Source organism: Cucumis sativus, chromosome 2, assembly GCF_000004075.3.
Source record: "Cucumis sativus cultivar 9930 chromosome 2, Cucumber_9930_V3, whole genome shotgun sequence".
NCBI lineage: Eukaryota > Viridiplantae > Streptophyta > Magnoliopsida > Cucurbitales > Cucurbitaceae > Cucumis > Cucumis sativus.
This window is the reverse complement of record NC_026656.2, coordinates 13,789,419-13,858,609: the sequence shown is the minus strand read 5'-3', so window position 1 is coordinate 13,858,609 and position 69,191 is coordinate 13,789,419. Positions and strand designations below refer to the sequence as shown.

General features: G+C 33.6%; 10 protein-coding genes and 1 long non-coding RNA gene across 15 annotated transcripts; 6 read left to right on the top strand and 5 right to left on the bottom strand.

Moving 5' to 3' along the window:
• Positions 1–43: 43 nt before the first annotated feature.
• On the top strand, positions 44–1,555 carry LOC101213140. The gene has a single exon (XM_004149657.3). It carries the CDS (start codon positions 161–163, stop codon positions 1,340–1,342), a length of 1,182 nt encoding a protein of 393 aa, XP_004149705.1. The 5' UTR covers positions 44–160; the 3' UTR covers positions 1,343–1,555.
• A 1,054-nt stretch (positions 1,556–2,609) lies between these two features.
• Positions 2,610–7,454, bottom strand: ZEP (zeaxanthin epoxidase, chloroplastic). The gene is given in 16 exon segments (NM_001305784.1): positions 2,610–2,681; positions 2,783–2,870; positions 2,976–3,064; positions 3,153–3,207; positions 3,301–3,387; positions 3,494–3,558; positions 3,682–3,727; positions 3,931–4,034; positions 4,124–4,238; positions 4,454–4,545; positions 4,773–4,984; positions 5,360–5,475; positions 5,565–5,665; positions 5,768–5,842; positions 5,961–6,123; positions 6,937–7,454. Coding segments are annotated over 16 exon segments (1,998 nt in total).
• Positions 7,455–10,285: 2,831 nt separating this feature from the next.
• LOC101215235 (agamous-like MADS-box protein AGL62) lies at positions 10,286–11,070 on the top strand. The gene has a single exon (XM_004149665.3). The coding sequence runs from the start codon at positions 10,333–10,335 to the stop codon at positions 10,894–10,896; it is 564 nt and encodes a 187-aa protein (XP_004149713.1). The 5' UTR covers positions 10,286–10,332; the 3' UTR covers positions 10,897–11,070.
• Positions 11,071–11,272: 202 nt separating this feature from the next.
• Positions 11,273–17,683, top strand: LOC101212667 (aspartic proteinase CDR1). Its single transcript, XM_011651012.2, has 12 exons — positions 11,273–11,735; positions 11,817–11,937; positions 12,614–13,041; positions 13,149–13,305; positions 13,934–14,016; positions 14,092–14,188; positions 14,457–14,529; positions 14,628–14,831; positions 15,713–15,837; positions 16,391–16,492; positions 16,585–16,682; positions 17,249–17,683. Exons 1-12 carry the CDS (start codon positions 11,494–11,496, stop codon positions 17,418–17,420), a joined length of 1,902 nt encoding a protein of 633 aa, XP_011649314.1. The 5' UTR covers positions 11,273–11,493; the 3' UTR covers positions 17,421–17,683.
• Positions 17,684–18,911: 1,228 nt separating this feature from the next.
• Positions 18,912–26,789, top strand: LOC101212423 (U-box domain-containing protein 4). Of its 2 annotated transcripts, XM_004149654.3 has the most exons (6): positions 18,912–19,252; positions 20,097–20,183; positions 21,133–21,413; positions 23,105–23,221; positions 23,439–25,511; positions 26,376–26,789. In XM_004149654.3, exons 3-6 carry the CDS (start codon positions 21,138–21,140, stop codon positions 26,433–26,435), a joined length of 2,526 nt encoding a protein of 841 aa, XP_004149702.1. In that variant the 5' UTR covers positions 18,912–19,252; positions 20,097–20,183; positions 21,133–21,137; the 3' UTR covers positions 26,436–26,789. The 2 variants fall into 2 exon arrangements, with proteins under 2 accessions (XP_004149702.1, XP_031736746.1); XM_031880886.1 differs by lacking the exon at positions 20,097–20,183.
• A 2,226-nt stretch (positions 26,790–29,015) lies between these two features.
• LOC101218416 (FRIGIDA-like protein 5) lies at positions 29,016–35,646 on the top strand. 2 transcript variants are annotated; one of them, XM_004151142.3, is made up of 5 exons: positions 29,016–29,141; positions 29,280–31,360; positions 31,845–32,411; positions 34,456–34,643; positions 34,773–35,646. In XM_004151142.3, exons 1-5 carry the CDS (start codon positions 29,125–29,127, stop codon positions 35,355–35,357), a joined length of 3,438 nt encoding a protein of 1,145 aa, XP_004151190.1. In that variant the 5' UTR covers positions 29,016–29,124; the 3' UTR covers positions 35,358–35,646. The 2 variants fall into 2 exon arrangements, with proteins under 2 accessions (XP_004151190.1, XP_011649315.1); XM_011651013.2 differs by having other exon boundaries at positions 29,264–31,360.
• A 4,377-nt stretch (positions 35,647–40,023) lies between these two features.
• Positions 40,024–43,446, bottom strand: LOC116402020. Its single transcript, XR_004214376.1, has 3 exons — positions 42,625–43,446; positions 41,931–42,182; positions 40,024–40,677 (listed from the first exon to the last, which is right to left on the bottom strand). It is a non-coding gene; the product is annotated as an uncharacterized LOC116402020 (long non-coding RNA).
• A 1,785-nt stretch (positions 43,447–45,231) lies between these two features.
• Positions 45,232–47,048, top strand: LOC101212177 (glucan endo-1,3-beta-glucosidase 12). 2 transcript variants are annotated; one of them, XM_031881426.1, is made up of 3 exons: positions 45,232–45,569; positions 45,655–46,728; positions 46,822–47,048. In XM_031881426.1, the coding sequence occupies exons 1-3, from the start codon at positions 45,485–45,487 to the stop codon at positions 46,851–46,853; spliced, it is 1,191 nt and encodes a 396-aa protein (XP_031737286.1). In that variant the 5' UTR covers positions 45,232–45,484; the 3' UTR covers positions 46,854–47,048. The 2 variants fall into 2 exon arrangements, with proteins under 2 accessions (XP_031737286.1, XP_004149701.2); XM_004149653.3 differs by having other exon boundaries at positions 45,233–45,569; positions 45,649–46,728.
• A 920-nt stretch (positions 47,049–47,968) lies between these two features.
• On the bottom strand, positions 47,969–50,417 carry LOC101211935 (probable esterase KAI2). Its single transcript, XM_004149652.3, has 2 exons — positions 49,959–50,417; positions 47,969–48,594 (listed from the first exon to the last, which is right to left on the bottom strand). Exons 1-2 carry the CDS (start codon positions 50,324–50,326, stop codon positions 48,150–48,152), a joined length of 813 nt encoding a protein of 270 aa, XP_004149700.1. The 5' UTR covers positions 50,327–50,417; the 3' UTR covers positions 47,969–48,149.
• A 6,066-nt stretch (positions 50,418–56,483) lies between these two features.
• On the bottom strand, positions 56,484–58,613 carry LOC101214997 (homeobox protein 6). The gene is made up of 2 exons (XM_011651014.2): positions 58,003–58,613; positions 56,484–57,147 (listed from the first exon to the last, which is right to left on the bottom strand). The coding sequence occupies exons 1-2, from the start codon at positions 58,425–58,427 to the stop codon at positions 56,640–56,642; spliced, it is 933 nt and encodes a 310-aa protein (XP_011649316.1). The 5' UTR covers positions 58,428–58,613; the 3' UTR covers positions 56,484–56,639.
• Positions 58,614–61,132: 2,519 nt separating this feature from the next.
• On the bottom strand, positions 61,133–65,735 carry LOC101211698 (protein CONSERVED IN THE GREEN LINEAGE AND DIATOMS 27, chloroplastic). Of its 2 annotated transcripts, none has more exons than XM_011651015.2 (7): positions 65,211–65,735; positions 63,190–63,342; positions 63,019–63,096; positions 62,444–62,539; positions 61,981–62,016; positions 61,691–61,878; positions 61,133–61,605 (listed from the first exon to the last, which is right to left on the bottom strand). In XM_011651015.2, exons 1-7 carry the CDS (start codon positions 65,433–65,435, stop codon positions 61,581–61,583), a joined length of 801 nt encoding a protein of 266 aa, XP_011649317.1. In that variant the 5' UTR covers positions 65,436–65,735; the 3' UTR covers positions 61,133–61,580. The 2 variants fall into 2 exon arrangements, with proteins under 2 accessions (XP_011649317.1, XP_004149699.1); XM_004149651.3 differs by having other exon boundaries at positions 61,133–61,610; positions 65,211–65,729.
• Between the last annotated feature and the right edge of the window lie 3,456 nt (positions 65,736–69,191).

Below are 69,191 nucleotides of genomic sequence, written 5' to 3'. Positions count from 1 at the left end.
TAGTCGTAAAGCATGCTATATTAATAGGGAGAAGATCAATTTTTTCACATCAGATTTCTTTCATCTCTTCCACTTCCCAAAAAGCACTTCTCGTCTTCTTCCTCTTTCAAAAACACCATACCAATTAATACCATTCCCAATCCTTCTTCTTCTATCTATAATGGTCGACGTTGACCGGAGAATGTCCACCCTCAACCCTGCCCACATCGCTGGCCTCCGTCGTCTCTCCGCCCGCGCTGCCGCCACTTCCTCTGCCCCCCTCCGTAACAGCCTCCTCTCCTTCTCCTCCCTCGCCGATAAAGTCCTCACCCATCTTAGGAACTCCGGTGTCCAAGTCCAGCCCGGTCTCTCCGACGCTGAATTTGCCCGAGCTGAGGCCGAGTTCTGCTTCTCTTTTCCTCCTGATCTCCGGGCTGTCCTCTCCGCTGGCCTTCCTGTCGGTCCGGGCTTCCCGGACTGGCGTTCCGCCGGCGCTCGGCTCCATCTCCGATCATCCCTCGACCTTCCTATTGCTGCAATTTCCTTCCAAATCGCGAAAAATACACTATGGTCCTGCTCTTGGGGCCACAAACCGGCTGAACCAGAAAAGGCATTGAGGATTGCGAGAAATTTACTTAAACGAGCCCCTGTTTTGATCCCCATTTTCAACCATTGTTACATTCCTTGCAACCCACCTTTGGCCGGAAACCCCATTTTCTTTGTTGATGAGAATCGTGTTCTTTGCTGTGGGTTCGATTTGTCTGATTTCTTCGAACGGGAGTCTTTATTTCGGTGCTCTGTTTCGGATTCCGATTCTCTGTTCTCGAAACAAAGTTCTCTCGCACAGAAGTCCATTGTACCATCAGCGAATTTCTCACGGAGGAGCATGGATTCGGGGGTTGTGAGAACACCGAGGTGGGTTGAGTTTTGGAGCGATGCCGCCATAGATCGGCGGCGGAGGAACTCGTCATCCTCGTCAAATTCTTCACCAGATCGATTCTTCGAGATGCCGAGATCTGAAGTACCGAAGTGGGTTGGGAAGTATCTCGTCGAATTGGGATCGGTTTTGAGAACCGGTGGGTGGAGTGAATCAGAGGTGGCGGAAATGGTGGAGGTCTCGGCAGCAGGAATCTTCGACGGAGAGATGGTTATGTTGGACAATCAGGCGGTTTTGGATGCTCTTCTTTTGAAAGTGGACCGGTTTTCCGGTTCACTACGACGGTCCGGTTGGAGCTCCGAGGAGGTTTCGGAGGCGTTTGGTTTCGATTTTCGGCCGGAGAAGGGTAAGAAACTGGCAAAGAAGCTTTCGGCAGAACTGGTGGAGCGTATTGGGAAACTGGCTGAGTCGGTTTCCCGGTCATGATACCTGACTATTTTTTTTCTTTTCTTTTCTTATTTTACTATCGATATATTATCGAACTTTAAGGCATTGAATTTTCTTTCCTCGTTTTAGGTAAAAGAGAAAGAAAAGAGGAAAAAAAGAAAAGAAAAGAATTATATGGAAATACGAGTTTGTACTATTTGGACAAAGTTTATATAGAAGGATAATACAAATCACTTTTTGGTTTTTTACACACTATTAACTTATATCCCAACTATTTGTATATATATATATATATTACAATATAATAATAATAATCACAAATATAATACAAATTTATATCCCTATTCACTTAATTATTATTCTTGAAACCAAGTGTTTTACACTTCATGGAAATTGTGAAAACAATGGATGTAAAATATGGGTGTTTACATGACATAGTGTTGAATTGGCATCCATCCAATCTAGCAATCTCTTGTGTCCATTTTTTTACTTAATACGTACATTTTCTTGGAAAGACTTACCACGATAAACCATATCATTGCATGACGTTATAGATATTTTAGACAAACCAACAATGAAATCCATTGACACGTGCTCTCACTTCAATTATGGTAATCTCAATGGATGTAACTAACAACCATGTTGGTTTCTGTCTTAGGGCTTTTGCATGTTGACAAACTTAAGGTCACATCTCTCCTTCATGCTTTGCTAATATTAGTAATACCTCAAATCTTGGTACTTCTTGTAACGCTTTCATTATGTATCTTAGAATCGGGAATTGTGGACCTCTGCTAATAACTCAATCTTGAGGTTAACATCTTCCACACTGATAGGTTCATCATTGGATCGTTTCATTATGCATCTTAGATCCATGTTTGGCCAAGCCTAAGTCCTATAGGCCTCAAGTATTGATTGGATCGAACTTAAACTAGGCCCATAACTTAACCATACGCATTCCTTTTTGAAAGACCATATCATTAACTTTGTAGAATCATCCAACTTAAAATTTTTCCCATTTGAGACATATTTTCCCTTTTTGAAGTATAAGAACCAAAGGAATCAGATAACAATGGTACATCTATATTTTAATCGAGAACTTTTGGTGTATACTAAAACTTTGGTATTTTAAAAATCACTACAAGAGTGTGGTGTTCCATGCATCTTTACACTCAAAAACTGAGTGACAATACAAATCAATCTGTTGCATTCAAAATCAGAAGATTTAGAATTCTCCACTGCCTTCAATATTCTGTACATATCTCTAGAACTAAGAATAACTCAATATGGAAAGATCTTCTTTGTTGTTTCATGAGTTCATCTCCACTTTCTCTCTATCATTTTCAACTGAAGATCTTATCACCTTCACACGAAATCTTGCCTGCATATTTGCAAATAGATCAATCAGAACTTTAAATATTCATCAGAGTAGATTGGGGATGCTTAAACATAAAACACCCGAGTTTTTCTGTCCATAGTTACCTTCTTATCAGAACCAAACTCAATTAAGTCAGATTGATGGAAGCGCACAGGAAAATTCGGGGGTGCACGGTACCGCCGTCCTTCGTGACTACAATCATATTAGCAAAGATGTATTATGAGCTTTGTATGGCCTTAATGGTTGGTATTGGAGGACATACTAAGTAAAAAGAGCTGCCTCGTGAAATATACTTACTCAGATAGCCAAGTGCCATGTTCACTTCTCAGATCAGTCAAGAAGAAGGCCCCATCTTTGTAATAAATACGGGCATGCTTTTCTGAAACCTGCGATTTGGGTGGACAATAGAATCAAATCAGTCAGATTGTTTCAACTTTCGATTTCTTTTCAGGCATGTAAAGTGCAATTGTTCACCTGAGGCAACGGTATAGCGACCGATAACCCTGAATCTACTTCTTTCTCCACACTTCTGCAATCATATTTATTAAATGAACCAAAGCCCATTGCAAATGTAAAGCCGTTTTTTTGGTTCTACCAAAAAGAAACAAGGATGAAAGCATACCCAATTAAACAGGGTTGGTTCTCGTCTTTGCGTAGGCAAATAGGCTGTGAAACGCTAGCTTCGCCTCCTTGTGGTAATAAAAACCAACTAAAAAGCAAACAGGTTGGTAATGCAAAGATCAGATGCATAGTTGGGTAGAACTGGAGTACTCTAAAGAGTAAAGAGTAACAAACTATTGGGACTGGGAGCTTACTCTCCGTTAATAGCTCGCTCTAGGGCATCATCGTCCTCAAACCATTTTCGCAACTGATCATTTGCCTTCAAAGATAGTTGATGGAAACATTATGTCATGAAAATAAATCTTCGATGACAAATGAAAAATGGAAAAATCCACACTTGGTTTGAGCAGACTGAACATAAAATTTATTCTAGATAACGTACTTTGTCTGAGAGTCTACAAGCTGGTGGCCTCCCTTCTAATTTTGAACTGCAGAAAAAAAATGACTTATCTTAATTCTTCTCAGATTCAAACTAGTACAAGAAGTTTCCTCAATTCCATGTTCATAATTTTTTGTATGATAAATAAATTATTCAAGTGGCCAACATTTCATGATGGGAAGCAATATAACTTTTCACTGAATAGGCTATCCTTTAAAGAAGACAAATAGATAGAATTTTAAGAATTTTTACCTATTACCGCCAAGGACCCAATTGAGCATCAAGGGCATTGCCAGATCAATAAAAAACCTTCCACCAAACGTCCCTGGATGTGGTATTCTGAACTGTGTCAAAAACTAGAACAAATTGAAACTCATTAGATATAACATGTAACCTTTGCCACGTACAAAATTAATGTTAATATGTTTATACAATGGTTTCTTACTGAAAGAGGGCCAAGTCCAACTCCCAAATAAGCTTTATAAGTGGAAGCCATTAATGCAGCCATTCTTGCCATTCCATGAATTACAGCAACCCGTATTCTTCTACTACTCTCATAACTAGGATCATCATTTAGAAAACAGTTAAACCGAATTAAATTAAAAGAAAAATTATAGCATGGATTTCTGCAACAGATTTAGTCTTACAAAAACTGGGAAGAACTATATTTCCTATCTTTCCATCCAAAGGATTTCCATTTGCGTATATGTGCTACATTTGGATGGATTTTCAGTTTTATTATCTTTTATCACAGCAAATATGGAAAGCTTAGTACCTCTTCAACGACGAAACAATGTCAATAGGAGATCCTGAGGCTACACTTTCGTTCCATGCTTTATCCAGCTCAAGTGCAAGTTGATAACCATCCTGTTAGTCACCAGAGAGAAATGGTGAGCACAACTATACATTAACCCGGTTTTATCACATTTGGAGTTCATAATTCAACAGATGAGTGATAGAGCAAAAAAATTCGATGTGCAGTGTCCAAGAAATGGAGGACAAGCATCATTTACGATTACTAGAACTTATCAGTAACAGGCTTAGTATGGATCAAAAGATGTAAATCAAGAAAACTATGGATGAAAAATGAGTACCTCAATAGCCATGCATCCCCCTTGGCCCATATTTGGCTGCATGGCATGTACAGAATCCCCAAGCAAAGTTACACGACCCTTACCCCATGTGAAAATGGGTGTGCGATCATATATATCACGTCGAAGAACAGAATCTTCATCAGTGGCCTGAATCAAATCTGTCACATTGTCACACCAACCTTCAAAAATTTTGAACAGTCTCTCCTTTTTGCCTGCAAAGACACCAATCAAATGTTATTCGAGAAAGCACGAGCCTGGGAAACTCTTAGCATTCTACTACATGGAGGAAGAATTATCCTCATCCTCTTGTGTTGTTCCCATTATTAGATAGTTAGTAGAATGGATTGTTAGAAGGCAAAAAGAAGATGGGTGGAAGAGACTAAAAGTCATGTAATCCAATCAAGAATTAGACATCCTAAGTGAATTCTATGGATTGTAGCTTCCTGATTCATAAGTGTATGGCCTGAGTTGATATATTATTTTCATGGACGAATTTAAGGGAGAACTTCTGATTTATTTACTTTATTTGTTTCGCTAAGCTAAAAACATGAATCTAAGCAATTCTAAAAGGTTGGTCATAGATGTACCGTTAGGGGCATCAGCGCCACCAGGTGGTTCCTTATGGAATGCATACCACTGCATCTTTCCTGCACCGACGTCTGAGGAAACAAAGTATTGTTTGTGTCCCAAAAACACACGGTACCTTCAGAATATAAATCAAAAGACAGGTCTTAAATCGAATACCAAAATTTTTGTTTACATGTATTGCAACAGACAGCTTTATAATCTTACCCAACAGTTTCGATGTCAGCTGGAATGAAGTCTGCGATACCTGTATAGCAAGTGTAGCCAGAATATACTGCTTCTGAGTGTCCAAATAAGTTCTTCCTAACCTGACGTTATAAATCATGTAGTATCAATATTCGTTAATAAAAGAATTCAACAAGTACAACTTAAATTCAACCAGAAAATGAAAAAATAGTAACATATTGTACCTTTGACCATATACCGTCTGCTCCGACCAGGAGATCACCCTCATGTTGCTGCCCATTTTCAAGCGTCACCTTTACCTAAAGGCACATAATGCAGAAAGACAAGATTACTTCGTGAAAGTGACAATGGAATAGATGTCAGTTAACCATAACCTTATGAAGCTATAGGAAAAGAAACAGGTAATGACGGGATTACCTTCTCTCCACTATCCTCAAAGTCAACAACATTACTATCATTTATAATCACATCATCACCCACAGCACGAGCAAGAATTTGTTGCAATGACATTCGACTGATTACCCTAGTGACTGGAAGTCCACGTTCTGCTGCAGGAGTGAACGTGTCAAACTTGATGTACCTGGTAACGAGTTACATATCCTTCATGTAACAAACAAAACACAACAATAATCCCAGAAGACAGAGTAAAGAAAGCGAGATTGTCTGATAAATTCCATTTGTTTGAAGATTATCCTATTCAATCCCTATGCCTTTTTGGCTTATATTCCAAATTTATCAAAATGAACAGTACTATCTTGCTCTTACCTCTGTCTCAGATATTAATGTAACCTCATGGATAGTGGCACAGCTTAACAAAAATTAATAAGAGAGACCATCCTAGGGTCAGACTAAAGGTAATCCCTACCAAAAACATGGATTACAAAACCACTTTCCGATCAAGAAATATCAGAAAACGGTATTATTCAAAAAGCATAAAAAAAAATAGAAGAGGAGGCAGAAAATGTACAATATCACAAAAAGCTAATCTTAAGAACTTTCCTGATTCCTCTTTTGACTTCTTTCTATTTCTATTTTCTTGAGTTCAGGTGAAGATTTGAACCACTTTAACCTAGTTAACCTTTTTGTTGATTCTATTCCATAACCGACGATAGCCAGATTAGCTCCTTTCACTAGAAGTCAAAGATGCCATAAAACTTTAAAGACCCAAACAACTTTAGCCCTTCATTTCATCCACATACTCTAAGTATACACTAAGCAATAACTTCAAGCACACAAAAATTCTTACACAGTACAACATATCATTATCTTTCTCAGTTGTTGTTATGATCCAGCTTTTGAAAAGTAGGTCCAATTTGGGATAGTGAAAGGAATCAAAAGATTCAAGAACAATCAATCAAAAGAGACAGAAAATTTTCATAAAAAAGCAGCATACCAATTTCCAGAAACTCCATCAACAAGACCATTAATCCTATCACCAGTAATACAACCAACTCTCATAACTTCCTCAGCAACATCCAAATCAATGGCTTCCAAAGCCGCCAAAGCATTGCTCTGTATCTGAATAGGTCCCCTGTACTGCCCTTCTCCTCTAATCGCACTTATATCCTTCTCGAAAACCACCACATCAAAACCTTTCCTTTTCGCCGCCAAAGCAAAAACCAAACCCCCAATTCCACCACCAGCCACAAGTATCCGAACATTCTTCGTTGGTAAGCTCCTGCTGATTTCTCCAGCTGCCCCTTCCGCCGGCGGCGCTTCAGTAACAGCGGCTTTCACTTGGGTCAATTTCTTCCTCCGCCCACAAGCTGATTTCCCTCCAAAATTACAACCAATCCTTTGACAAGGCGAAATCTCAACTAGGTATTCCCGAAAAGCTGGAACTGGGAAACATGTTCTTGACAAACTAGATGAGGAAAGATTGAAAGGGTTGTGAAATCTGGTCAAAGCCATGATGGGTTTGTATCAAAAGTCACTTCTGTTGAAGACTCTGCAGAGAAAAAGGAAGAGGGTGATGAACAGTTAAGAAGAAATGGAGACGGTGGATGTCTGTGGGTGATGAAATGGGTCGATTTATGAAGCTTGTAGCACTGAAATTCTAGGGGAGTGGTGGAAAATTCATGGCCATGTGGCAAAACATGGACGATTTCAGTGAATTCTTGAAACCCCATTCTCCCTAAGTGAAAAAAGATCTTGGTTAGTGGTCCGAATTTAGTACACCACTGTTATCTTGATTTTGTTTGTGTCCCACCGAAAGTGATCGTTACCTTGCAACCCACAAGTTCACAAATCACTGCACACCACTAATAAATGTTAGAAAAGGAGTTTTGTTTCTATTGCGATTTTCAATTTTGGAAGAACAGCGTTGCTGTAAAATTGAGGAGGAAGGTATCGTTGCCACTTTCGAGTAAGGAGAACGTGGAAAGTCTTCATTCCATGTGTGTATGTGTAGATTCGAAAGTTCCTTAGTAATTTTTCATGTCCTTTTCAGGTAGTTTTGAAAATTCGTACTGCCCATGTAAATTTTGAAGAGGAAATCACATTCTCCTATATTTTTTCTTTATCATTTGCTGACTCACATTCCAGTAAAACAAATGGAATAAACTTATGCTAGATAAAAAGCTCATATCTCGTCCTCACTCACATATGACTCTCCACTCTTTCCTTACTCAATCACATATTATTCCCCTCTCTCACACCAGAAGATGGTGGGGTATTTTTGCCAAAGTTGATCATGCAGGAGAAAAAGATGACAAATCACGAAAGAAAAGAAAAAAGAAGAGTCTCATTATATGTGAAGTTGTGATCGAGTTGAAGAGGAGAAAAGAAAGGAAGAAATTAAGATCAAATTCATAACTTTACTCCTTCATGACATCAACTGAAGATCGATAAGATTATTTTAAGAAAACGAATGATTTTCCACTCTCGAAATCCACCTGTTGAATTATTGCCACAAATGCACAATCACAACACATCATAAAAAATAAATTTTGTTGCTATTTGCTTGAGGCAGTGGTAGATTTTGGAATGTGGAAGAGCACTGTTGTGAAATAGAAGGGAAAAGTAGGGTTGCCACTTTTGAGTAGGGGAAAATGGAATGTTTTCATTTCATGTCTTTGTTTATATGTAAGTTGGAAAGTTTGGTTGGTAATTTTCTATGTCTCTTTTTTGTAATCGATCCAAATTAATACGGTTTTTTACTATGTCGTCTTGACAAGATTGTCATAAATTTAATTTAAATGAATTGTTTTGAACTCTAAAATATTTGGAAAGTTTTAGTTTCGGGTGTATCTAAGCATGTTAGATAGAAAAGTTTGTTTGTAGCTTTTTTATATCTTTTGTATAATTGATCTAAATGATGTTGACGATGGACTTTCACTAAATATCTTCTCGACATAACATGATGTGATAGTATTCTAATTAAGGTAAGTGAGTTAAGTAGTTCAATAATTTATTGAGAGATGGTACACTGGTCCGTCTTTAAGTAAAAACAAGTGGAGTAGTCTACTATGCTTTGACCTTCCTTTATCAAATAAAAGCCGTTTAATGTAAAGTAAGAAAAGTTGTGAGTGTTTATATTTTGATAGATTTTTGTTCATGTAGTGCACAATTACACCCACAGTTGGAATACAAAATTTGTGAATGAAGTTTGTAGACAAAAAGAAAGTGCCCTTGTATCGGGGGTGTTTCATAGATTGGGTTGGTTTAGATTGTTTGGATCATAGGAGTTGCTGAGAGAACGACAATGCAATGAGTCATTCTAATCTAAAATGATTGAGCGTACGTTTTGGGCCCAATTTGTGATATAACACACATTTCATTCCTACAATTTTGAACTCAACTCTCTTTTCTACCGTTTTCACACTTCACAACTCCATTTTCGATTACTCACACATCTCAACTATTTGTGGATTTAGTGTAGATTAAGGGGAAGTTTGGGGAGGCTCAAACCTCCCTCGACTTTGTGCTTGTTTTATATATACACATATGTATTGATATTATTAGTTGGTCTAGTCGTAAAGTGATGTTCTAGCCAGCTCCTCCTTTAGACCTAGATTCAAGCCTTGACTTTTAAATTTGACCTATAAAACTTCCATCGACAAAGCTTATGCATCCACCACCAAAATTCTCAATTCATTTCCAGACATGCGATTTTAAAAAAGAAAAAAAAATGTTTTATATTCTTAAAATAAATCAAAGTTTATTGCATATTTTAATGGATATTTATCTAAGTTTTAATCAACCATAAGCATGTATGTCAAGTTGCTTAGTAACCTATAATTAGTTTCTATTATTATATGTTAAGCTAGATTCAAAGTGAGGATGAGGGTCAAAAAGGTAAGTTTATAAGTATTACGTTGATTGCATAATACTACTTAATTCCTCATACCTCAACTATGATCTAAAAACTATATACCATCTATGTCAGCAATATTTTCAGTAATACATTGGCATATATTTGTTTATCCACATATACAAATTTTCATTTTAAAATTTCTCATATACTAAAATTCCAACAACAAAAAAATATCTGAAATCAACACATTTTTTTCCATAAACAACTCAAATCAAATCCACTCTCATTATTTGCATATCAGATGACAGATCATAATTGAAGTATAACAAAATATATATATATATATATATGTATATATACAGTTGTCATTCTTACATACCATAATTATCACATTATTTACCATATATACAATTTCATTAACCTATATATAATCCATCCACTAAATTTACCGTAACAACAATATCGTCTTCTCTCTTACTAACCGTTTTACCTAACGGCTACTTTATTTTCTTCTTCTTCTTCTTCTTCTTCACAATGAAGAAATCATTGGGCCGTCAAAAGATCGAAATCAAGAAGCTAAATGTGAAGAGTAGACGGCAAGTAACCTTCTCCAAACGCCGTGCTGGGCTCTTCAACAAGGCTGCGGAGCTCTCCATTCTCTCCGGCGCTGAGATTGCTATTCTCGTCTTCTCTTCCACTGACAAAATCTATACATTTGGTCATCCTAATGTTGATTTCCTCATTGATCGTTTCCTGACGTCCAATTTTGTTCCGCCCAAGCCGGTGGAAGCGTACCTCCCTTTGGAGGAGTTGAATCGTGATTTGAAGGATGTGACTGCGGAGTTTGAAACAGAGAAGAGGCGCGCTGAGAGAATGAGGAAAACCGGGGGGTTTTGGTGGGATGAGGCGATGGAATGTATGGGAATCGAGGATTTGAAGCGATTCCGGTCGTCGTTGATGGAACTGAGAGGAAAAGTTGCGGAGAGAGTGGAGGAATTGGCGGCGGTGAGGAATCAAGGGTTTCTTACTACTTCGCCGTCGTTTCATCATCTTTCCGTCGCGACGGAGATTGACGATTTATTTTATTTTAGTATTTGAATAAGAAAATAGAAAGATTTCAGATTAAGAGTGATTGATTTTAGATCAATTACTTCATTCTAAATATGATTCTAAGAAATTTGTCATTCTTTGTAATTCAAATCGGAGATGATTCAGTTTTGTTAATCCAAAAGGTTCTCTTATTACATGTTTGTTTCATGAATTTTGTTGAAATTGTATGCATTGTTGATCTAAGAATATAATACTTTTCTTTTTATGATGTAGACTTGGTATGATATAAGCATATAGAATCTCTAATAGTTTATTGGTTCATTTATGGAAAAAAATCTAACGAAGTCTCACAAATTTATACATATGAACTAAATTATTATTATTACAAATGTTGATAATTGTTGATTCTTTTAAAAGAAAATGTAACGTAAGGCTGAAGTGTGTATATATAAATAATTCGATCGTTCTCAATGAAAGTTTGACTTTCCCTCTCAAAATGAATCACAATTCACCAAACTCCAACTGAAATTGTTTGATGTTAAATCCATCACAGCTCTCATCAATCCATTCTCCTTCCTCTTCCCTCTTTCGATCTTCTTCGTTTCGTTGACCTCCGCCATCTGCATTCCCTTTCAATTCTTCCCAATGGCAAAATCACCCTTCCTAGTCGCTGCTATTCTCCTCCATATCTTCCTCTCCGCCGATCCCATCTCCCCCAATCCTCTCCTTTCTCCTTCACATCGCGCCATGGTGTTGCCTCTTTACCTCTCTTCCCCTAATTCCTCCAAATTCATCTCCAACCCCCACCGCCGTCTCCGCCAATTCCCCACTTCGGATAATCTCTCCAACGCTCGTATGCGCCTCTATGACGACCTCCTTCTAAATGGGTATGTTCCATTTCCTTCAAATTTTGGATGGTTATGATTTTTTTTTTCTTTTTGATGCAATGTGGGTTTTTTTTTGTTAAGGTATTATACCACTCGGCTTTGGATCGGAACTCCACCGCAGCAATTCGCGCTTATTGTTGATACGGGGAGTACGGTTACTTATGTTCCTTGTTCAACTTGCGAACAGTGTGGGAGACATCAGGTTAAAATGTTTAGAGATTGACTTTTTTTTCAGATCATATATAAGATCTTCATATTCATATTCAATCCTCTGTTCTGTTTCCCTTAACTGGTTTTCATGAATATTGATTTGGAAATTGGTAAATGACCGATCTGTAAATGATTAAAGTTGTTAGATGATATAATAATAAATTTACTCTCACACGTCAGTTTAAGTTTTCAGGTTAATCGATGTTATAAGACATTAGTTCAAGAGGTTTTGTGTTCGAACCTGCACAGTTTATTTTTTCACCAATTAAATATTGATTTTCACTTGTTGGATCTTTTACATGTTACAAGCTCATTAGTGAGGTAGAGTGTAATCTGGATATAGACAATTCAAAAGAAAAGGAGTCTGGTTCGATGGGCAAATTGTTTCTCTAGGAACAAGTGATCCTGGAGAATGGTATCTGACCATGGTGACCAGAAAACCTGTTTCTCTCCTATTTAGGGAAATGAATAACTAAAAGGCATTGGCTATTTAATGAATGTGATAGTGGGTATTCTATATGGGACCTTGAAGTTTGTCCATATGTTAGTTTTATGGATAAAATTTCTCTAGTCATTTATTGCATTTTTATTAAAACATTACTAGTTTTTTTTTCCACTAGTACCTTGCAATGTGCTGTAGTTGCTACTTAAACTTCTATTTCTATCAGGACCCGAAGTTTGATCCAGAATCGTCAAGCACTTACAAACCTATTAAATGCAATATTGATTGCATTTGTGACAGTGATGGAGTGCAGTGCGTCTATGAGAGGCAATATGCTGAAATGAGTACTAGCAGTGGTGTCCTTGGTGAGGATGTTATATCCTTTGGCAATCAGAGTGAACTCATACCACAGCGTGCTGTGTTTGGTTGTGAGAATATGGAAACTGGTGATCTTTTTAGTCAACGTGCTGATGGAATTATGGGTTTGGGTACCGGTGATCTTAGTCTTGTCGACCAACTAGTTGAAAAAGGTGCGATCAATGATTCTTTCTCATTGTGCTATGGTGGTATGGATATTGGTGGAGGTGCTATGGTTCTTGGTGGAATCTCTCCTCCATCGGATATGATTTTTACCTACTCAGACCCTGTCAGAAGGTGTGCACTAAAGTCGTTTTAACCTTCAAAAATGTGCTCAATGCTCTTTCATAACAATTACAATTGATACATCTCACACATTTACTTTAGTTTCGGGATGGCAACAGTCCATACTACAATGTTGATTTGAAGGAGATACATGTTGCGGGTAAGAAGTTGCCTCTGAGCTCAGGCATCTTTGATGGAAGATATGGAGCTGTCTTGGATAGTGGTACGACTTATGCTTACCTACCAGCAGAAGCATTCAGCGCTTTCAAGGATGCTGTAAGCTTCTACGTCTCTGAACTTAACATTCTCAGTTGGAGTATCTTTGCTTATGTCTGAATTTGAAGATTGTTGCATATTTTCTCAAGTTCATAGTAAGATGGTCTAAGACTTACTTTTTCAGGTTTTTCTGTTGCAATATGGTAATTGTCTGTATTGTTTTTTTTTTCCTTAAACTTGTTCTAGTTTCTCTACATTTAAAGTTTTGATATGGCTCAATTTACATTGTTTCCTCCACAACCTGGATGATTGGGACCAATTGATATATTTAATTTGCGGATGATTTCAATTCATTGTGATACTGTGGAACGCCATGTTCTTGTGTGATCTGAAGAACTTTATCTATACAATGAAATGGAGAAAGGAACAGAATGAAATGAAGAGAGTTCCTGAAGTAGTTATATCCTGACCAGGCCTATAACCCCCGTCTTTTTTTTCTTGCTCCCTCTATTCCATTGCCTTGTATGTCTTCTTTGCCATATGGTGTCTCGAGATCAACTGTAATACATTTCTTCTTTTGCAAATGTGATCATTACTTGTTAACTATCTGGATCCTGTTTTTAACATTTTTGTTTTAGAATGGACAATCGATTAATTAATTATTATTTTCTTAAAAAAAATCCTTCAGATTATGGATGAGATTCATTCTTTGAAGAAGATTGATGGTCCTGACCCAAATTTTAAAGATATATGTTTCTCTGGTGCTGGAAGGTATGGTTAGCTAATACGTTGTCAATTCTAAAGTAATTTACAACAATGAGTAATTAATTCGTTACTTTATGTTAGTGATGCTGCTGAATTATCAAACAAATTTCCGACAGTTGACATGGTATTCGAAAATGGCCAAAAATTGTCTCTAACACCAGAAAATTACTTTTTCCGGGTAAGGATTTCTCTTGATTACTTTGTGAATCCGTGTCTGTTTACATGGGATTATATGTGGGGTAAGGGTAATAATAATATATGCCTCATTAACAAAAATGAGAATCTTGAGTTGATTTTTAGTTAGTTATCTATTTGTTTAATTTTAAGCCTCCTTTTGTTATTATTATTTTTTCACTAGATATAATGGTTGTAAAAGTTTGTGGAATTACTAAACTAGAAATTTAATGTCTTCTACTTGACTTGAATTTTCTGAATCATTAATTCAGCACTCGAAGGTGCACGGTGCATATTGTCTGGGAATTTTTGAGAATGGAAATGATCAAACCACTCTTCTAGGAGGTGCGTTTTTTCATAGTTCATATGATGTTCCCGCAAGCCTAATTTTTTTTTTATTTAGAAACATATCACATTTTAGCACGACTGTTTTTTTGATATAGGAATCGTTGTCCGCAACACTTTGGTGATGTATGACCGAGCAAATTCAAAAATTGGATTTTGGAAAACCAACTGTTCTGAGTTATGGGAAAGGCTTCGCATTTCGGATGATAATGCCGATGGTCCTTCAGTTTCAACTAAATCTCACGATTCAGATATTGCACCTGCATCAGCTCCAAGTGAGAGACCACATTATACGATCCCAGGTATAGTTAATTTCAAGGTTTGTGTTTGCTTTTATAGTTTTATGCGAGTACAGAAGCTTGACGGCATATCAGTTGGTTCTTTTATAATTTTCTTTTCATTATATGTCCATGTAATCGTTTGAACTTAATTTATTTGAAAAGTAGTTATGGCGTTATCTCATCCTTCATGTCATGATGACAATTGAGGATCTACGGGAATTTGTGGCACGAGTATTGGTTTTTTAACATTTTAGTCTACTTTAACACATAGGCTCATGTGTAAAAGAACTGCTGGGTGAAGAAAATTACATAACCAGCATTATGGAAATCATTTATCGGAATGACTATAAACAGTATAGATCATTTTGAAAGGAAAATTTCATAAGATGATTATTTCAAAAAAATTATTATCTGTGGCAGTCTCTACCTTAAAGATTTGTCTGTTTGTTTCTTTTTTGGATAAGAAACAATTTAATTGATGAATGAAATAGTCCAAAGGACTTACAAAATAGCCCAATCAAACGGCAAGGTAGCTGAGGTTATGGTTCTTAAGGGGCGATAAATGTTTACACAAAAAAAAACATTAAAAATAGATGAATCAAAGATGTCTTTACATGATCTCGAGCTGTTGAAGATCGGATAATTTCCTTCCTCCTAAATCTTTTGATAAAATTGGACATATGATGCTGGACCAAATCACTGCCTTGTCATCTTTGAAGGGATGATCCATAAGAATCAATCTAATCCAGGCCAAAGATGCAAAATGGGTAATGGAATTGCAATTGAAGACGCTGAAGATATCAGCTCAAATGGCCATTGCAAAAGAGCAATGGAAAAAAAATGTGATTCAAGGATTTATTAAAGGCCTCTTTGTTAAGTGTTTCCTTTTGTATTACGTGCAGGAGAGCTCCAGATTGGACGTATCACATTTGCGATCTTGTTGAACAAAAGCTACACAGATCTGGAGCCTCATATTACAGAACTTTCTGATCATATTGCTCAAGAGTTAAATGTTAGTCATTCGCAGGTTAGTCATACGACCTATCGGGGATATTGAAAATTCTTTTGCAGTATTTAATAATAACTATTGTAATAACAATTAACAAATAAGTTATATCATAAATTTAGTCCATTCTTGTGCCTATTTGTTCCCTAGCCTTTAAAAGTCGTTGAGCTTTGAATTATGGTTCTAACTAGTTTGTATAATCAGTTGACTCTTAACTAACTATTGACGTCATAACTATTGGATAAACAATGAAGGATTTAGACTACTATCATACCTTGTCATGCCAAATGAACCAACATTGGTTCAATTGATACATCACATCATAGTTTAGTTGAGTTTACAACATCAGTGGGAGGTGACTGTTGAAATTTGCCTTGTTGTATATTTATTGTCTCATTTCTTATCGATGTATATGTATATATATGTATGTAAGTGTATTAATGTTTAAGGAAGAATAAATAGATACACCAAGCAAAAGCCAGTCTAAATTTATGATTTACCCTGAGAGATATCTCTCTCATTCTTTTCTTAATCTTCGAGTTGTGCAGCATATCATTTCTAACCTTTGTTTCAGGTCATTATTTTGAATTTTACCATGAGAGGAAATGATTCACTTATTCAGTTGGCCATACTCCCTTATGGATCTTCAGAAATTTTCTCACATGCGACTGCCAATGTAAGTGAACATGCCTGCAACTGTAGACTACATAACAACCGTAAATTCACAAGCATGAAGCGTCCCTTTAAAATATTGTTTTCCTCTGGCAGACGATAATTTCCAAGATCGTTGAGCATCACATGCAGCTACCTCCTACATTTGGAAGTTACCAGGTCGTTCGATGGAATGTTGAACCTCCAATGGAAAGGTAAGTACTGTAATTATATATAGATGTTAAATTACCAATTTAGTTAATAAACCTTGGTGGTTATTAGTTGTCTATTTAGTTTTAAACTTCAAAAGTTTTCAATCACGTTCTTAAAATTTTGACTTTTTATTCTAAGAAGTTCCTGTCGTGGACATAAGCCAACTAGACAAAGTAATGATGAGTGGGCTAGATTTGCTCTGATTGTTTGGCTCTTGCCTTAGAGATTTTCTCAATTTAGCTTTCACTGTTTCGAAAACTCGTTGAGATTCTTGGAAATGAAATGTCATTAACCTTTCCATACAAAACTCAACCAAGCGAGCAAGCATAATAAAATCTAAACTGATTTTTCTTTTACACTTGGTTTTATTTTATCAACTGGTCCACTTGCATTTAAACAATGATATCAATGGTTTGGCCCTTCTTAACCTTAACCATAGGATTAAATAAACACAACCAAAGGGACTAAAATTGTAATGCAGCCATACATATGTTACTTTTCATACTACGTTCTTAGTTATTAATGTTGCATAGCCTTAATATAATCCAATCTCTTTTATATGGTTTAGATCAATGTGGAAACGACTCTATGTTCTGGTGGGTTTAGTTATTGTTGTCATCTTTATTCTTGGGCTGTCTGCATTGGGAGCATGGTTTGTTTTGAGAAGTAGACAACAAGCCATCAATTCATACAAGCCAGTCAATGCAGCAGTTCCAGAGCAAGAACTCCAGCCACTGTAAAACAGAAAAATCCTTACCAACGCATTTTTGCTATGTTCATTAGTCATTAATCATTGGGGGAGGAATTGGACGAATTATTGTTTTTCAGGTTTTGTTTTTCTTTTATGTTCAGATGTTCTAACCTTACACAAATTGTAAGTTCCCTTTTTTCACTTGGGTGAGTGGAATACTTTGATTCTGTGATTGTACTACTTTTAACGAGAGTATTCTCTGTTTTTTTCCCTTCATTCAACAAGGTATGGTATGACTTGTTCTTATTTTGATATCATAGCCATAAAAGTGGAAGAGGTCAACAACAGACCGAGTTGTTAATTGTGTAGAGTACTAAAATCTAGATTAAAACGCTGTTTTAATTTGATTCCTGTATTTTCTTTTAAAGTTTGTTTTATCGAAGGTGGTTAAATTATTGTAAAAAAATTTCACAATTTATTAAGAGAGACTAATAAGCAGTTTAATAGACTTCATTCAACATGTGTTTTTTTAAAAACAAATTAAATATCTATCTTTATTTTTAAAATAGTCAATAAGCAGTTTAATAGCATAGTTAAGGTTATAATTATTTTGTACTTACTGTTTTCGAGTGCTCGGAATTTTTAAAAAAATTAGATCACTCGTGGAAACATGTCATCATCCCTAAAAAGTATAGACATGAGACCATATGAGTATAGATAATTACTTTCTTTTTTAAAAGACTCATATGTCGTTGTTCTTTGATGATATATTGATTTTCAACTTCCTCCGTGGAAATGAATGATATATGATATTTGATGGTATGTGATTTCATTCTAAAACCAATTAACAATGAAAAAGATGAGTAACTCGTCTATTTAATATGAGTGAAAATTCTCGGTATCTCAACATGTCCCTTTAAGATAATGCCTTTTTCTTCATTTTGAACTGACAAACCCGTTTGAGCTTTATAAGCTATGATACTACATGTGACAATATGAGGTTTCATCTCAAAATAAATTGAGAATGATAGTATGAGATTCTCCGCATGTCAACTAAAATAAATATGTTTTACGACAAGTGGTGATAAAAAAACATTTGGAGCATTGAATATGGGAGGTGATGAGAAAGTTGTAAGAATATAGGAATAGTAAACTATATGGGAAACTATTACTAGTCCTCTCAGCAAAATCCTCCCAAAGTTAAACTCTGCCACTTAACTTGAAGCAACCTTGAGACATTCAAAACAGGGTTTAGGGTAGTAATGTTAACTTGAATCTATTGTGCATGTGGATTTTTAAAACATTTAAACAATACCAAATATGATTGTTTGGATTTAGTAAGTAAGTAAAGTGGACATTGAGAAATGGATGGGTTTAATTTAGATTGAGTTTAGGAAAGTATGAATTAAAAGAGAAATTGAAAAGAATTTGAATGTTGACTGGTCAAACTTAGGGTTTGACCAAAGAAAAAATGATAAAAAAAAAGTCAGCCTTTGTCTTTTGTTTTGTTTTGTTTATTTGATTTATTTTTAATTAAAATTTGAAAATTGCCGCAGCTTCTCATTCATCCTCTTCTTTCTCTCTCTACTCCACCTTCGTTTTTCGTTTTCTTCCTCCCACCAGACCGGCCACCCAAGACCCACCTCCGACTTCCACGCCACCGCCGACGCCGAAGCCACCGCTTACTTCCTTCTCTCTAACGCCGCCATCCTTAGCTTCTCCCAGATCGCCGCCGGTAGGAGAGTGTGGGAGTTTGGTTTCCTCTCTCTCTCTCTCTCTCTACCCGGATTTCTTTCTTGCTCTCTTTCGAGATCAGCGCCGCCGGTTTTGGTGACAGCCGCCATTGGGTGTTGCGGAGTTTTCGGGCAGCGTTCAATCAGAGTAAGTTTGTTGTGATCTATGGGTATTTTCGATCCGATCTTGATGTTTGGTAGTATGGTTTGACTTAAAAGAATTTGCCCATGGTGTTTCAAGGATAGATTCAGAGTTCAGTGTAGATTATAGCGGCTTTCTAGTGGATTTAATGATGTTTTGATGTCATTTCGGTGAGTGTTAAGGCCTTATAGTCATATGGCTTGCTATAACTTGGTTTATTGGGTCTTAATTTTTGCGTTTGCCTTAGGTTTGAACTTTATTTAGTTGGAAATTAGGTGTTTTGGATAATTTTTTTTTGGGCAAGTGTTTAAACATCTTAATCATGGTTTCTGGAAGCCAAAGAAAATTTACCACGATAGCTTCTGGTTTCAAATTGTGGTAAGTGTTTCTCTAATGATGAGATTTAGAGCCGTCGATAGCACTGTTTTCTGACTTAGTGTCGATATGTTAACTTATTGTGATACTGTTATGTATGTTTGATATTTTTTTGTAAGCGTGTCATGTACATTGACGATATGTTTGACGGGTTTGTGTAATGCAAATATGCATGACACGAGCTCTGTGTGGGTCATGAGTTACATACATCGTATCTGTGTGACGTATCTGAGTGACATAGGTGTTGTATCTCATAAAGCGTTATATGCTAAGAGTTATGTACATCGTATCTGCGTGACGTGGGTGTCATAACATATAGCTTATAAGCTTATAATCTGTTCCTTTTATGCTTCTCATTTGCAATCTATTGTGCATGACGTCTCTGTGTGATAGAAATGTGCATGGTGGACTTTGTCAGGGGCACTTAGTGAGTACTTTTGTGGTGGTCACCCTTTCCACTTTGTTTGTCTCCCAGGTAAGGTAAGGACGCTCGAGGCCGTTGACAGGAGATTGCCATACTGGCCATGGGGACAGATTAGTCATGAGCTTCCGCATCACTGAGGTGTTTTTGTTGTTCTCGTCGAACTATTTAAGAATGCAAGAGCTAGCCTTGAATAAAATCAAAACATTTAAAATTTTGTTTGGTTTAAATTATTGTGTCAAAGTGATCTCAAATAAGTTCTTTGTTTTTATGTTTGATAAAGCATTGGCGAACTTGTGGTTCTTTATAAACATTGTTAAAGTTTATGTTTTTCCAATCCTTGGATGTATAGTAACACCCAAGGTCTCTTCTAAGAAAGTCAGATCGTTACAAATTACAAGCTGACTATAGAAGACATGAGGAAAATAGACATATAATAGATTGGGAGATTGGTGACAATGAATTACAATACAAGGCGGGCTCCCCATAAGGGTGTGAACCCTTTCCATCTATTGATTTTCTTCTGGAATTTATCAATAATACGCTGCTAGAAGGAGGTTCTTTTAGGATAACCCCTAGAGGAAGCCTAAGGTAAAGAAAAGGCTAGACCTCCCTCTTAAAATCAAGTCTTGCAGAATATTGTAGAAGCGTAGGTTCATCCAATTGAGGCCAATTAATGCTAATTTTTCCCATTTTATTTTTTTCACCAAGCACCTCTGACAAAAATCATTGGTTTTTGAAAGAGTTTTAAACATTTGATCACCATACTTACAAAATAGCTGCCATATGTTTATTTACTAGAGAAGCTCTATACACGTAGGTTTGGTTCTTTGATTTGATCTGTTATAGTTTTTTTAAAGGAATCTCAACTCTTGAGAAGTTCTAAAATGAATTTTTCTCTTTGAAGCAGTCCATCTCTATTTATTTATTTGTTGTTGTTATTATTATTATTATTTTGTAGATTTACAATAGACTGCCTCGATTCTATTTGCTATTTTTGTGATTTGGCTATTATTTTCTGTCCTTTCCACCCTCCCTGTATACATGCATTCCTTCTCTTTCATCTTGATTGATTATGATATTGACGCAGGTGCAATGGGGGTATCATTACTTAAAGTGCTTCTTAGGCATATATCATCATTTCTTCAACTTTCATCTTCTGACTACATAAATTTACAACCAACTTTGAAGTACTACCATAAAATAGAAGGGGCCTTGAAACTATTAAGACCAATACTGGATGCGGTTGTTGATTCAGATATAGCTTCTGATGAAGAGCTTACTCAGGCATTTGAAGAACTTGATCATTCAGTGGATGAACTAAGGGTGCTCTTCGAAAATTGGCAACCGTTGTCAAGTAAAGTATACTTTGTAAGTTATACGTTATCCTTCTTTTTTTCTTTTGATGCATTTTTCTTCTCTAAAATGAGTACCTTACCTTTATTATTATTATTAGTAGTAGTAGTATTATTAATCTTAAAAAGTAAGTTTATCTCTCTCATCGACGGGCACCCTACTGACTTGAGCATTTGAAATGGAAACTCTCACGTGTAAGGTTTAGGGCCTAATAATTTTATTGAGTACCTAGTTTTGAAAGAACAATCTTGTTTACTAAAATGTATTTTTTGTCCTATAATTAATTTATTAAGTTTCATTATTTTTTTATTGTTTTAATTTTTTTATATACTAAGACACACTAAGATACTAGTAGTAACTATTGAAAAGTTTACTTGTTTTCTTACAACTTCTTTACCGTGGTTTTCATCTTTCCTAATGAAACATTTGAATTTGATCCAAGTTTAAAACACAGAAATAACTTTTCAAAACCTACTTTTTTTTTTCTTTCAAAACTTGGCTTGACTTTTAAGTAAAACACTCCTGAAGAGTACATAACAAAGTGGTTGGCTCCATCACAGCCCTCCAATCTAATAGGACGAAAAATACATAACAAAGTCAAGAAATCAATAGGTGAAAGTAGTGCTTATAAGTTTAATCTTGAAAACAAAAATACCAAATGGTTATAAAACGTGGTTTTAACAATTAGGTTTTATTGATGCCAAATATCATTGGATCCAGCAGTATGATGTTTTAAATGTGACTTTAACGACCTAAGCAAGAAGATATTGGTAAAGGAGAGAGAAAACAGTAGAGTTTTGATATCATCACAGTGTAGAAATGCATACATTAAATGGCTTGTGGGCTCTTAGTTTCAGAGATAAGAGTTTGGTTGCTGTGGAACTCTTTCTCACAAGTATCCTTAATTGAGTAGTATTTTGCAATTAACATAGGCAGAACTCTTGAAGAAGATTTTGAAATGGGCTGGAACTTGTGAGAAAGAGTTCCTCACTTGTAAGAGATTCATTGATGGATTCATTGTTTAACCCAGTAGATATGTGCTGTCAAGCTGGTGTATGCTGTCTCAATAATAAGAGTGAAGTGTGTTGTTGTATTCATTCATTTAAGAACAGTCAGCTTGGATATGATGGAGCAAAGATTACCTTGATAGGATTGGGTGAAAACTGGGGTTAAACCATCACTTGGATATCAAACACAGTTCTTTTGTGAGCTGTTATTTGGTCAACTAAACTGGTGAATGGGTGAGACGGCCCATACTTTTACCATAACATTTTTTTGTGGAAATTTGGTCAATATTAATATCCAAAGCTAAAAGACACACTAAGATACTAGTAGAAAATCACCTTTTTTTAATGTAGAAAATTGAAAGCAAAATGGCGTTGTCTAGTGCACTTAGCCACATTAATCTGAAATTTTTGTATTCTTGAAAATAACCTTTGAAGTATAACCATGACTTGTCAGTTTTGCACCTGGTTGGACTATTATATGGTTTGACATTATACTCACGAATAGTAACATGGGTTACGGCCTCCGAGCCCTTTTATATTTTTGGTAGTTTGGAACCTTTTTGTAGGCTTTATTTTTTATGCGTCTTTTTTTCTTTTAAATAGTAGTCTAGTTATTCTTCTTTAAAAATTATTTGTCGCCATCTTTTTACTAATTTGTCGGTGTCCCTCTCTCCTTCCCTTTTTGGTGTATGATCCAAGGTATTGCAAAGTGAAACATTGATATCAAAGATTGGGAAATTTAGCTTGGATATATTCCAGCTTCTTCAGTCTTCAAATGAAAATCTTCCGGAGGAGCTGAGTTCAAAATCTCTTGAGGTAATGATTGATTTAAGATTTATGGTTTCAACTTTTTGCCGTGATATTGATTGAGCTTATTCACCACTTCCCCTTGCTTTTTACAATGGAGTATAAATGCTTTCAAGGTGAAAATCAACGCATGGACAGCCTCTATTTTTCCCCTTTCTGTCCGATTAATGTTTTAGTTGTAAACTGAGTATCAATGACAAATTATTTGCTTAACTAATTATTACAGCACTGCGTACAAAAAATTAAGAATATTGGAAAGGAAGAAATATCTTCCGTTATCAAAGATGCCATAAGGAATCAAGTAGATGGCATTGCTCCCAGCTCAGATGTTTTGGTTAAACTTGCGGATTCCCTAAGCTTGAGATCAAATCAGGCGATCTTAATTGAGGCTGTGGCCCTTGAAAAATTGAAAGAGAGTGCAGAACAAGCTGAAAATACTGGAGAAGCAGAGGACATTGATCAAATGATTGGTCTTGTAACCCGTATGCATGAACGACTTATTATGATAAAGCAGTCCCAAAGTTCTAGTCCTGTATCAATACCTCCTGACTTCTGCTGTCCTCTTTCTCTAGAACTAATGACAGATCCAGTTATTGTAGCATCAGGGCAGACCTATGAGCGAGTGTTTATTAAAAATTGGATTGATCAGGGTCTCAACGTTTGCCCAAAAACTAGACAGACATTGGTTCACACAAATCTCATACCTAATTACACTGTTAAGGCTCTGATTGCAAACTGGTGTGACACAAACAATGTGAAATTGTCTGATCCCTCAAAGTCAGTGAACTTAAACCAGATTTCTCCTCTTCTAGTTGGGAGCTTTGAGCCTGATACCCATCGAGAACCCCTTTTTCCTCATTCCCCTGGCTACCAACCAATGTCTCCTCAGTCAACCAGGTCTGCAGGTTCAGGAAAGAATTCGAACTCACTTGGTGGAACCCATCGAGATGGAAGTTCTTCTTTGCTCCCCCACTCTCTGTCTGAGGATTCCTTGTCAAATGATGCTGGAGATGAAGGAGCGATTGAAGTTGATAGACTGTTGCTTTCAAGTTCAGAAGATCAAATGGCCAAACTGGAAGAAAATGGTTGTGATCCGGTTGCTAAACCATCTATGTCACCATCTAGAACCAATGTTCTAAATTCCTGTGGTGAGGATGAACCGTCTCATAGTCATAACAGGTCTTCCTCCACCTCTAGTGGAGTCTCAAATGCTAATCACTCTCGGGGAACTTCAGGAGAAGCCAATGAAGCAACTCACTTGTCAACAAATCTGACAGGTTATGGCAGTGATGCTGCTGGGGAGAGTAAATCAGAGCCCTTGGCTGCTGCTACCCCAACAACCAACCACAGAGAACCAGAGCGGGAGCATCCACCCAGACTAGCTGACCACCCAAGGCCTCGAGGTAATACAATGTGGCTCCGGCCGTCAGAGAGGTTTGCCTCTAGAATAATTACATCATCTGCTAATGAGACAAGGCCGGATCTTTCTGCTATTGAAGCACAAGTTCAGAAGGTGGTAGAGGAATTAAAAAGCAGTTCACTTGACACTTTAAGAGGTGCTACAGCTGAATTGCGGCTGCTGGCCAAGCATAATATGGACAACCGGATAGTAATTGCCCAATGTGGGGCCATTGATTATTTGGTTGGTTTGCTCCTCTCCGAAGACTCTAAGATCCAGGAGAATGCTGTGACAGCACTTCTAAACTTATCCATCAATGATAATAACAAAAGCGCAATTGCCCAGGCTAATGCCATTGAACCTTTGATTCATGTTCTTAAAACTGGGAGCCCAGAAGCAAAGGAGAACTCAGCAGCAACTCTTTTTAGCCTCTCAGTGATTGAAGAGAACAAGGTCAAAATTGGAAGGTCTGGGGCAATAGGACCTCTGGTTGAATTATTGGGCAATGGAACTCCAAGGGGAAAGAAGGATGCAGCAACAGCGCTGTTTAATTTGTCAATATTCCATGAGAACAAAGCTAGAATTGTACAAGCTGGAGCTGTGAGGCATCTTGTGGAGTTGATGGACCCAGCAGCAGGAATGGTTGACAAGGCTGTTGCTGTGTTGGCAAATCTTGCCACGATTCCTGAGGGTAGGTCTGCAATTGGCCAGGAAGGTGGAATTCCCGTTCTGGTTGAAGTCGTTGAGTTGGGTTCTGCAAGAGGAAAAGAAAATGCGGCAGCAGCACTATTGCAGCTTTGCACAACAAGCAATAGGCATTGCAGTATGGTGCTCCAAGAAGGAGCTGTTCCACCATTAGTGGCATTGTCTCAATCTGGCACTGCTAGAGCTAAAGAAAAGGTACATCAAATCTATCTGTATCGCTTAATCTTCTCTTTGATATCTTACGGTTAAATTATCGGTTAGTCTTGAACTTTTAAGGTTGTATAGATTTGAAACACAGTATTTTAAAAAGTTTCTAGTTGATTTCTAAATTTTAGAGTTTTTGTTTGTTTAGCTAATTTCTTACTTTTGATCTTTCATGAAACATTCATCAGGTCTTTAAACTTTTAATTTAAATCTCGTGCTTTGCCATTAATGTTAGGCCCCTTTTGATAACCATTTGGTTTCTAAAAATAAGTAACCATTTGGTTTTTTGTTTTTTGTTTTTGTTTTTGTTTTTGGAGATTAAGCTTACTCAAATCTTTTAATTTCTTGACTTGTTATCTACATCTTACCTATGTTTTCACAAACCAAGCCCGATTCTGAAACTAAAAGAATGCAGTTTTATTTTATTTTGTTATTTATTATTTATTTTCTTTTATGAAATTCAGCCAAGAATTCAATACTTCAAATCATTCTCTTTAATTTTAGAAAACCAGAAACAAGAAAGGAAAAGGGTACTAAATGAGGTCTTAATGTTTAGATGTAGAGGGTGGTTGTGGACATATTCAAGCATTAGTAGGACAAGCATTAAACTTGTTAACAGAGTAAATGACAGCACCTCCTCGAAACAGTAGTAAAGGCTTAGGGGCGTATTAGAATCTTCACAAGTGGGTAGGGTTACATAGAATATCACTAGTGAATTATTAGAATTTTTTACGAAAACTAGTAAAAGTTTGGCGAAGTATTAGAATCTCGTTAGAGTGTAAGGAATACATAGAAAAATAGTTTAAGTGAATTATTAGACATTGTAGCAAAAACTAACTATACGACTACTCGCAGGCCCAAGCACTTCTAAGCCATTTCAGAAGCCAGAGACATGGCAATTCAGGAAGAGGGTAAATTCTTTTATATGTCAAATCTTAAAATGCCATCTGAGATGTATGAGAATTCATGTACATCTAATGTAACAAATAATGCATGTGAAGCTGTTTCTTGTTCCTTGATTTTTTGCACTACATTTTCCTCAAAAGTTGGAAGGCAGAGTGAAACATTTGGAAAGGAAAAAAAAAAAAAAAATACTTAAGATTTGATTAGGTTCTGTAAAATATTCCAGTCTAGTTGTTGAATCAATTATCATTTGTATCTCTGATTTTGAACTTCTTTTCCTCAAAAAAAAAGTTAATATGATGTATATACTTGTATTTTGTCACTGTTCTCTTTTGGGTTCTTTCTTTTTCAAATGGAAAGATTTCATATCAATCTCCCCATAGCTTTTAGGCCATTGAGGGCTTCTTATGTGGGCTTGTTTTTTTTGTATTCCTTTGTATTATTTTGTAAGTACAATATGTTTAGAGTGTGATGTGGCATGCTGTGCATAGTTGTTCATTTATATGAATTTTCTCAGAGAAGTTTATTCATATGTTTATTGATGATTTACATTTTCAGGTTCTCAAATGAGACTTGAACCATAGCGTTTGTCGTTGCATTCTATTTCATGTTTCATGTTTTCATGTTTTCATGGTTTAGTTGATTCTTACCTTATGAATGGTTTGGTCTCTGAATAACTGAGTTTTGTTCCATTTTGATTTTTATACAGATCTTAAAATTAGTTTATGCTGTTGATTTTTTTTCTTGGAAGAATTGGTCCAAAGGAGGACCAAAATGGTTCTTCAATTTTTTTAGTGTCTATGTTTAGTGGTTTTAAAAGGTCAAATGTACCAAAAAGAGAAACTAATGATATGATGTACCAAAAGTATAGTTGAATTGAAATTTTGAATTAATATACTTGACTTTAATTTATGATGAGTATATGGTTTTCCTGTTGGTAGACAAATGTTGTACCATATGATATATTGTTTCAAATCTTCGTCTCCAAAGAAATATAGGAAAATTTGTATAGTTGTAAAAGTATTATATTCTCCAATTATAATATCGTTATAATTTATAAACATCTGACAATTCTTCACCCAATTTTTTAAAAACATAACAACATGACAAATAAATTAATATACAGATATGCATCTAAAATCGAAAAAGATTTGAGAATATTGTAGATAACTTGTTTTATAGGATGATAGAAAATATATCAATTATATTTAAAATAATTAAAGTATACACCAACATTTTCTAAAAAATTGGATAGATTTTGTTTCGGAATTTTTTAAATGTTGTTATATACTTGATTATTTTTATTTAGATTTAGTATGCATTCATACTTAATTTTGTATAGAAGTCATGTATTATTAAAAATATGTAGTTGTATATATTATAATAAACCACGTCACAAAAATATATTATATAGTTGTATATATTATAATAAACCACATCACAAAAATATATTATATAGTGGAATATAATAATATATATGGTTGACAACACATTCAAAAAAACAAAAATAAGAAAAGAAATAAATTTAATAAAACGAATATGCACTAACACTATTAATATAACATTATTAAAATTATCTACTCAATTACATAAGAGAATTAGATTATGCAAAGGTATATAATAGTATATGTTGTTTCCAAAATATTTATGAAATACTTTCAATAAGTGATATTTTAGTATATGTTGTTCCCAAAACATTTACGAAATAATTTTAATAAGTGATATTTTATAGGAACGTGAGGATCATATTTATTTCTTTTAAAAAAAGAAATAGTTTTAATAAGTGATATTTGAAAGTTTTATTTTCATATTTTGTAAATAAATTTAATTTAATTGATTAAATAATAATAATAATAACAACAACTTTGAAAAGTGTTATTAAAATAGCAAAATATTTGGGTTAATTTTTATAACAAAATTGCTTTGTCTTTCCTTTTTGTACACTTTCTTTTATAGATTGTGTATCAAATATAATCTTGAACAAAAATATTGAAATATTAATTTAGATTTGGTTAAGCTACCAAGCTAAACATACCAAATATAAATCTAAACGTTAATCTAACATAATTTTTTTTATTAGATATTGATACACGATTAAATTTGTATCCAAATATAAATCTCCAAATCTAAAAATATTTGATCAATTTTCATTATCTAAAAATATACTTTTAAAATTTTATTTTCTGGTTGAAAAAAATACTGACGGTCCGAAATTTATGTAATATATATATATAAATGAAGATAACAATTATATTTAAACTAATTCTAATGCTTAAGGAATTTAAATGGATAAATTTATATAAGTAAAAGTATAAATGGAATAAATGCAACCGTTAAAATTGATATAAATCCTAAAGTGTAGGACTTAAAATGATGTAATTAGTAGTTTTTCAAAATCTGAAAAGCCCCTAAGTTATCGGAATTAAACGGATAAATAAAAAAGTAATCACACAATCCGTGATCTCCGTACGGTCAGTTACTTTAGGAAACAAAATATAACATTAAATAATTAATCAAATTAATTAATCCTAATCTTTTCCTACTTTAATTATAATTTTTTTTTTGTATAAATATGGGGACTCGTGGGAGAAACGAAAAGAAAGAGAGAAAGAGAGAAAGAAAATCAAGAAACCATTGCCATTTTCTTTCATCACTCGTCACCACTCTCCTCCCTCTTCCGATTTCTCTGACCACCTCTTCCATGTCCCCATATCTAGGGTTTCACTCTCTTTCTATCGCTATTTTCGCCATTGTTAATACGTTTCTTCTTCTTTTACGTTCTTTTTTCTTTCTTTCCACGTTTTGATCTTTTTTCTTTTTGTATAATAACTACTCTGCAGTTGTGTATATGGACAGGGTTGCTTCTAATATGAAGCTTTCTGAGTGGAAGCAGAGTAATCTCTGCAAAGCTCACGAGCAGTTACATTCGGAAGCTTCTTCGTTTCTTCTCTTCAGTCTTCAATGGAAAGATTTGGAGACGCACTTCGAATCTACACGTGAGATGATTTTGACTCAGTGTGAGGAGGTTGAGCGCCGGGAGAAAGCTATTGCGTTGAAGGAAGAGAAGTTAGTGGATTTGGAGAAGTGTATCTTGGAATGTTCGAAGGAGGTTGAGTTGAGGAAGAATGAACTCAGTGAGTTGAATCGTTTGATTGTGAAGTGTGATAGTGCGGTTAAGGGAAAAGAGATGGAGTTGGAATTAATGCATGAGAGATTGGGAGTTTTGTCGAAGGATATTAAGATGAAAGAAGATGAGCTTTGTAGAGCATGCAGGAGATTATCGGATTTGGAGAAGGAATTTGAGGAGAAGGAGAAGGATTTTGAGATGGTTCGAGAGAGGATTGACGACTGTGAGCATGCTATGGAATTGAAAGAACAGAAATTAAATGGTGTAATGCAGTTAATTGAAGAACGATTAATGGAATGTGAGTTGAAGGAGAAGAGTGTTGAATCGATAAGAGCATTGCTTCGAAATCATGAAGAAGAGCTTGCAATCAAGGAGAAGCAGTTCGATGCAATCCAAATGGCAATTAAAGATAGCAATGGAGAACTCAAATTGAAAGAAAAGGAGCTTGAGACAATTCAAAATATGATTGCCACGAAGTGGAAGGAGAAAAGATTAGACAAGATTGAAAAGACTATAAAAGTGCGGACTGAAGAGCTTGATCTTAAAGAGCAAGAATTTGATGTTATGTGGAGCAAGTTGGGGGCTCTTTCTGAGGACTTGTTATCAAAGGAATCAGAATTAGAATCCATCAAATCTTGTATCAAGGAACATAGTAAAGAACTTGATGTGCAGGAAAAGCAACTTGATGGCACCCAACAATCTATTCGAGATTGTCAGAATGCTGTCATGATGCTTACAAATTATGTTAGTACGATAGAAAAGGCAATCATCGAATGCTCAAAGGAATGGGAATTGGAGGAGAATCACCATCATTCGCTGAAAGAAACAGTGGATGGAAACTCTAATGACTTTTCATCAGTGGTGGAACAACACGGTTCCATTTCTTTGACAGTTGATAAATGCCTTGAAGGTCTAAAATCTCAAAAAGAGCATTTCAATGCGTTGAGGAAATTCATAGAAGAGCGCTCAAAGTATCTCGAGAATGTAGAAAACAATTTTAAGAGACGGATGGAGGAGCTCAACAAGAAAGATGAGAAAGTGAGCCTGTATCTAAAAGAGATTGAATCTTTAAAAGCAGACATGGATTCGCAGATTTTATTGCTGGAAAAAGACCGTGAAGAACTAAGATTAAAGGAAATACAACACAAAGCGCCGGATGAGGAACTTGAATCAAAAGAAAAAGAAATCAATCTAGTCAGAGCTTTGATACAAAAATGTAACGAAAAAGTAAAATTGATAGATGATCCAAACAATCTTCACTTACAAGTAAAAACTGAGGAATCAGGCTGCAAACCGGCAGGCAGTTCTAATACTTTGCATTTTCCTACTGGATCTGCCTTGGATGGAAAGCTTTTGTTAGCTCTCTTATGTGAGCATTTGAAACTGCATGATTTGGTGCGAGCGGAACTGATGATTACACTTAAAGCATCTTCCGATCCTGCTAAGTTGGTTCTAGATGCAATGAGATGGTTCTACCCTACACATACAGAGTCTAAAGATGCAAAAATCGATTTTTATAATGTGAAAAGGGGATGCATTTTTCTGTCTGAACTATTATTGAACTTCTCACCCAAAATCACACCTCCACTGAAAGAAGAAGCTCTAAGGCTGGCAGGCCTGTGGAAGGCTAAACTGGTGATGCCAGTTGAGAACCATGCGGAGGTAGTGGCATTCTTGCTACTTGTTGCTAATTTTCGGTTGGCCTCCAATTTTAATGCGGGTGAACTACAAATTCTTTTGAATTCTGTTTCACAATATAAACAAGCATTTGAGTTATCCCGAGCACTTGGAATTGGAGATAAATCGTCTGGTATATACTTTTCTCGCCATCTTTATTATCATTTATTATTAATTGTTGGCAAAATAGTTTCGGAGGTATAGTTATCCTAGTTACTACCTTGATATTGCTTTCCTTGGAATGCATTGAATCAAGGGGTCGTCTGGCTCAGGTTATGAATCAGGGTCTAAGGGAGACTGTCTAGTGCGGGTTGCCCCCAAAACCCAAATTGTATTTTCATATTTATGTATTCAGGATGGTTTTGGCCTTTAGGGTTCATAGCTTTTAGATCTCTGTGGCTATCCTCTACTGTTTACGTTTTTCTCCCCTTACCTTTGCTATAAGTTATATATGCTTCAGACCCCAAGTAAGTTTTGTTGTCACTGATCCTATTGTCTTCACAGTATCTCCAATTGTGAAGGCTATCTAGTTCTTTCATGCCGTTACTAAAATCAAATACTAATTCATGCTGGTTGGTTTTTAAATTTCTAATCTCTTTACCAATTGTTTCTCTAAGAGGTCAATGCAACTCCTACTCCTTCCCTTGTTGAACTAGAGCAACCTAACGAAGGGCTGGTCTTTTCCTCAAAAAACGAGCAGCTCAGCATGGAACCAAACGAGAAGAGATTATATGTACTTCTGAACAAAAAGAGGTTGACTGGATCAAAGTTGATACCAAGTGTAATCTTATCTATTCTTAAACAGTCATTAGACCCAGCAAAACTTGTCCTGGATCTGATTCAAGGTTCTTTTCACCAACATTTGAAGAAAGAACAGTTGGGCTTTAAAGAAAATTTCTTGACGTGGTCCACACTTCTTTTAAAACAATTAAAGCAAATCTCACCAAGTATTGGTCCAAAGGAAAGAGAAGATGCAATGAAGATTGCAATTGACTGGAAACAGAACATGAGAAGTGATACAAATGGGTCTATGGATGCTGTTGGCTTCTTGCAACTTCTAGTGTCTTATGGATTGACAACTTCATTCAGCGGGGATGAGATTTTGAAGCTCTTTGAGAACATAGTGCATCATGAACAGGCATCGGAATTGTGTTTGATGTTTGGGTATAAACAACAGATACAAGGTTAGTTTCGTTCTATGTTCATTTCTAATTCCTGCACTCAAGTATGTTGATACTCAACTTGCATCGACATTGGAGCTTTATATCTTTTTGTGAAAAAAATTCCATGATTCATGAATTAGTCTTCTTTGTATCCTATCCCGTTTTTGTTTTCCTAAAACTGTGATGTCATTTTACCTATAGGGTGCAACTATTCTGTGTTTCTTATTATATTTAGTTCATGTTTTGTTTTCAAAATCGTCTACTCATTTTACAAGATGTTGGCTTTGTTTTATTCCAATGTTGAGAGTCCCACATTGGAAAAACCAAAGAGATTCACACTCTCCATAAGATATTAGATAGGTGGGCTACTCCTCATATTGCCAATTGGTTTGGTATCATTATTAAACCACCAATTCAACCTAAAAGCTTAAGCTAGTGATTGAAGGCAAAATTTATTATATATCACTTAACTCATTATTGGTAAATTTATGCTTGTTTCCTCCCAACCTCTTGGTAGGCTTTTCACCTTTTTAAAACATATATAGTTTATGTGAATTATAAGTCAAATTTCACAACCAAATCAAGTTTTCAAAAATTATTTCTTTAGGGATCCGTCGGTAATCATTTGTGTAATGTGTTGGATTTCAAAAACCATTTTGTTGTTGATTTTCTTGTGTGGTTTGGGAGTTTATATTCCTTCTCTTTTGGATTCTGCCGTGCTCGTTCCAATGGGGAAATGCTGAAAATGATGAAGGTGGTTGATATTATTTGCTTACTTGAGAGCCCCTTTTTTAGGAAGGGAGAAGCGATGTGAGGTTTTGGAATCTTGATCCTTTGGATTGGTTCTTGTCCAAGTCTTTCTTTCGTAAGTTGATCGATCCTTCTCCCCTAGGATTGTTTGTCTTTCCGTTTTGTGGTGGAGGAGGATTAATATTCCTAGTAAAATGAGGTTCTTTAATGGGGCAAGTCTTACAAAATCGACTTGAGAAGAAAATGTCTTTTCTTGTGGGTCTCTTCTATTGCGTTCTTTCTCGAAGAAAGATCCGATGTTATAAAAAGCCCTCTCGATCGTGTGCCTAGGCTCAAGGCGCAGGTCTATCGCCTCGTCTTAGAAAGGAGAAGCTTACAAAATAAGGCATGCTCAGGTGTGTGCCTTTTGTAAAAGCTCCAAGGCTCAAAGCAGGGCTTTAAGGCTTTTCATTTTATTTTTATGTGTAGCACGCCTCACAAAAGAAAAAAACCGAGCGCTTTTTGGCATTTAAAAACGCTGGAAGCCTATACTTGGGCATTGTGGGTTTTCTAGTTCGATTCAAGGCTCGTTTTAGGGGTAAAATGAGGTTCTTTAATGGGGCAAGTCTTACAAAATCGACTTAAGAAGAAAATGTCTTTTCTTGTGGGTCTCTTCTATTGCATTCTTTCTCGAAGAAAGACCCAATGTTATAAAAAGCCCTCTCGATCGTGCGCTTAGGTTCAAGGCGCAGGTCTATCGCCTCGTCTTAGAAAGGATAAGCTTACAAAATAAGGCATGCTCAGGTGTTGTGTGCCTTTTGTGAAAGCTTCAAGGCTCAAAGCAGGGCTTTAAGGCTTTTTCATTTAATTTTGATGTGTAGCATGCCTCACAAAAGAAAAAAGCCGAGCGCCATTGCACCTTAATGCACCTTAATGCGTTTTTGGCATTTAAAAACGCTGGAAGCCTATTATTGGGCATTGTGGATTTTCTAGTTTGATTCAAGGCTCGTTTTAGGGGCTCGCCACATAGATGTGGGAGCGTTGCTTAAGGAGTCCTTTCTCAACCCTGATGGGGAGAAGGGTCGATTTCTTTGGCTTTTTTAGAGGTGGAGAGGACCCTACCTTAATTGATAAACTATTAATTTAGGGTTTAAATTCATGTGATCCCAAGATTTGGAGTTTAAATTGATATTTTCCCTAAAGATTATATTGAGAAACAACTGGATTTTTGTTTGTTTACAACAATTTTTGTAACAAGTACCAACTGCAAACTCAGAACATTACCGTGCCTATCACATTCTAATGGTGACTCCCAATTTTTTATTTTATTTTGCAGACATTGTACAAAACCTTATTGGAACAAAGCAAGTTGTCAAGGCTGTCAGGTTTGTATGTGGATTCAAGTTGGAATTCTTTCGACCCGTACAGATCCTGAATGAATACTTGCGAGATGTAAGGAATGCCACCGTGTTAGCCAGCAAGAAGAATCAAGGTCAAAAAGATGTACCTACTGCCATTGCCATGGTTAGTTCTCTGTTCTAGAGGAATCCTCAAAGATGAACATTGCCTTCTATTCTATTGATAACAAAAGCAGGAACATGGAAAAGAAATGTTTTTTTTTTCTTTGCTAAAAGGTTACTCTGACTGCAACAGGATGAAGCCATTGATAAGGAGATAGATGCTGTAAAGTCGGTAATCTCATGCATAGCAGATTGCAATCTCAGTTCTGAAATCTCATCTCAAGTGCTTGAAACCCGAGTTGTTTCACTTGAAGAGATGAGAAGATTGAAATTCAATAGCAATGGTCAACCTACAAGTTTGACCACTTCAAAACCACAACCATCTAAAGCCTATACCGAAGCACAATGCTCAAATCCAACTAAGGTTTTGCCAAATTGGGAGAAGTCTGATGTGCCACAATCGCACCCAAAACACCATCAATTCCGAAAACATCCTTCTTCTACCCACAAACCCCATCAGCAACATCAAGGACCGCAAAAGATGCAAAAGAAACGTAAGTTTCAAAAGAGTTCAATGAGACACCCTCGAAAGCAACCTTGTCAAACTAGACCTGTGTTCTTGAGTTCACTGCCAAGAGTACACGATGAAACATCAATGTTTCAACGGTATAATTCAAGATTTATGGGAATGCATGGGCTGTTTGGTCTCCATGAAGGTGATTGTGAATCTCCTAAACATGGAAATCATTATCCACGCTCAACTAGGCCTTTGACATAACGAATGACGAGGTACCCTTTTCAACTAATTTAATGTTTAACATCTATTGAGTAGATTATGTGTAAATGTGTTTAGGAGTAGTGAAGAGTTTTTGTGTCATGGTTGCCTTCTTTCTAGAGAAGGCAACTCTTTCTCTCTTGTCCTTAGAAAAGTGTTCAACATGAAACATATATGGATCGACATAATATCTGATATATATTTGATGAAAAAAAGGAAGGAATTGTTGGTATTGAGGACTGTATTAACACCCTTGGAAAAGATATGAACAAGCATGCTTTTCTTGGAATTATACTTTGTGTTTTACTAAAAGCAATAAATAAACAAAAGAGATCTTTTTAAAAATTCGTCTTCCCTCATGTTCTTCCTCATGTCAACACTCCTTGTTGGAAACCAACTGCCAATAATGGCATGTTTTTCTCTTTTTCTTCTTTTCCCCACTTATCCTTCCTAGGGTGAGCCACTCGTATTGAAAACCAACTGTAGTCAATTTTAAGCCCTTCAAAATCAATGGCTGGTTGGCCAACCAGCCTAAAAAGGACCGAGGTAACGATGAGGATCGGGTTCACATGCCAAATATATATTTAAAATATTAATTAATTTAATTTGGTTAGTTTAATTAAAAGGTTTGGAGAAATCGATTTGACCAAAATTGACCCATTTAACATCGAGTAAACAACGTGGTTGAGAAGATCTCTCAGACAGAAGATGCACATCTACGTCTGGGGATCTTTAACCTGAGTCAGTTTAGAGATTTTGTTTTTTTTTTTTATGAATCATAATCATAATATTATGATTTTAAGTACAAAAATTAAAACACCTATTATTCACTCTAGAGTTTGAGTGATCTCCACTACAAGCAAATCTATCACTAATCTATCTCAAGGATGATTTAGGTGAATGAAAATCTCTCCCTTAATCATGTTTCTCATTGATCAGCATATTAATGTTGTATAATGCTCTCTCCCTTAATCACGTTTCTCGTCAAATAGCGGATTAAGGCTCCTTATTTCTTCATCCAACAGATATAAAGACTGTTCTTCAACACCGACACAACTAACAACCAATAAATTCACAACAATCTAAAATACTTGCATGTTCCTTTGATTACTTCACAAAGGTTTTTGTTAGTTCAACTGCCAATTCTACACACAGGCAAAAACACCAAGGATCCCGAAATACATGGTAAACAGGATTTGAGTATTCAAATGAAATAAGATAATATCTTCTAATTGAAAGAGTATATTTTAATTACATAATAGCACCAAATAAAATATTTTAATACAAAATAGTCTTCAAACTTTTGCACAAAACTTTTTGCCATGTCGTCTTTTACCATGTAAAATGTCACAAGTGCGCTTATCAAATACATAACTTTGATACACATTATAGCTTTCAATACACATGAAACACCTTAATACTCCTGATACACTTGATGATGTACATTTGATATGTTGTTGATGAACACTTAGACACACCTGATACTTTTGAAATGTACCACATGTACTTTTATTCCAAAATAATTTATTGATTGAATGTTGTAAGTTGTAAGATATTGTTGATGTATTTGCAATGTTGATTATTGTTATATATAATTGTCGATACTTTCATATATTGTCAATGCACTTGAAATGTTACTTCAAGTATTTGATCTGAAAATGGGAAATTACAAACTTGCATATACAATTAATAATTCTTCATTGATACACTAGATTGCTTAGATACATTTGGTATACTTGAAGTTCTGTCAATATACTTGATACACTATTGATATACACTTGTAAACTTAATTGATATACTTGATAATGATTCACTTTACCGATATGTTGATATAATTTACTAATATATAGTTGATATACTTCATAAGGACACATTGAGTTATATCATTTATATACTTAATAATGCACTAGTTTATACAATTGATACACAATTTATTATATATTTAACTATAGCTACAATGAACGGTAAAAGTTTTGCAAAAATGAAAATCACGTAATAAATATACCAACAAACTAATGCATATAATAAAACCAAAATTGTTAGAAACTAAAACTAAAATAAAACCAACCTAAAACAATAAAAAAAAATAATTTGAAATCAGAATCAACTCCAAAATACACATCGAAGGAAGTTGAGAACAATCACAGACGAAGTTAAATTACTTTGATCAACAATTATCATGTTTCATATTACAATTAATGTATCATTGATATCCTAAAATCAAGATTAATACAATATAAAAGAAATGAGGAAGAATAAATCGTAGCCTTAATTTTAATAAATTTATAAATATGAGTGATTCACAAAAGAAGAATAATACAATATATGAGGAAGAACAAATCGTAGCCTTAATTTCAATAAATTTATAAATATGAGTGATTCACACAAGAACGAAAAGATCAAAACTTCCTCCAATTGTAATATATTGTATATGAAGTACAAATAGTAGAATGATTAGGGCATTAAAAAAAGAAAATGAAAGACAGAATATGAGAAGAGAAGCAAAGGAAGAAGAGAAACGTAAAAGAAACAAATAAAAGAGAACAAAGGTGAAGAAGAAGGGCAATTTCGGAATAATTAAAAGCTTAAATTATAAAATATCAACCGAACTATAAAAAATATTCCCTAAGAAAAGATATTATTATAATATATTCATTTAAATGATTAAGAAGTTAACAAAATTGATTTTGTTAGATTAATAATTAATTGGTTAAATTAAAAAAAAATGTCTCCAAATTTAATTTCGTTGAACGTTAAAAAAAACTTTCAAAATTTTAAGAATTTTAAAAAAAGGGTTTAAAAGTTTTTAAAAGAGTTTGAAAATATTTTGAATTGAAAGTTTTGTTTAAAAAATACTTTTGAACTATTGAAAAAATTTCATAAATAGAGCTGAACTGAAACAAAAAGTTAAAAAATAGTCCATCAAAATTTACACCAATATTCTCACGAACCAAAATAAAAACCTAAATTCTAAGTTAAAACCCTTAATTATTGTTGTAATTATCCTACCGTTAATTGTCAAATAAAAAATGTATTCGACAACACATATTAATAGATATTTTTTGTTTGACTAATAGTTTTAGTATATTTGAAGGAGAAATTTTTATTTTGAAACTTTATGAGATTTTGTAGAATTTATGTTTTAGTCAAGATTTAAAATATCGATATTGATAGATGTATTAAAGTCTAAACTATTAGAGAAAATTCTTATAATAAGAGATGAGATCAAATTTGCAACAACTCATTCTTACCCCAAACTTAATCTTGAGTGAAAAACCACATGGTTGAGCTCATCGATCAAAGACATTAAAACCCTATTCGAGAATTTCAATTCAATTTCATTTACATTTTGTCTATCACAATCGTAAAACAAACGTTTGAATGGTCCCATAATATTCCAAGGTGGATTGTAAACCAAGTCGAAAAGGACTTCTATGCAACATTTGCCCACGTGGCTTCATCTTCAATAAACTAAAATTTTATTTTTAAATAAAACATTATAGAAATTCCAACTTCAATAGATATATGTGAAAAAGATCTAAACATAAATTTGAATTATTAAATAAATATGCATGTCTATTATTTATATTAGGATCATTTTTTTTATATGTGATTTGTATAGTCCCTTTTATTCACATCCAACCCATAAAAATCTAAACCCAAACTTTAACGGTTTTCATTAAAAATTAATGGTAAAAGTATATTTGAGATAGACATTTTAAAATAAAAGTAATTTAGCATAGAAAAAAATAAAAAAGATTGAAAAGTGTGTGTATAGGTGGGTCCTATGGGAATGGGGTGGTGCCTTCCGTATGAGTGTGATCGATCGTCTCCCCAAAGCCCCAAGACCCCAAGCCCCCAAGCGCCAAAGCCAAAGCCAAAGGCAAAGCCAATGCCAAAGGCAAAGCCAAAGGGTTTTTGTTTAGTGGGTTCCGTATAAAGCTGCAATATTACCCCTTTTTTCATCATCATTTCTCAACTTCTTCTGTCTTTCCCCACTTTTTTCTCTTCATCCCATCCTACCTTTTCTCCCCTTTTCCCATCTCCATCCACTAACTAATTTTGTCTCAACACCCTTCACCCTTCACCTTTTCATATACATTATTACTTCTCTCTACCATAAACATGGGGAATTATCAAAAATAGGATAATTTGGAAGGATGTAAAGAGTTTTGAGATGAATTTTAAAAAAGATGACTTTTAGGACAAATTAGTTGGAAAAAGTCTATATTACCCTCAAGTTAAAAAATATCCTAAAATCAATTTATGAATCCTCTCTTCTCCTTCTCCCTCCGTTTTTTCACTTTCTAAAAATGTTTCATTTTTCTCTCATCCCTCCCTCTAGTGTTCCATTTTCCCTCATTTTCACGAAATTTCCTTTTTCTTCCTTTTCCATTCTTTAATTCGTTTTCTTGAAATTTCTTTCTGAAGCTCTTCCCATGGTCTCCCACCGGCCTTTGAAAACCATTTTCTCCATTTTCTCACTTCCAAAAAGAATATTTCATTTTTCTCTCATCTCTCTCCATTTTCATACATTGTGGGATAAATTGGCCTTCCTAATTCTAAGAGCATGAAAATGTTGCTCTCACCTGCATTGTTGTACATTATATAAAAGTTCTGCACACTTTACAATTTTCCAAGATAATGAAATAAAAATTGCATACCAAAAAACAAAAATGGTATTCATTCCATTATATAAAACTATTTATGTACATAGTTTGGAACATATACAATTCCTTCAAAAGTTGGAACTAAAAGTCAATACATGGGATTGTTGGTCCATAATTGAAATGCCAATTGTTTTCTAAAATATGACATGTTTTCTTGACATAATGTAGCTACATCTAAACCAGAAGCTTCATATTCGAAATACTTAATTGTAAATACACCACAATCACTATTGTTGCGTTGAAGTGGAATGGAGTCGACAATGACAAGTGGCCAAGGTTCCTTGTGTGTTGATGATCCGCCTCTCCTAACAAAGAATCCAGTAGCATCGAGCAAATTTGGCACCATCTCTTGAATTGGCTCTAATATGCTTCTCATATCTTCGGCACTCGTCAGCGACGGAAGCGAATCCCATACCTTAACTTGACAACGTACCAAGTCCAAGCATAATAGAATCCAATGATTGCCATGGATATTGAATGGAGAGTAAATGTAATCAACATTCACCCAAGGATCTTGACAGTCTTGTTTTGATCCGACAACATAGTCAACCTGCTTACTAAATGTGATAAACTACTTACTATAGACTGAAAATGATGAGCAGGGTCAATCTTGTACATGGGACCGTTAGTTGATGTCGAAGCCATACTGAAACCTGCATAAAAAAAAACTAATTAAATATAATTGCATAAGAGACTTACTAAACATGGATGCACTAGCATCTTGGGACTTCTACTCAAAATTTTGGAAGGTGAGAGATAGGTGCTGATAGGTGCGAGATGCTGGAAAACTTCAAGGCAAAGTTGCTAAGTCTAATAAAATTGCTAACCCTAAAGCCTTAACACCTAGTAGAGTAGCTAAACATGCATTCTAAACGGTTTAGGAAGGTTAACACTCTCATCTTGGGACTTCTACTCAAAATTTTGGAAGGTGAGAGATAGGTGCTGATAGGTGCGAGATGCTGGAAAACTTCAAGGCAAAGTTGTTAAGTCTAATAAAATTGCTAACCCTAAAGCCTTAACACCTAGTAGAGTAGCTAAACATGCATTCTAAACGGTTTAGGAAGGTTAACACTCTCATCTTGGGACTTCTACTCAAAATTTTGGAAGGTGAGAGATAGGTGCTGATAAGTGCGAGATGCTGGAAAACTTCAAGGCAAAGTTGCTAAGTCTAATAAAATTGCTAACCCTAAAGCCTTAACACCTAGTAGAGTAGCTAAACATGCATTCTAAACGGTTTAGGAAGGTTAACACTCTCATCTTGGGACTTCTACTCAAAATTTTGGAAGGTGAGAGATAGGTGCTGATAGGTGCGAGATGCTGGAAAACTTCAAGGCAAAGTTGCTAAGTCTAATAAAATTGCTAACCCTAAAGCCTTAACACCTAGTAGAGTAGCTAAACATGCATTCTAAACGGTTTAGGAAGGTTAACACTCTCATCTTGGGACTTCTACTCAAAATTTTGGAAGGTGAGAGATAGGTGCTGATAGGTGCGAGATGCTGGAAAACTTCAAGGCAAAGTTGCTAAGTCTAATAAAATTGCTAACCCTAAAGCCTTAACACCTAGTAGACTACCTAGACTAGCTAAACATGCATTCTAAAGATTGTATTCTATTGGAACTACATCACTAAAAACATTAACAAAGTAGAGAACAACAATGCAGCTTATGATAATGTCTTTCAACAAATTGCAAAGGAAATGGTCTTTCAACAATGCAGCTTATGATATTCTATTGTACTGGTAGCTTTGCAGAGTTTATATGGGATACCAAATATATGTTCGAATTCAAGTTCTAAACTCCAAGGTATGGTTTTTCTATTATTACAGTACATTGCAAAGGAAATGATGGATACGACACTGCCAACGTAGAGGAGTGGATAAGAAATGGAGAGGTCCGGTGAAAACAAACCTGAAATCGAAATGGATGGAAGTGGAGAAGCGTCCGCCGGAGTTGAAGTCGAAAGTAAAACAGAGACACGTGCAATGTCAGTAGTACGACTCTCCTTGCATTTTGAAGATTAGTGAATATCCCTTCAAGGTCATTAACACAATTCTTTTCTTTTTCCTTCAAAACCTAATGAGAAGTAGATTGATATTTACTCTTCAAACCCTTTGGCATTGATCCGTCTCTTTTCTTCCACCAAAATTATCTTAGCAGCAACTGAAAAAAAAAGAAATCACAATGAAGCACCAACCCTATATATAAAGTCCGTTCAGATTGCAAAACAGAATCTACCCAAAAGGAAAAAAATCATATGGGCTTTCGAAACAAATACATTTCTAATGCTACCATTGAATATTCATCCACTCCCTCTTACTCAGTTCAAAAAATAGGAGACTGAATTGGAAACAAGTAAAATTGTAACCATTATAACGATCATAAAATGATCACAAAATTTCACCTAAGCTAATCCATCCTTACCTAGGTCTCTATTTAAAATTTCGGCAAAATCTTAAACATGTTTTTCTATCATGTACTAATTCATCGTGATCTCTGTGTGCCATCATCAAAGATTCGACTCAGTAAGCGATCTTTTGATTCAACCCTAATTCACGTATTAAAAAGGAAGAAAAACAGAAATAAACAAAGAATAGTTACCCACCAAATTGCTGAATATTTGAGTCGAAAATCAGAGGAAAGTTTGGAGGAAGAAGATTAGGGGGTTTAGTTTTTTCCTTAGAGAAGTAACAAGTGTAGCTTTGGCTCTTTGTTCAGATCTTTTAGTTCACACCGGAGGAGCGACGAACGACATCCGAGAAGCGATGATATGCACCGAAGTAGAAGGAGAAGAAAGCGAATGTGTGTGTGTGTGTTTTTTTTTTTTTTTTTTTTGCGTTTTGTTTCTGCGTTGAGGAGAAGGAATGGAAGGTAAAATGAATTAAGGGTAATTTAGACAATTCACACATAATTTGTCCTAGAAATCAACTTTTTAAAAATCAATCTCATAAATCTTTTATTCCTCCATTTTTGGCTTATTTTTGGTAATTTCCCCATAAACATCCACTTAACTTACCAATTCTGCTCAAAAGGATAATAAAAAAGGGTCAATGTAAGTCAACTGTGTGCTTACAATTCTCTCTCTATTCACACCACCAAACCCCTCTTTTTATGGTTTTAATTAACAAACTAAATCTCCTCTGTCTTCCTTTCCTCTTTATGTATATTGATAGGGGCAAAAAGGGGAAGATGGTATGGAGTATGAAGAGAGAGATAGGGAACATAAAGAGTGATCAGAAGTTGTGCAGCCTTCACACTTCCCATCCTATTCTCTCCTCTCTCCTCCCTCCTCCCTCCTCCCAATGCCCTTTCTTTCTCTCCTTCTCTACTTTTACCTTCATACCCTCTAACCTACTCATTGAAGGAAACACTACATCTCTCTCCCACCCTATCAACCTTTCTCTTCCCCCTTACATAGACCCTTTTGCTAACCCTCCTCAGTCTCAAAAACAGCAGACCTAATGCTTCTTCTTGGATTGCTACAATTGATAAGTCTTTGATACACCTCAACCTTAAGATTCTATCCCAATCTTTGTTACGGTTGATTTTACTCTAACGTTACAGGGAAATGACATTTTGGGAGATCTTACACTTTCCATATCAAATCAAAACTTGTTTACTCTATCACCCAACTTTCAATTCAATGCAAATTAATATCCATAACATTCTAATTGCAATTAGATTTTTTATATAAAAAAATATGGTGTAAATTATTATTATTGTTATTAAATGCTTCTTTTTTATTCTAAAGAAAAAAAATCTAACACTTTTTTTTTTTTAATAAAAGAAATAATTCTTAAAAGTTCTAAAATGACATATTTCATTATTCTAAAACTTTATAATTGATTTAAGCTTATGAAATTGGGATCTGAGTATTAAAAAAAAAAACATCATATTCATTATATATATATACTAATAGTTTGATAGTCAACTCTATTTTACTATTCCAAACTTTAAAGAACTAATTAAAAAATCAAATTCAAACATGTTGCTAATAAGTCGATAAAAACAAAAAAAATTATAATTTTTTTGATATGATAAATGAATGATAGACATCATAATACACGAGCATCAAACAATCATAAATATAAAACAGTTTCGAGTATCACTAATGATATCGTGTACTCGTGATAAACCAAATAACAAATGATCATGTAAATAATAAACAATACCTATTAAATTTCAAAGGTGAAAATAGTGTATCTTTTAAATTTCTTTGTTTTTTTATGTATAAATACAACTTCGAGTCACAAATTTTATTTTGGTATTATATAAAACATCCCTAATTTTCAAGATGTACTCTTAACCTAACAAAAAAAAAGTTCAGAAGTTCTTACTTACGAAATTTTAAAACAAATATCTTTACTATTATCGTATGATCATAAACTGTTAGTAAGATTGATCACTTTATTAGCAACAAAAGTGATCATAACTCATCCGTTAGCGATTAAGAGATTTGCGATTCAAATTAAAAAAAATGGTAGAAATAATATTTTTAAACTCTTATTTTTTTTTATATAAAAAAACTAATTACATTATTTCATTAAAACTTTTTAAAATTACTTTTGGTAAAATTTTCCTCTAATTATTTTTTAAAAAAAACAAAACACTTCGAATAATAAATCAAAAACAATGATCCATGAAAGCAAAAGGTAAAATTCCCATGATGGAAGCAAAGTCTAATTTGTAGAAAATTCTTTGAAATTCAAGAAACTTAGCCAAAAATAAAAGAATTTTGCTCATTATCAACAAAGTGAGAAATCCAATGAAGAAAATCAACAGCCTTACAATCTCATAACAGCAAGGCTTGATCATCACCCAACAAGTGAGTAACTTATGATTTTCATCATTTTGAAAAGCCAAAATAACATTTAAGCAATAAGATTCTGGATGATATATAATGGAATGAATCGAAACAAATGATCTTAAACTTCCCTCAATTGCTTTCATTTCCAAACAGAAAGAATAGAGTAATTTTGAATCCTGTTATTACTAAATGCCAAAACCAATCTACCAATTACAATATACACAAACCAATTAGTTAAGGTTGCTTTTCTTTGAATTTCTTGTTTTTGCAAATATTCCCATTTAAGGAAGAAGGAAAATAACATTCTTTCATCATTATAATTCAGCTAATTTAATATTTGCATTGAAAAGTAAAAGTTCTAAAAATACTTCACCAATTAGGATTCCAATTCCAAGGAGGCACCTTAGAACTCCATTCCCAAGCAACGGATATATTTTGCCATTTCATGTAATTTGGAAGTGACGAGTGGTTTTCTCATTAAGCTTTCTCTTTACTCTCACTATATATAAAGCTTTCCCACACCCTTCAATGGAGGACATGGCCAGGACTGCTTAAACAACAACCTCTCCATAGTTCCCCAAATTTCCTTTTCTTTCTTTCTTTTTCTTTTTCTTTTCTTTTTCTTTTTTTTTTTGTTTTCCATTTTTCGGAGAAGAAAATGGTGAAGAAGATGAAGTTTTTCTCTCCCTTCTTCCTCCTCTTCTTCTTCTTCTTCTTCTTCTTCCTCCTTCTGGGTCTTACTAGTAAGCTTCTCCCTCTCTCTCTCTCTTTACATTTTTTTACTTCCTGTCTTGTGGGTTTATTAATGTTCTGCCATGGCAGCTGCAGGTCAAGAATCCATTCAATTTGTGAAGCTGGATGAGATAGCTTCTTCAGGGGTTTTTCCAGCAATGTCTGCTTCTGAACTCCCTGTTGCTGTTTCTGTTACTGATGTTGAACTTCCAGAAGTTTCAAGCAGTGTTTTAATGGCGGAAAGTTGGCTTAGAACCTTTGTTCTAGCTCACTACCCTTCCACTAAAATCACCACCATTGTTGTGGGAAATAGTTCTTTATGCAGCAACAAGAATCTAGATACTAACAATTTACACATTGTGTTGCTGTCTATGAAGAATTTGTTTTACTCCCTCACTAGATGGGGTTTGGAGAATCAAATCAAAGTTTCTACTCTCTTCCCAAAAGATTGTTTCCACTCTCAAGAGGAATCCATTCAGAATATGGTTAAGCTTGTGATTGAGTTCATCCAAAGTACTAACTCTACATTGAGTCTCAAACTACCTGAAAATGTAATTTCTCTACACGAAACAGAGAGTTTCATCTCCACCCACACGAACAAATTTGGATTTCTAAAGCTAAAAAAGGTGAATTTATTAACCAGCGTCTCAAAACAAAGAAACCCCACTAATAGAAAGCTCTCTTCATTCATGGAACTCAAAGAATACGAACCTTTCTTTACATCAGAGCCACCACTGCCATCAGATCTCGCCACACCCCCACTTCCACCAGAGTCCCAAATCGCATCTCCGCCACATTGGAGCTTCGCCTCCGCTCCAGAATCGCCTCCGTTCGTGGTACCAGCAAGCCCGCCGATGGGATTTACTCTACCTCCATGTAATCCAAACCAAAACGCCGGTGCGCCATTTCCACAAACAGGTGGTGTGCAAAAACTGTGGTGCGTGGCGAAACCAAACGTTCCGGCGGAGATTCTTCAGCAGGCGATGGATTACGCATGTGGGGACGGCGGCGCCGACTGCCGGGAGATATCGGCAGAGGGTAGCTGCTTTCATCCGGATAGTTTGGTGGCACATGCGTCGTACGCTTTCAATAGCTACTGGCAGAAGAACAAGAGAAGTGGAGGAACTTGTAGCTTTGGAGGAACTGCCATGATTATAAGCTCAGATCCAAGTAAGAATTTGTCTGATTTTATGAATTTTTCTTTTGAGTATGAATCAATGTTGAATTGGGTTTTGTTGTGTTGATTTGTTTTCTTTTTTGCAGGTTTTAATCACTGCCGGTTTGTTCTAAGCTAAATTTTTTAGGGATAATGGCGTTTAGTGTTTGTTCTTCTTCTTCTTCTTCTTCTTGTTATGTTCATCTTCTTTCTTTCAATAATACTTTATAATATCAACTTTGAAGAGACTTTGTGACTTTGGCCTTAAAAGAGGTTTTGGTAATTTTGGTTTTCATTTTAATTTAATGGTAAAAAGTGTTTATTACCATTTTCATATCTCGTTTTTTCAGTTTAGTTTCTATCTATTGTTTATGCTACTCGCCCTTCCGAGTGTGATTTTAAATTAGTTATTGCATTTTCCCGTGACTTGTACATGGATGGTTCTAAATCAATTTTATTTTTACTCACACACTTCAAGATGATATGATTTTGCATGATTTAAAGTATTTTCTAAAATGATTTTATACCAAAAGTGATTCTAATTATTTTGAAATCACTCTATTAATATATATAGGCTTAGATTTTGAATTAAAATAAACGACGAAAATATAATATTTTAAAATTTAGAGAAATTTTAAGAATGAAACATACATTTTTTTTCTTTCAAAATATTCAATAACCATTTCGCTTTTTGTTTTTGTTTTTCAAAATTTATGTCTATTATTGCTATCTTGATTTGATATATACAACACTGGACATGGATTCTGTGTTATGGTTTTTTTTTTTCCTCTGTATGCTTTATCATCTTCAACTTCTTATGTTTTTGTTGCATCAAACTCCTAGAAAATTGTTCTTCCAAATTTTTTAATTTTCTTAAAAAAAATAAAATATAAACTCTAAAACAATTTATAATAGATAGGTAATTGCAAATTGTGGAACTTTTAGAGAATAATAATAATTAAATGTATATTAACACTTTAAAGAAGTATAAATATAATAAAATCTATTTGCAATGGACGACAAGAGTTGAACTTGAATAAAGTATGCATTTTACTCTGTTGAGATGATTTTTTAAGAAAAAACAATTCATTCGTGGACAAAAGAGGGGTTATGGAGCCATTTAATTTTTTTACATTAATGGTATTTAAGACATTTATTTGGTAATTACTTCAACTTAAAATTCAAGTGTATAGAAATTTTCTTTCTACCTCTAAATTTATTATTGCATTTGTAACAATGTTATCGATGAAACAATGGATAGAAAATCAAATAGGCTCAAATTTCAAAAACTAAAATGAGAAGTCCCGAACACAATTACGTTATTGGCATAAGAAGGAAGCGACATGGAGTAAAGTTTCCCAAACATCCATTCCTAACAAATCATGGATGAAAGAAAATAAAAACATAATATATATACACACTCGTAACAACAAAACTAGGTTGCAATGTCGTACTTAATATGCTTAAGAAGCACCGGAATCACGGTATTAGGGGAGCTTAGTTGTGGCAAGTGCCCGTCTGACTCCATGACTTCAACAATTGAGTTGCCACCGAGGTTGCGGTGGAGGTACTCTGAAACGACCACTGGAACCGCCATGTCCTTCATACTTTGGATGATGTGACAAGGGACGGTAACGAAGCTAAGTATGTTTCTCATGTCACTTTGAAAGATGGTCTGCGCCACACTCAACGCTATGTCTGGACGCATGTTGAATAGAGTTCGACTAAACTCTTGAACTGCAACAGAGTCCATGTCGCCACCAACAGCTAGCGGGGCAAAACCAGAGCACCAAGCCTTGTAATTTGACTGCATTGCTTGGAATAACTGCTCTAGATCTTCTTGCTCAAAGCCTCCAAAGTAGTTTTCATCGTTTAAATACCTGTGAAAAATATAAGTATTTATAAAGGAATTGAATTTTAAAATTTCGGTCGAATGAGTTACTATTTAAAAAAAAGTTTGCACACCATACACGAACTTCATATTATAAAATGAGACAATAATAATCACAAATTATAACAACAAATTCATGGCCTCAAATTTTCGTATCATAGTAAGTCCCAAACTCTGGTTTTAAAAAAGCCAATTGAAACATTTTCTTCCCTAATTTAGTCGTGATTTATAATAATAAAGCTTTATAAAAAGTTATTTGCACTTTTTGAAAAGAAAACACATTCTTTTCTAAAGAATTATTGAAATGTTGGTCAAACTTTACAACTTTCCACCACATACAAACAAAAATAAAAAAATTATTTCTACAAATGTCAAAGATTTTACTATCATTTCAAAATTCTTTTTCTATACTAAAAGGTAAAACTATTAGATAATTATTTCCATAAAGATTACCTTACACCCTCTTTGTTTTTATTAAAATCTCAAACACAGTCCTCTCAAACTTGTGTCTTTTTCTTATTTTATTCACATTAAAATAAGTTACCTCCCATTATGTAAAATCATAAATAGCTTTCAAACTCCGAACAAAGAATACGTAAAATCATAAATAGCTTTCAAACATACATATATTTTTTTTATAAAGGTAAAAGATTTGAACATTTGATTTTGAAGTTGATAATATAAGTCGAGTTAAACACATATTGATGTATGCTATATTTTAATTTTGTAATTCAAATTCAAACATTTGAATTCTTACCAAATTAAAAAAAAAAAACAAAATAAAATTTAAAAAATTTAGGAATAAATAATAAAAATAGGAAAATTTTTAAAAATAACAAATTTGATAAAAATAAGCTATAGTTATCACTGATAGTCATTGATATGCTACAGTGATTGAAGGCTATCAATGATAGAAACTAAAATTTTGCTATAGCTTGTAAATATTTTAATTTATTTTAGTGTGAATGATTCGTCCATTTCTTCCGTTTAAAAAGAAACCGATGAAAATATAGTTTAAGCTTAATTTAAAAAATGAAAAAAAAAACGCAAATAATTATCAAACCTAATTGAATTAAAAAAAAGTGACATTTGCAATTGCAACTATATGGATTTAACAAAATAATAATGGAATACAAAAAATTACATTAATAATAAATTTTAGTTGGAAGGCAAATAAATTAAATTTAATTATCAATAATGAATTAAAAATTAAAAAAACGCATACGTCATGATTTATTCCTACGTTTACACATCATCTTAACCACAAAAAATTTATATAAAAAAACAATAATTAAACCAAAAAATTCCATACCGGCAGTAGGGAGGCAGGGGGGAGGGGGGGAATGAAAGTACCTTGGGGAAGGTGAGAGCATAATAATCTTCTGGAAGAGATCAGGGCGAGTAATGGAAGCAAGGGCGCCGATCATGGCGGAAACAGAGTGACCAAGAAACACACAGGAATCAACATGAAGTTCTTCCAAAATGGCGAGAAGATCATAAGCAAAGCCTTCAAGAGTTCTGTACCGCTCGAAATCGAAATAATCAGGATTAGTAGTTCCGGCACCCATGTTATCGTACAAAATTACCTTGTAATCATCAAGTAGATGTGGAATTAGGTGTTTCCACACCGATTGATCTGTTCCGAATCCATGCCCTAGAACCACAATCTGCTGTCCGGCCCCTATTACCTTCACATTCTGAGCATCCTCCGCGATTCCCATGCTTTGATTTTGAAGAAAAACTGTTGCGTTTGCGTTTTCTTGATGGGTTGTTATTTATTCCGGTGGACGACGAGGCATCTCCATAGTCACACATATTTATATTACACAGATAATATCGTTGTGTCCGGGTTTCTATCCACTGCTCCCCGTTCTACTTTATCAATCCTTATATACTTTTATTCTCTTTTTATAATTCTTAATTTACCATCCAATAATCTAATCAAATATATATATATATATAAAAGCAAGGGGTCTGCAGAAGACTAACTTCACTAGCTAATGATAGTGGTACTGTAAGCATAAAATTGAGGAGACGAGCCTCCGTTGACTAAGAGTGTTCATGGTTCGGTTTAGTTCAGCTTGAAATTAAAATGACAGTGAAAAAAAATTCATTTAAAATCGAACTAAACTGCTTATCTGTGTAAATCAAATCGAAACTGAGTAGCTTATGCATAAATAAAACTAAATCGAAACTGAGCCACTTATGCATGAATAAAAATCGTACAAAAATATAAACATAGATTAAATTAATTTGTATAATACCTGTCTATAATATGCAAAATTTTAAACCAATATAAGAATTAAAAACATGATTTTCCGACTTTTAGAATGAAAATAAGGGTTTGCATGTCCAAGGATGGTCTTCATCTCTCTATGTCATTCAAGTTTCACTTCCAATACTGTCTACTCTAAAGTAAGTTATATTAAAATAAGGTTGTTCAGTTCGGTTTTAGAATCGATTTAATGTCTAATTAATCGAATCAAACCGCATAAGAAGCGGTTTCAATTTAACACAAACTGAATTGAACCGCATGCTTTCGATTTCAATTCGGTTGTTGTTTGGTTTGTCAATCAGTTTGGTTTTCAACTATTTCTTGAACACTCCTAACCTATAATACATATATTATAATTGGTGTAACCTTCCTTTTAAGATGTGAAATGTTTAATCCTCGTTTTCATAATTGTTGTACTAAAAAATATTAAATTTTTTGAGTCCATGAAGCTTTAAGATGTTACTATCCTAATATTCGTTTTTGACTATTTGTTTCTATACTTTTTTTCTAAAAAATATCTATCAAAATCAATATTTTATTAATATATTCAACCAAATTAATTGGGATGTTTTTAACTCTTTCTTAATTTTTTTTATTGTTATTATAGAACTCAAAAAGAAAAAAGAAAGAAACCTTTAGTACTGAAAACCAAACTGATTGGGTGAATATATTCTCAATAGAAATGGGTAATGAAACCAAGGCAGGAAGAACCAACTAAATAGCACATCATGAACTCATAAATCACTATGAGTGTGGTTGTGAGGTAGAATAATATAACCATCAACAATCCAATAATAACACATTCCATTTTTCATCTTCACCAAAATTTCAAATCGGATGATATTTAGTAAATATTCTTATTCTTTTTACTATATCTATTTGTAACAAACTGTCGTAACAATAAATTAAAAAGAATCGTAATGTAGTTGGGTCCTCAAATGCATCCTCATCTCTTACGAGACCCTCTCCTCACTTCCCTTAAATAAGAAATATTTGCCCCGATTAGGGTCGAGTACCTATAGGAACATGAATATTTCCAACACAAACATTAGAAATAGTAGAATACTCGACCATTAATATTATTTCCTCGTTTGATTCTTATTTGTACCAAAGACTTTTACTCTTTTTTTTTTCTAAGAAAAAAGACATAAAGTCATGTGTTTAAACTCATGAAAGTTTAATCAATCAATGGGAATAAAAATATGTCGGAACTATCTTGATACGATTGATTTTGTGTATCACACTTTGCAAAAAAAAAAAAAAAAAAAAAACGACCATGGTCCCCAGTTCTTAATTCGTAATTACATCCTGTAATCTCTCGTTAGAGAAAAGTGATATCTAGATCCAGATCCAAAATCACTACTCAAGATCCATATCCATATTTTAAAAAGTTAAGTAATTTTCTTTTGTTCGTGATTTTTGTTAGACCCTATTTAGAATATTAGAGTTGGCGTTTTTGTCTTTATTTTGTATTAAATTAACTACAAATATAAAAACTCTTTATAGCAATTTCATTACAAATTAATATGAAAATAAACAATGCTAATGAATTTCTAATCATGTTTAATACTCCATTTAACAACTTGGAAACAAATCAATTTTATGGTAGTGGTGATGAATTGTAATTGATTTTTATTATGATTGAGTAAGATTTGATTACCTAATGGAAACAAAAACGAATATTACAAAAGATTGAAAGAGTAAAACAAAGTGATCAAATGAAAGAAAATGAAATCAGTAGAAGATATTATTGGTATTAAGATTGTTAGTATATATTATGCAATAAAAAAAATATATTGTTCCTAATTATATGCTTACAACTTGTTTCTTTATTGTAAACATCATCAAACAAATCTCATTCTTTCATTTTCTATGCTTGCTTCAACGATGAAAAATGAAATTCATCCCTTGTTGTAACGAAGGACGATTGATATTCACTATATGATTGAATTACCGTAACACCCCACGCCTAGGATCCCTAACAGACCTACCAACATCATTCTTACTTGTCTTAACGACTTATTAAAATGAAAGTCGTCCCCACAAACCAACATGAATTCTTTTAGAATGTTTTATCATCACTTATATGCATCCTAGAAAAATTCACAGAAGGTCACCTAACATATAATTGTTTCGAGCTAAGCACGCTTAACTTTGGGGTTCCTATGATCAAGCAACCGTAAAGAAAGATGCACCTTGTTAGTATAGATAGTAATTTTTTAAAATTATTTTCAAGCCTTTTTTAACCATACTTTCATGTCATTAGGATCTCTCTTATTTAGATGTGATATTAGTTCATTCATGTCTCCCTCCTAAACTCAGAGCGTTACAGTTACAACCATATTTGTTGTTTTTAATCATCTACGTTAACTAACAAAGAAATTGGCTTCATTTAATTATATTTGTTGTTATTTTCGTAAGTCCACTAATCATATGAGATATGTACACAACTAAATCTAAAATCAACAAACACAACATATTTTTTTCTCTCCAACACTCTTGAATGACTTCATGTACAAATTTTACCATTATCATTAGCTATCTCGACCAGTATTACGATTACAAGTACAGTTACCGACTAAGACTAAACAATAAAATAAAAGTAGGGGAGAAGGTAGAGTAAAGAAATGGAAATATATAATGAAATTAGGTTTAGAAAATAGGGAGTACAAGAAGGAGAAGATATTTAAATGGATATTAAGGGTAGAGATTTAGTAAAGAAAGAAAGGAGAGGTGAGTAGTGAAATGTAGGAATTAGGATACCGACCTTTTAATAAATAGGGAAAGAGATAGAGATAGAGAAAGAGATGGGGATGGAGATGGAGATGGAGAGTCACATTTCATCCAACCACCAGACGGCAACCACGTGGCCAAGTCATTAATGAGTTGCTACCCCTCCAACCACTTTAACCATTACTTATTCTTTTCTTCTTTAATTCAACCATACCTAATAACCGTTTAATTATATTACTTCCGAGTTTTAATTATTTTCTTCCAACTCATCTTTTTTCATTCCTTCGTTAAAGAAAAAAAAAAATTAAGAATATTATTGATGAATATCGTGTTTTGATTTGAACCCGTTAATGAAAGCTTGAATTTCGTGGTTCTTGGGATTTTTTTTATGGACAATACTCATCAAGATATCATTTTTCTTCGTTGGTCTTTCCATAATCTTATCATAAATCCAAAACTATTAATTGCCATCAAAATATCATTTTTGTTGATGAATCTTGCCCACGATCTTTTGTTGGTCTTTGTCCATCAAGAAACTCTATACCTATCAAGAAAATTTATTTTCAAATATAACAAAACGAAGAAAAAGAAAAAAACAAATATGGAAAAAAAATCACATTCTATCTATTTACAATATAACCCCATGGTTTAGTTGAGAGAGAGATTGTGAGCAATGGTCCAATTGTTCTCATTTTGGGCCAAACCCAATGGATAAAAGTCTCTATGTTTCATCATCAACTTGACTCATTATTTTGAGTACAAAATTTGAAGTATTCTTCTACACATTATTGGGAATCTTTCTACCTATTCAAACCTGTTTTCTCCAATTTTGTCTATTTGCATTTTGAATTTGGAATATTTTGGATTCTTTCTTCTTCTTTTTTATCCTTCAACTGCCCCTGTGGACCATCTTAACTTTTATATATATATATATATATATTCATCACACTCCACGTATATTTCATTTGAAGATTTAAAAGGGTCTTCAAAATACGAGAAGGTGCCATTAGGGTTAAAAAGTTTGTATAAAGCACTTCTCTAAACTTTAGGGTTGTAGTAAACAAGTGAGAGCAATCTGTGCGTACTTTAATTGTGTGTTCTGTTTCTAGCGTCAGATAACAAATTCAAGACATTCCAACATTATAAATATATATAAATAAAAAGGTTTTAACGTAGTTGGTTTAGATAATATGAACAGGAGAACACTCTCGATTTTCAATGCTGAAATAGATAATATATACTTAAAAGATCAGCTTCTTGTTAATCAATCTAAATACTAATTTAATTAAACCATGCATTCATTAAATGTAAATTAAGAACTAAAAACATGTTAACGTTTATTAATAATTCTTCCATCATTTTTTATCTTGTTTAGAAGAAAATTCATTCCCATAATTACTGGTAGCAGACAAACAAATCAACATCATAACTAGATTTGATTCCATTTAGTGATCTAAATGTCCATCTTTACATATATGTTCATATTGCTCCCCATGTCCCTATATATTCTCTTCCTTTCTTTGATCATATGAACACCTCCAAATAATTCTTCACCCACTAAACCTACTTCCAACCAAAATAGCCTCTAAAGTGCTCTTTTGGCCAAACATATACCTCTCTACACACACACACACACACACATATATATATCATATACATTTGAGCTTACATCTCTCCTAACTATTATTTTCATACACCTTTCATTAGTTGTCACTCTTCACGACAAATCCATTCATCTTTAGGGTAACTAAAGCTTAAAATATAGATGCTCTCACACTTTCTTTCACAAGTCATAATTTTTTCTAACTCACAGGTTCACAATAATATACAAAGAATATTACATAAACAATAAATTAAAGGAAACAGAAAGAAAAAATAAAAGCAATAGAAACTACCCAACTTTACAGTAATACAACTTTCTCTTTTTTAGGTTGAATTTAATAACATCTGTCTTTCCTAACACATTTAAATCTCTTATTATCTAAATTAGTTGAAATGAAGAACATAAATATGGTAGAGTTAGTAAAAGAGATGTTTAATTAGATGGGTAAATTGAAAAAAGAGAGAAGTTTGTGAAAAGAAATTTGATGGTCCAAAGAGAGACATATACTGTAAATTGTTGTCTGTTTGTCCATATATATTGATGAAAAAAGGTGAGTTTTTGTGGCATTTAACTTTGAACAAAAATTCTACCTTTCTGTATTTTCTTTTGTTCATCGATCATATCAGCTTTTACTTTTTGTCGGTGTGAAAATAATAATAACTTGTAGTTTAGGCCTCGTGAGAGTTCACGATTATTTTGAATAAAAATCCCACTTTCATAGCAAAACAATAATACCAACGAAAGAAAATTAAATGTCACACCTTCTTCATCATGAAATCCCACCTCACCACTTAACTCATACTTTCCTCTTTTTCTAAAATTTCCCATAATATTGTATATACTTTTCCTTTTCCTCTCTCACCACAAACTCAAAGTCTCAATCATTTTCTAATTCCCAAGTCAACCTAATCATCATCCCCCCACCATAAGTAAAATCTATTTTAAACATAAACCATTACATCTGTGTATGTCGTTTCCATTCATTATTATTGATTTCAAACTCTTTTGTGGGTTTTCTTTTATCCTTGTTAGATTTTAGTCATGAAATAACGTTGGTGATAGATAGTTGGAATGACTTGATATATCGCTCTCTATAGTAACACGATATTACTAAGTCTTAAGAAGTCTCTCTACCGTAGGTAAGATACCATCAAATTATCTTTTCGGACGACATATCTCCTCTATAATACAACTTAATTAACCATAAAATGTTGTGTATGTCAAACCGTACTTTAATAAAAGAAAAATGTTGAACTTAGCTCAAATCTACATCGATCAATTAGTCTCAATGAATTAAAAAGGAAGAGAAAAGCGAAATTAGTAAGTGGGAATTTAAATGATTAAAGTAGCAGAGAAAGGCATGCATGAGGGAGAGGAAAATTGTTAGTTAAGTCAAAATTAAACGTAACGGCTCAATTTATTATCATTGTTCTTCTCCAAAGGTTGCATGCGAGAGCTGCTTTAGCCATTCAAATGTTCGACGATGTGACACTCTTCTTTCCTTTTCCTTTTCCTTTTCCCTAATTTCAACTTTATTATCATCGTTATTCTTTTTATTGTTTTCCAAAACGTTTTCCCTTCTTATTCTATTCTTCGATCCTGTCGTCGTTGGTACTGTCTCAACTGATCTTTTGCAGCTCACCACACCCAGAATTGATGCGGTTGTTTTATGCGCCGTCGATGTCGTTGTCGTTGTCGTCGTTGTGGTAGTGGTGCGAGTTTTGAGATCGTGAAGCTCCATTCCTGGCGTTCGGAGAAGTCCGAGTCGGAAAAACTCCCATCGAGAGGAACTCCGGCTCCGGTGGCTGGATGTTGAGAAGGATCTGATTTGGGGGGTTGGACTTGGGTGAGAGTGGAAAACGTTGTTGTTTGAAGGTCTTGGCTTTGAGTTTGTTGGAATGGAAATGGAATTGTTACTTAGACTTGATGACCTGCAACAACATAAACAAGTTCACATCAATATTTTTTCTAAACAAAAATTGCTACAATTTTTCTAAATTTGTTACTTCTTCACATAACATCCATTTGTATTATTCTTTAATTTGATATAAAAAATTTCAAATCTCCACGTTTGGACTATCTACAAGTTTTTCTACATCAATCGTAGTCTATCTTCGTGAACTACAAATAAGAAAAAAATTAACTTTTTGAAAAGAAAAAAAACTATAAATTTACGATTGATCACTTAGATGGCCGTCTACTTCATTAAAGGTCTTTTTTTTCTTTTTTGCAATATTTTGAAATATCGTCGTTTCTAACCGTTTAATTAGAGATAAAAACAAAAGTTTGAAGAAATGATCGATTAATGAATGCATGATAAAAATCTATGAAAAGTAACATTAACAATAAAAACTTCCATTAAAACGATCCTATTATAAAAAAGTTAGAATTTAACCTCTAATACATCATTCAAATTTATCTAATTAAATTTGTTAAAATTTTAGTATTATTTGTCAAAATATTTTTTTTTTCTAAAAGACATGCATATTGATTATTTAGAAAGTTTAACAAATTAAACTCTAACATAACCAAATTCTAATTACTTACTAACAATTTTTATTAACAAATACCAAATTACAAACACCTTTAAACTTTCAATTCTATGCAACGGTTCAATTTCAACAATTAGGTGAATACTCTTTTTTTTTTTTTTTTTTCATGAAAGTTGGAGGTAATAATTGCAATTTACCGGCCTAATTTAAGGCAATAATTTTCACAAGTTGGCCATAAAAGAGTGTATTAATATAAATAATTTGATGAGTTTGATGAAAGGTTAAAGTACGTACCTTGAATAATGGCTTCTACTGCTACTGCTACTAGTGCTTTCATTTCTAAACCTCAACATATTATTACCATCCATAGACTCCGATCTACACCATAAATTTCCATTATTATTCTGGGAATTTTCAGAGCTGAATGAGAGACGTAGAGGGAGCATATGTCCTTGAAAGAACAAGTCATCCGCTGTCAACATAGGAGACGGTGGCGGCCGCCAGTGGTTGAAATCAAAGTCTTGATCAGTTTCGACGACCGTGGTCGATACCGATCTCGTTGGCTGCTGCTTTTCTTTCACAGGAAGATCACACAGAGACAATGCTTCTTCTTCTTCTTCTTCTTCTTCATCATCATCATCATCAATTTGGGTCTCTTCTTTATCTTCTTCTTCACATCTTTCATCTCCATGGCAGCTTCTTCTTCCTATTATCTTCATTACCTCACTTGCAAACTTTCACTCTGATCTTTTCTTTTCTCTTTGGAAAAAAACAGAGGAAGGGGTTGAGATTTATATATGTGTTTGTGTGAATGAGAAAAAAGAGGATATTGGGTGTGTGAGAGAGAGAAAGATAAAGGAAAACTAAAGTATGATGAGAGAGTGAGAGAGAGAGAGAATCTATGAATAAGTTTGCCTAAAGGTTACATGAAGGGTCATATCAAAGCCTATATGGATTATTTTAGCATTATTGATAAAAAGATATATATATATATATATATATATTTTGATCAAATGTTCAAAAAAGAATTTGTATGGTTTTTAGATTTTCTTTTTAAATATAGTTTTACTTTTAGTGAATGATTTAGACTTTGATAAACTAAGAGATGATGATAATAATACTAATTCTTGTAGGGTTTAGTGGTGATTTATATATTAAATAATATTTTGGAGCAATGTTTTTTATTTTTGGACACAATTAAAAATTAATTAAATGAAAAATGCTTAATCATATCTTTGTATTCCTAAGTCACTATTTAGACTTGAATTGAATGAATTGGTTTTGTGGCCAACTTTTAGGTTTGATTTATTGGACACAAGTTTGTATATGAGCTTAGGTTAGGTGTTGAGCCATATATCAGTGGTCATATTTCGACTTTAAGTCGATCATAAGCGAAACATAAGGTGTTTGAATAGACTTTTAACGAGTCAATTGCCAAAATTCAATTATTTGAAACAAGATTTCGAGGATAGAGGTAGGGTTTAGATGAAAAGGGGATGAAGAGAAGAGTGGAGCATGAAGGTAAGGAAAAGCAATTTCAGTTTTTTGGTGCTCTCTAACATGATTAAAGGGTTTGTATAGTTATGGCAAAAGAGAAAAGGATTGGTTGCACACTTTGCTTTTCATTATAAACTTTGTTATGTGGTTGTGGTTCAATTGATCATTGAATGCTGAAAAAGGAAGTGTATATATATTATTATATAGAGGGTTGGGTTTGTGTAAAGGTCATATGGCTTCTAATTGGACAACCAAGAAGGTTGTTTTCAATGGCTCAACTTTCATTCTTTTGGTGGGACTAATCATCAAACGAATGTTAAAAATAAATTGGGATTTTTATTTTTTATTTTGTTATTAGATCTTATTGTGCTTAGATATTGTTTGCATTACAATGAAAGTAATTAGAGATTCAAATTAGATTGAATTGATGGAAACTCATGATTTATTGTGCTTAGATATTGTTTGCATTACTATCTATTGATCATCTTTTCACAAAATTTTAGAGTTTAATAAGTTTGTTGTTATCTAAGTTTGAGGTAATGTTAAGGTGCAACTCATGTTGCATTTATCGATCTCTATGCTATCTTTTCTTTTTCTATTACGAACGAAATGATATAGCAAAATGTAAAAAAAAAAAATTGTAGATGTAGCAAAATTTAAATCTAGTTTTTGGAGTATAGTAGTAATACAATGATAGGCTAGATCGTTGATAGAAATTTATCACTACTAGAAGTCTATTGGTGATAGAATCATATATTGATAGATTTTTCTACATTTAAACTTCTTTAAAAATATTAATTAATCAATACTTAAGGATAGTTTATGGCAAAGATTATCTAAGACTATAACAACCACCTCTTGCTATAGTAAATGTTATTTAAAAGTTTCTAATTAGTTACTGTAAACACTATTTCAAAACTCCAAATTTTCTATAGTATTTATTATTTGCTACAATTTTTATTATTTGACATTTGTTATTTTTTTAATTCTTTCCTACGGTGTTTACTATTTTCTTACCAAACTAAAATAGTCTACACACCAAACACACTTATAATTCAAACTAAAATTATCTACACTCTAGACATAAATTATTCTAATCAAACTATAATAACTTAGTCATGTCCCCAAACACCCCATTAATTACAGGGTTGTATCAACTCAAATCTAGCAAAATTAACAAAAAATTTATAAATATAGCAAATAGATTTCTACCTATGCATTGAAAGATACAAGTAGTAGTTTATCACGGTTTATCTATAAATGACAACACAATCTTCCTTAAAACAATTATTATCCTAAAAACAAAAGGTTCAAGAGATGACAAATATCTCATTGATTTGACATTTATTATGATAAGATAGAATTTGTGTGGAAAAGTTGAGTCCTAATGTTTTCCAATAAATTAGGGAAGAAAACCATCCATAGAATAGGACACATACTTAAATTCCCATATATGGTTTGTTTAAATTATAAATTTTCTTTTACTAAATTTTCAAATGATTGTGAACTACAAAATTAGTAAAAATAATTATAAAATATAACAAAACTATATTACCTCAAATCCTTTTTGTTCTATAAATATCTGTTCTTGTTAGTGTTTGACATCATGGATTGGTGAGACATATATATATATATATATTACAAATGGTACTGTGAACAATACAAATAGTTGAAAATAATTCAAAATTTAATGTAAACTTGAAACTTGAGACTTAATTTGATGTGTGAAAATATCTCAAAAGAAAATATTGATAAATAAATAATGTGAAATGGAGAATTTTTTAAAAGTTGAGTGATATTAGAGTTTTTGTAAGAATTTGGGCATGTTTGAAATTTTAATGAATCATCACCTTTTGATAACGTCAACTGCTTACAAATTTACCAAAACAATCCATCGTCCTTTGTTACTCATTCTCACTCAATGTAATACTTAAATTTACCAAAGTTATGATGTTTATCTATATGATATGAAAAATTTTAAAAGAAAATGCACTTTATGTATTGTATGTATATCAACCTTCTATTCTATTCAGCTTACGGTAAACCAAAGCTCACTTCTTCAATAGTACTTCTCTTTCCATCAACTTATATAACAACCAAAACTTATGAACATTCTAATGAAAAATAGGACTTACAATTAATTGGCAAACTATGTAGAATGGAACACTTCAGGAGGATTGTGATCTTACTTGGAACAGAAACCAAAGTTGTTTTTGTCAACATTACTTCCCCAGCTTTGTATTTACTTGATCAAGTCCTCCCATTTGCAGTATTGTCCCCCAGCTAATGCTCGGTAAAACCGATCCCTACAGTAAACCGGTCTTCCGTCGGCTGCCTCGGCCGCTGCCGCAGCAAGCTCATCGTCGGCCAGGACCTCAACTGGTAACCGAAGCAACTGGTCTTTTCTAAAGACATATAAACTCTAAATTACAAAGAAAAACATATGGAAAGAACCCCTCTCAATCGATATTGTCATGCCATTTACCTTAAATTGTATTTTTTGTTGATGTTTGAATCTGGATTAATGCTGGATGGTAAGCTTTGGTTTGACGAAAATGTGGTTTGAAGAAAATCCTCTACTGGTGTAGCAAATATGAAAAATAATACACCTGAGACAAGAACAATCCCTGTTCCAACTAAAGTTTGTTTGAGCATGTTGATCACTGGTTTAACCTGCAGTTTTTGTTTTTTCCTTGAAGTTTTAGATAAATAAATAGTATTTTGTATTAGAATAAGTTTTCTCTAAGATGTATTAAGTTGGTAATGGATAAATACCTTGTAAGATCCTAACAATCTATCTCGAGCCAGAACCTACAACCAACATGAGAACTTGAGAAGATTAAATTATCATTACCAACAAAACTATGGTTAATTATACATACAGATTTTGTATATTCTGATGACATCATATATATTGAAAGACAAACGATAACGAAAGATAAATCAAGTGTTCGCGGTATGTGGACCCTCGTCAACCTCTCAATCTTGAGAGTACTCTCAAGCCCTAATTCACACTCCAAAGAATTAATTGTCTACCTTCGCCTTTCTCTACTCGATACTCACTCTATTTAAAATCAGCAAACCTAACAAACTCTCTAACTAATTGTTAATATATCCTTATAATATCTCAATTAACATACCTATCAATTCCCTCAAAAAGTAAGATTACAGCTATTCAAACGGGTTTAAACATGATGATAAGTTGAGAGAAGAAAATAAAAGTATGGTAAGAATTTACCTCGGGTGGTTTGACCCACATTTGGCCATCATACCAACCACTCTCTTCGTAAGGTATTACTGCTGACAACAGCCTATCTCCCACATAACTCCAACCCTGAAACCACAATACCATCATCTATGCTTAAAACTACTAATACTTCTCAAACCTTTTCAAAGTTTAAGCTACTAAGCTATCATACGTTTAATTCTTTCCTTTACTTAAGCTTGAAAATTAAGAGAAGCCCCTACCCCAACAAATGGATTACAGTATAAAGGGATAAGGAAATGAATTGCAAAAAGCTCGAACTTACAATCTTTCATTCTAACATTTTGTTAAACTACCACTAAATCTCAAAGCCAATGCAGATAGGCCAGGCATATTTGCAGCATTTTTTAAAAAGACATTTTGAGTCAGCTCAATATGTCAAAATTAGCTAAATGACTTATTTTTCAAGTAAAACACTTAAAAATCAAAGCTAAACACACCCTTAATCTTTTGTACATAATACCCTTAACTTCCACTGCCATTGCCAGTTCAATTCATATGACTTAACCTAAACCAGAACTATAATAATGGATATTGAAGAAACTTGCCAGATATATTCTCAAGACAATCAAGGAAACGAGGAGAAGAGTTCCAATTCCAGCAGCAAGCACAAATCGCAAAGGTTCCTTAAACAAACAAAAGTGTAAGCACAGAAATTAAAGCTGGGTCGCTAAATTACGAGCTTTTTTCAAATTCAGTACTATTAGTTTGTAAGGTACCCGCGAAGGATTGAAGCTTGCGGCCGCAACAGGGATTCCTAACACTATGAAGCTTCCTAGCCAAAGCCCTCCAAGGCGAAGGAAGAAAGGCGCTGCTCCAAGCTCCCCCCATGAATATAATGTCGAGTCTTTTAGAGATGAGTATTCATTCACCTGCACTCCCACACATATTGTGCATCATAATTCAATAGGATTGCATTTGGTTCCTTAGATTTTAAATGTTCCAAGATTTAGACTTACTTTCAAATTGATTTGTATGATTTGGCCAAAGTTTCTATTTGATGTCTATGATTTATAATTTTCAATTTAGTTGTTCTAGTTCAGTAAAACTTTACAATTGTCCTTGTCATTATAACATTAACCTAAATTTTTTTACATGACAAATTTGGGTTATATTAAGACTTAGATTTAGGAAAGAGTAAAGAGGGAAGGAAATAGGCGGATTTTTCAACTAGGCAACACACAATTTAGGGATGACTTATGAGACTTAACTAAATTTACATAAGACCAAATTGGAAATTTTATCACTATGGGATCAAATTGAAACTAAATCAAAAGTAAAACGATTACTTTGAAATTGAAAATTCAAAGCTATTGAGACCAAATTTATAACTATACTTAAAATCCATGGATCAAAATTGTATATTGTAATTCAACTTTTTTCATTTGAAAATTACATTTTTTATCCTTGAAGTTTGGTTTAGGTTGCATTTGGGTCGGTGAGCTCTCAAACTCAACAATAGGTTTGCAGACAACAGACCACGAGAGGAAGGAAGAAAAGAAGAAGATGGAGAAAAGAGGAAAAGAAAATATATCAACATGTTTTCTTTGATTTTAATCATTAAAAAATAAAAAAAAATATTTTTTAAATAAAAAATACACATCATCTTTTTTGTTAGAAATTAACGGAAACCCTGATAGAGGGACTGAAGGTGCTACCGAAAGCAAACCTCAGGGGTAAAATTGTTGAGTTCAAAAACTCAATAACCCTATGCAACTTAAATCAAACCTTAGAGAGCAAAAGTCTATTTTTTCCTACTACAATTATTGGAATTAGATGAAAACTATATTTTTAAAGATTAGTCTCATGCAAATGTAACACTACCGCATTCTGCCAATTATACATTAAACAAATTTTCTTCATCATGATTGTGAGACATCTTGTCTTGTAGTTTTGAATCCACTTTTTTTCATTTTGAGGATTTCAACTTTTACAAACAATTTCCTAGATCTTAGCCTGATTTTAAGAATAAAAAAGAGCAGATAGATGTCGCTAAACTATAATAGTATATATGCAGTTTGCTATTAAAAAACTATAAATGTTAAAATATAGTACTCTTTTTAAAAGCCATTCATCACTTATATGCTTTAATAATGTCCATTATTTTAATTGATAACAGAATGGATAGTCATGCTTATGCTAGATCACAATAAACAAGTCGCTAATCGATTGCTTTAACTGTTATATTTGTAGTATTTATTTCCAATTAGCCTAGACTTGCAACTACCCATTATATAAAAATGAAACTACTTTATCAAGATTTGAATATTATTAACTTAATTACCAAAGATAACCTAGTCTACTTTTAGTTGTTCACTCTCTAACAAGGAGTGACATTTCAACTTCGACTAGTCTTGACACTTGTCGAATCTTTTGTTGATGGACATGTATCAATCGCTTATTAGATCAACAAGTATGTTAGATATATATATATAGAATACTTGTTGGGTAGGCTGAAAAAATATGTATGATAATACTAATAAATTTTACGTGTGAAATACATCAAAATAAACGTCCCCTTAGTGTCTAAATTTAAAAAAATGGCTTGTACTGTATCCGTGTCTCATATACATGCTTCTTAGCTCACTCTTCCCCTACTCCAATTTTTTATCAAGAGAAATGTTTAGGAGTTTAAAACAATGTTTAATATCTCCAAAATTTGTAAAAGAATATTGAATATATGCAAGAGAAAAAGCATAAAATTGAATGATGAATAAATTATAGAAAGGGTATTCGATACCGGGCGTTGTTCAAAGGGGACTTCAATTTCCAAGCCAGGGTCCCATTTCTGGCCGGAAAATCTGCCACCGCCGCCGTCAGTCTGATCATCCTTCAAGGCTTTGGCCAAAACCCGTGGATTCAGCCTCCGATTTGGCCTTAATTGAAATCGAAAAGAGGTCGTTACATTTTTATTATCGCGAATCAGAGAGCAGCAACTAGTGCAGTAGAGATTAAGGCGAAGCATCTACTTGAGAGTGTTCTCCAATTACAGTGAGGTTATCGGAGAAGAAAAATGGGAGCGACCCGTTGGAGAATTTGGGGTTTTGGAAAAAGATTTGTCGATGCGTGGATTGTTTTGAGCCTTTCATCGGATAATCCCCAATTGCTTTTGGATTGGAGGATTTGGGTTTTGTTCTTTGATTTTTGTGGCTGCGAATTGGGGTTTTGGGTTTGTTTGTTCAGCGTGTGGATGCTGCCCCTTTGCACGCGGCTGCCTGCGTCTTTCTTCAGCCTCGCCGCAGCGACTTGACCCTTTCATGCGCCTTTGTTCGACCCTTTCGTCTATGGTTTAGGATTTCGGTTTGGTTTGGTTGGGTTCCGGTTTGTCTTGACTCAATTTTCAATTTTACAATAATAATATTGCTTCGATTCAATTTGGTTAATTTTAAGTTCTTCTCATTTTAAAACAAATCGAACTAACGGTTTTGTCATTTGGTCTAGTTTGGTCGATTTTAGTATTCACCTAAGTTAAAACTTCGAGAAGAATTTTCAAAGTCACGTAACAAAATTAAACTTGTAACATATTCAAAACTTTCAAAAGTGAAACATTATGGAACATATAGAAACTAAACTCAAAACTTTTAAGTTGAATTTATATTTTAGTTAAACTTTTAAAAATGGTATTGATAATTAGCGTAAAGAGATGACTCTATCAAATATTTGACTATGAAATATCCATTTTACTTAATGGTTGAACAAAAGATTTAATTAGGAAGATTTTCTAACATAGAGAAAGGAAGAACACAACTTTCTATAAGATTTAGGTCGGGATGTTGATACTTGTAATGTAATAATTGATAATTTTGAGTATTGAGATTGAGTGGTTTATTTAATTTCTTTCAACTCTAGAGTTTTGATGTAAGTTTACGTAAATTTACTTTTATACAATCAAGTTAATCAATTTAAGGGTTAATTACGTAACGGTGAATTTGTTTGAATTTGTTGTTATTGGCTGATTTAACTTGGTTTAATATGAGTTTAAATGTGAGAAGAAGTGAGTTTTTAGATAAAGTTGATAACATTTTCATGAAAGACGTAATGAAAAAGGTAGTGTATGAGAGGGAAAAGTTAAAAGTTAATGATTTAGTGGAGGTAATTAGTGTTTGAAGGTTAGGTAAATTTGCAACACAAGAATATATCAAAGTTAGTTAAATAATTAGGAAGTGGAGATATAATAATAGGCATAGAGAGAGAGAGAGAGATATAAGTAAGTGTGTAGTGTAGTGTAGTGTTGTGATGTGTTGTGGGCGTGGGTGAAATTTGAGGGAAAATGCAGAAACTTGTGGCTAATTGGGAATACAAATTTTCATGTGAAACTGTGTTGCTGTGTCTCTATGTGTACAACATTCCTCTTTTTTGTCCAATTACACTCCTCTTTTATACTTATAAAATACTTCAACCATTTTAATCAATCCATTTCTCTATTATTCAAACTCACGTTTCCCCAACTTTTAACTTTGTGTTTCGCATGTTTGTGATATGAATTGTGTTTGATAAGTTCATAGTTCTTCAATGAGTCTATTTGACAAAAAGTTATGTTGATGGTTTAATGATATGGTTGATATAAAGTTGAAAGTTTAAATCTCGTTTAGTAAATTACTTGAATTCTTAACTAACGTGTTTATAAACTTAACGACCAAATTGTTTAAAATAGTAATAAGGATAGCTATAAGCTTTTAAAATCTGTCTTGATTTTGTAAAAGAGTAGTTACAAAAAGCATACATCGTGACGAATTTAGTATAGATCAAGAGGGTATTGAAAGCATCCAATTTTAAAGTGTATTCTATTATTCAATCATTTTTATCATAATTTTGAGACAATAATAAATACTTCATAATTGTTTATATATACATATTTTAAATATTTAGAAAATAGTATGATGACATTTTTCAATAATAAAATGAAACGTGTATATATATATATATTTAAATTAAAAAAAAATAGAAGAGGGAAAAGCAAAGGGCCCACCGCCCCATACGGTTGCTCGTCCGTTCGCCGGCAAGGCGTGCTGTTTAAACGAGAGAGATTCCCTCCTCCGCCACCTCACCTATTAACCATACATTTCTCTTCTAACCTTTTCTTTTCCTTTCTTTCATTATTATATTCTCACACTCTCATCTCTTTCCCATGTGATCTTTATAATTACAATCATTATTTCCTTTCTTTTATAGCAAATATCATAATTCCTATTTTCCATTTTATGACCTACAACATTTGAAATTGATTACAGGAATTGAACTGGTGGTGTCTCTTAGTTGGTTAATAAGCTTAAATCATGGCATTCCTGATGAGTTAGGATTAATATGTAACTTTTTGTTAGGTTTAAGTTGATATATGAGAATTGAAAAATGGACTTTTAAGGTATTATTTTTTTTTTTTTTTGTTGGTTTTGGAAAATTGAGTTTGAAATATGTTAAATAAATTTATTAGGCCAACAAACAAGGATCTGATTTGTAAGTGCACACTGGGACCCACCTAGAGTCTGACATAATTTCATTCTCTATGGAATATTTTTAATTATAGATTAATTAATAATATTAAAATTCCAATTTGAAGGGGTTTTAGTTTTCCCAATAATTCAACACACAACTTCCCCCACACTCTCATTTGTCCCCTTTTTTAATCAATCATTTGCCAAAACTTTCAATCTATTTTATTTATATTCCCAATAATATGTGTTTAATTTGTCTAAATAGTTCAATTTTAGTGCTAAAAAAAATATGTATGTATCAAACCAAAAATAATTCCACAACAATCTATTATATATATACAAAATTAAAATTAAAAGGTTAAAAGTTTAAAATTTGAAATTTGAAATTTGACGAGAAAGAAAAATATAATCAAATTTGAAAAAGAAAAAGGGTTCTATGTTTTAAGTTCGGTTTCTAATTTGATCCTTAAGTTCAAATGTTGCATTTTGATTGTTAAGTTTTGAGTTTTATTCCATGTAGTTCATATTTCAATTTTGTTTCAATTTTTACACTTTTACTCTTTCATTTTTATGTGATCACTCACACTAGCTCCACCATTATGTTTATTAATTAATTTTAAATAATTATGAACGAGAATTTTAAAACATATTTTAGTAGTGATTAAGAAATAGTAAAATTTAATAAATTATAAATTTATTAATTCTATTAAACTATTTAATAAACATTAGATGCAATTCCAAATATAACAATGAAGGATACATGTAGCAAAATTTAAAAAGAAAATGTAGATATAACAAAATTTAGATCCAACTTGAGCCAATAGGTGATAAACTATATTGCTATAATAGGAGTCTATTATGCATAAAATCTATTACTGATAGAGTCTATCACTGATGAATTTTATTATATCTGCAACTTTTTACAAACGTTGTTTTACACTTAATTATTATCATTTTAAAAATAAAGTTTTCAAATACATCAAAATATTTACAAATATAGCAAAATATCACCGATAGATATGTTGATAGACAGTAATAGACTACTATCATCTATTAGATATACTTTTAGTAATTTTGTTATTATATTATTTGCTATCGGAAGAAATATACACTCCAACAAATAGGTTAAATATAAGTTTTTTTTTCTTTGTAAAATCCTAATTGATTTGATTTTGAGCTCTTGAGGTAATCCAAGAGGTACACAAATGTGGTACGTCATCATCAAATTAAATCACTTTAAAAAGCTATTACTTAGGACTTCATAACCACTTTCTCACTTCAAAAAATAT

What these genes read in the sequence shown, in the direction of transcription:
- LOC101213140 (XM_004149657.3), top strand. Translation starts at nt 161, where the DNA reads ATGGTCGACGTTGACCGGAGAATGTCCACCCTCAACCCTGCCCACATC.
- LOC101218416 (XM_004151142.3), top strand. An exon ending in GTATAAACAACAGATACAAG is followed by an intron (nt 32,412 to 34,455) that starts GTTAGTTTCGTT and finishes TTTATTTTGCAG; the next exon opens with ACATTGTACAAAACCTTATT. An exon ending in TACCTACTGCCATTGCCATG is followed by an intron (nt 34,644 to 34,772) that starts GTTAGTTCTCTG and finishes TGACTGCAACAG; the next exon opens with GATGAAGCCATTGATAAGGA.
- LOC101215235 (XM_004149665.3), top strand. Translation starts at nt 10,333, where the DNA reads ATGAAGAAATCATTGGGCCGTCAAAAGATCGAAATCAAGAAGCTAAAT.
- LOC101211698 (XM_004149651.3), bottom strand. Translation starts at nt 65,435, where the DNA reads ATGCTTCGCCTTAATCTCTACTGCACTAGTTGCTGCTCTCTGATTCGC. An exon ending in TTGTCTTGAGAATATATCTG is followed by an intron (nt 62,540 to 63,018) that starts GCAAGTTTCTTC and finishes TTGTGGTTTCAG; the next exon opens with GGTTGGAGTTATGTGGGAGA. An exon ending in TGTGGGTCAAACCACCCGAG is followed by an intron (nt 62,017 to 62,443) that starts GTAAATTCTTAC and finishes TGTTGGTTGTAG; the next exon opens with GTTCTGGCTCGAGATAGATT.
- LOC101211935 (XM_004149652.3), bottom strand. Translation starts at nt 50,326, where the DNA reads ATGGGAATCGCGGAGGATGCTCAGAATGTGAAGGTAATAGGGGCCGGA. An exon ending in ATGCTCTCACCTTCCCCAAG is followed by an intron (nt 48,595 to 49,958) that starts GTACTTTCATTC and finishes TATTTTTCACAG; the next exon opens with GTATTTAAACGATGAAAACT.
- LOC101212667 (XM_011651012.2), top strand. Translation starts at nt 11,494, where the DNA reads ATGGCAAAATCACCCTTCCTAGTCGCTGCTATTCTCCTCCATATCTTC. An exon ending in CAGAAAATTACTTTTTCCGG is followed by an intron (nt 14,189 to 14,456) that starts GTAAGGATTTCT and finishes TCATTAATTCAG; the next exon opens with CACTCGAAGGTGCACGGTGC. An exon ending in GTTGAACCTCCAATGGAAAG is followed by an intron (nt 16,683 to 17,248) that starts GTAAGTACTGTA and finishes TATATGGTTTAG; the next exon opens with ATCAATGTGGAAACGACTCT.
- LOC101212177 (XM_004149653.3), top strand. Translation starts at nt 45,485, where the DNA reads ATGGTGAAGAAGATGAAGTTTTTCTCTCCCTTCTTCCTCCTCTTCTTC. An exon ending in CCTCCTTCTGGGTCTTACTA is followed by an intron (nt 45,570 to 45,648) that starts GTAAGCTTCTCC and finishes CTGCCATGGCAG; the next exon opens with CTGCAGGTCAAGAATCCATT. An exon ending in GATTATAAGCTCAGATCCAA is followed by an intron (nt 46,729 to 46,821) that starts GTAAGAATTTGT and finishes TCTTTTTTGCAG; the next exon opens with GTTTTAATCACTGCCGGTTT.
- LOC101212423 (XM_031880886.1), top strand. Translation starts at nt 21,138, where the DNA reads ATGGGGGTATCATTACTTAAAGTGCTTCTTAGGCATATATCATCATTT. An exon ending in TGTCAAGTAAAGTATACTTT is followed by an intron (nt 21,414 to 23,104) that starts GTAAGTTATACG and finishes GTATGATCCAAG; the next exon opens with GTATTGCAAAGTGAAACATT. An exon ending in CTGCTAGAGCTAAAGAAAAG is followed by an intron (nt 25,512 to 26,375) that starts GTACATCAAATC and finishes GACTACTCGCAG; the next exon opens with GCCCAAGCACTTCTAAGCCA.
- LOC101214997 (XM_011651014.2), bottom strand. Translation starts at nt 58,427, where the DNA reads ATGAAGATAATAGGAAGAAGAAGCTGCCATGGAGATGAAAGATGTGAA. An exon ending in AGTAGAAGCCATTATTCAAG is followed by an intron (nt 57,148 to 58,002) that starts GTACGTACTTTA and finishes ATGTTGTTGCAG; the next exon opens with GTCATCAAGTCTAAGTAACA.